This window comes from Panthera pardus, unplaced genomic scaffold (genome assembly GCF_024362965.1).
Source record: "Panthera pardus isolate Hobbes unplaced genomic scaffold, ASM2436296v1 HiC_scaffold_13, whole genome shotgun sequence".
NCBI lineage: Eukaryota > Metazoa > Chordata > Mammalia > Carnivora > Felidae > Panthera > Panthera pardus.
The window spans coordinates 38303773-38375861 of NW_026526688.1; positions in this window are offsets into that span (position 1 = coordinate 38303773).

The following is a 72089-nucleotide window of genomic DNA, read 5'->3' on the forward strand; positions in this document are numbered from 1 at the left end:
TCCAAAGGAGAATAGGCCTCCTACTCCTGATCTTGGTGTTTGGCTGTTGGAAGCAAGAGGTGGGGGGGAAAGGAGCAGGCTCACCTCGTTGTTCTGCCTCATTAAGGTGTTGTCCTTCCGCATAACAGACTGTTCACACTGGAGGGGTAAGCTCCAGAAGCTGGTCAGCACAGAAAAGCCCTATACATGAAGAGGGCACCAATGCCCCTTTCCACCCTTTAGAGCCACACCTGGGAAAGCACTGTCACTTCCTACTCCATTCAATGATGGGAAAAGAAAGCAAAGCAGACCAAGTCTTAGGTCTCTCTAGGTCCTTCTAAAGGAAGAGGGCAGGCCTGTAGCTGACAGGGCTCCCAGATGGAGACACTAGAGGGCTTGTTTGCCTAAGCCCTCTGGTGTTTCTTCTTCTTATGAGGGCTAGATTGCCAGGACCTGGTGTTGGAAAATCCCCTTCTCCATAGATTTCCCTGTCTAAAGTCTGCAGACTTCAGGACCTCCTTATCCACCTTGACACATCTTAGCTCTCTTGTAGAAACAAGGTTCCTCTCATGATCATTTCTGAGTCAGGGTCTCAAGATTCCATGCCTCTGCCCTCTATCTCGGATTATGGTCCAGTACTTGTGACTAGGGGAGAGGTTCTGCCACAGGGCTCTAGCTTCATTAATTCACTGAGTTTCAAAGGTATATGATCAATCAGAAGCCCAGGGCATTTGAGGTGGACTTACAGAGAATGGTATGTAGACTGGGCCAGAGATTTGGGCAGAGAGCTGGCTTCCTTCTGGGCCAAAGGCAAATGAAGCAAAGCTCCTCTGAAATGTCGAGATTGGGCCTGCCACCGAGTGCCTTCCGCTTGCTGTATTTCTGACAATTTATTTTTCTCCTATTCTGGCCATGGGGCCATCACTTACTCAGCTGGCACCCCTGGGTTGGCTGCAAACTATCACTCTGTTCCTGTGCTCAGAGAGAGCTATCAGCCTCTGCTCTACCAAAGAAAAGAAGGTCTTTAGTCCCTAGGTGCTTGGTGTTTGGCTTGCTGTGCTCTGGTGGGGGAAGGGGAGCCAGCTTGCCTCAATGACTTGATGATTGACTTGCCTTCCTTCTGAGAAGCAGATGGTTTGAATGTGGGCAGTATGAACAAGGAGGGAGTCTGCATTGGAAGAGCCCTTGCCACGAATTAGGGAACCAAGCCCCTGTTGCAGATTCCTGAGCAAGAGCCCTCAGGACCCAATAGCTACGGCTCATGCACTGCTACTTCCCTCAATTGATGGGAAATGTGGCAGGGATAGAACAATCCAGAAATAACTGGATCCCAGGGTAAAATGCAGGCTTCTTGCTGCCAGGGTTCTCAGGTATAGTTCAGTGGGCTCCTGATGCTAAAACCATAGGTCTTTCTTATTCCAGATACACGCCAGTTGGTAGGAGACTGTGCAGGGTACTTCATCCTCGACATTCTACCAATTTCATGTGAGGTGAACATTGGGTCCTTCTCAATTTGGTTTCAGAATCATGTGGCCTTCCCCAAACTTAAGTTGTGTGAAGGTGACCGGTGATAACGCTTGAGGGTAGGCTAAGCCAGAGGTTTTAGGAATGGACCTGGCCTCCTGTCTGGATCCAGAGCTGATGAAGAAAGATATCTTTTTCGTTGGTGGATGCCAGCCCTTTGGAGATGCAGAACTTGGCACTGTTGTACTCATGCACATCCCAAGGCTGCTTTCCTTACTATGCCTCCATTCTTGTTCCAGGAGCCATGGCTCTATGAATGTTGCCACTTTCCCAGTGAGTTCCTGAGGAAATTGAAGGTATGTGGGTCTATTATCCCAGAGGAAACCTGGCTCTTCTCTCCCTGAGCACATGGTGTTGCTTAGCTGACTAGTGTATGCATGAGCATGGGTAGCCAGTTGGCCTCCCTCCCCTCACTAATAGAGATCCCTTCATTTTGAAGAATGGCAGCTTTTCATATGGGCTCAGCACAGAAAGTACCTTTGGATGGAATCCTGCAACAAGACCTGCTTCCAAACACTTCCATCACTGGATAGCACAGCCCTCCTACAGCTCTGTCACTGCTACCACTATGCGCTGATGGCAAGGGCAGGACACATACATAGAGCCAGGTCTTTCCCTCTGATCCTGAAGGAAGAATCTGGGCAGGCTTCTTGCTGATGAGACCTACAGGTGGAACTTGTGGATGCCACCATTAGCCAAAATCCACAGGTGTTTCTCCTTCCTGAGTCAGTGAGCTAAGGAAGACTTTGCCAGCCACCCACTTCATTATCCCTGATACAGACCTCTGGCCCTCCCTCTATTCTTTGTCACCTCTTTGCTCTATTTTAACTCTTACAGTTGTATCCTGGGCCCTGACCTGGGAATCGGGTCTAGTCATTGTGACTGTGGCAGATGTTTGGCCTAAGGGCCCCTGGCTCTTCAGCAGCATCCTTTTCCCTGGGTGATGGTTCATCTCTGCATGAGTCTCACAGAACTCCGATTTCTGGCCAAGCAGGCCTGTGGTTTTGGATTTATTTGGCTAGGAAGATTCTCAGAGCCTCTCGGAGTTGAAGCATCTTGAAAAGACAAGAATACCTATAAAATGGGATTTGGTTACACTATTTGAATGAAGCTCAGGGCAAGAAGTACTTATTTCAAACACATGCAGCCCCAGTGATATATGAGTAGACAAGGCAAGCCTGCTCTAGTACCACCCTCTGCATTTCTTCCAGGCATATTGCACACTTGCCAGCGTCTTGACTCAGATCACCCTCCATATAGGTTATCCCTGGCTTTCTTCACCACATCATAAGATGTTTATCCATTTCATATGAGGGCACCCATGTGAGACCACTTTAATCTTCCAAACATGGGCTGGGAAAAGTGAACTGGTAAGGAGGAAAACACCAGGAGCGGCTCTAGTGGATTCCACCCTATGTGGCAGTCCCTGCCTTCTGCCACAGTCCTTGGGGCTGTGGTGGGCCTAGTCCTGCCAGCCAGAACTGTCACTCTTGCTACCATTGAGTGTGCTGAAGGAGAACAGCACTGCACAGACCGATGCCATGGTTGCCACACCATGACCACCGGAGGTTTTTCGGGTGCTATGGCATTGCCTTGATGCACAGCGCTGTTCATGCCTTTACACCTGACCCAGAAATCTCACTGGGTGGTGACCTGAACCCAGTGATGATACCTGTGGCCCCTTGGCCCATCTGTGCCCCAGATGGAAGGTCAATCCAAGACAAATACAGTGTTTCATTAGTAGTGGTTGCGCTGCCTTGCTTGGGGTGCACCTCCAACATGCACAGGCCAGTGTGAAAATCTATCCCTGGTCACGGGTTGAGTGACAGCTCTACAGCTGCTACATCTAAACAGAGAAATGGTTAGACAAAGAACCATGGGAAAGGAGGGTCCATAAGGAGGGCTAAAGTTCCAGATATAATGGGAATGGGAACAATTTGGAAAGGGGCTGTGTCACTTCATGTCTCCTCAACCAAGAAAGGGGTCTCGCTCCCTTCCTAGTCCTCTGGCCCACCCTACGTGCAAATGTTCTAACCTGGGCCTTTCCAATGCCCTAGGCCTCTGAATGCCTGCATGGTTATGGCATCAACTTGCCAGGGTCCTGTGGCCAAGCCTATCACACAGTCACAAGGATGAGACGAGGGTGTCCAGCTGAACACCAATGATATTCCACTGCGAGACTACATGGAATGGGCCTTAGAGATGACCGATTGTCAAATTAGAGAAAAAAGGGTGAAAATGGATCCAAGGAGGGCCAGAGTTCCTCACTAGGAATGAGAATGGGATCATGTGGAGAATGAAGTGACCAATGCCATCTCCTGGCAAGCTGGTTCTCTCGGCAATAAGCAGGACATGCGGACTTTGGTGAAGGGAGCCCTTTACGGGCTACACCCAGAAGCCCTGTCAGTGAAGGGTCTGCATTCTTCCTTCAGAAAAGGAGGGAAAGCCCCAACTTTGGGTCTGATTCTTGCCCTGTCCATTAGAGGACAGGCAGCAGTGATACAGGGGTGGCTGCTTGGAGCTTCTGGCTGATGGTCAAGTGGTGAGAACCTGGCCTGGGTCCAGTATTCAATTCAAAGTCCCTTTGGGGGGGGGGGGGTTGAGGAAGATGGAGGCGTAGGAAGACGCTGGGCTCACCGCGCGTCCTGCTGATCACCTACACCTGCCTAACTAAACCAGAAAACCACCAGAAAACTAGCAGAACGGAGTCTGGAGCCAAGCGCAGACGCGAGGCCCACGGAAGAGGGTAGGAAGGGCGGAGAGGCGGTGCATGCTGCACGGAGTGGCGGGAAGGAGCCAGGGCAGAGGGGCAGCCTGCCGGCCAAGCCGAGCCCCCGAGTCTGGCTTGCAAAAGTGGAGGGGCCAAAGGGAGTGTGTTCCGACAGCAAGCGCGACTTAGCATCTGGGAGACCATAAGTTAACAACTCTGCTCGGAAAGTGGGAAGGCTGGAGGTCAAAGGGAGGGAGAGTTGCTGAGCCCCCGGACGACAGAGCTCAGTTTGTTGGGGAACAAAGGTGCTAGCCAGCGCCATCTCCCTCGCCCCTCCTCCAGCCAAAATCCCAAAGAGAACCAGTTCCTGCCAGGGAACTTGCTTTCTCCGAGCAAACACCCAACGCTGTGCTTCTGCAGAGCCAAACCTCCGGCAGCGGGTCTGACACCCTCCCGCTGCCACAGGGCCCCCCCTGAAGTGGATCACCTAAGAAAAAGCGAGCTAAGCCTTCCCCTCCTGCCACCGTGCACCTTGCCTACCCACCCCAGCTGATACGCCAGATCCCCAGCACCACAAGCCTGGCAGTGTGCAAGTAGCCCTGACGGGCCACGCCACCCCACAGTGAATCCCGCCCCTAGGAGAGGGGAAGAGAAGGTACACACCAGTCTGACTGTGGCCCCAGCAGTGGGCTGGGGGCAGACATCAGGTCTGACTGCGGCGTCGCCCACCAACTCCAGTTATACACTACAGCACAGGGGAAGTGCCCTGCAGGTCCGCACCACTCCAGGGACTCTCCAAAATGACCAAACGGAAAAATTCCTCTCAAAAGAATCTCCAGGAAATAACAGCTAATGAACTGATCAAAAAGGATTTAAATAATATAAAAGAAAGTGAATTTAGAATAATAGTCATAAAATTAATCGCTGGGCTTGAAAACAGTATAGAGGACAGCAGAGAATCTCTTGCTACAGAGATCAAGGGACTAAGGAACAGTCAGAAGAGCTGAAAAATGCTTTAAACGAGATGCAAAATAAAATGGAAATGACCACGGCTTGGATTGAAGAGGCAGAGGAGAGAATAGGTGAACTAGAAGATAAAATTATGGAAAAAGAGGAGGCTGAGAAAAATAGAGATAAAAAAAATCCAGGAGTACGAGGGGAAAATTAGAGAACTAAGTGATACACTAAAAAGAAATAATATACACATAATTGGTATCCCAGAGGAGGAAGAGAGAGGGAAATGTGCTGAAGGTGTACTTGAAGAAAGTATAGCTGAGAACTTCCCTGAACTGGGGAAGGAAAAAGGCAATGAAATCCAAGAGGCACATAGGACTCCCTTCAGACGTAACTTGAATCGATCTGCATGACATATCATAGTGAAACTGGCAAAATACAAGGATAAAGAGAAAATTCTGAAAGCAGCAAGGGATAAACATGCCCTCACATATAAAGGGAGACCTATAAGACTCGTGACTGATCTCTCTTTTGAAACTTGGCAGGCCAGAAAGGATTTGCACGAGATCTTCAGTGTGTTGAACAGAAAAAATACGCAGACAAGAATCCTTTATCCAGCAAGTCTGTCATTTAGAATAGAAAGAGAGATAAAGGTCTTCCCAAACAAACAAAAACTGACAAATTCGTCACCAGCAAATCAGCCCTACAAGAGATCAGAAGGGGGTTCCTGTGAGACAAAGTACCAGAGACATCGCTACAAGCATAAAACATACAGACATCACAATGATCCTAAACTCGTATCTTTCTAATAGAACACTGAATGTAAATGGATTAAATGCACCAACCAAAAGACACAGGGTATCAGAATGGATAAAAAAACAAGACCCATCTATTTGCTGTCTACAAGAGACTCATTTTAGATCTGAGGACACCTTTAGACTGAGAGTGAGGGGATGGAGAACTACTTATCATGCTACTGGAAGCCAAAAGAAAGCTGGAGTAGCCAAACTTATATCAGACAAACTAGACTTTAAATTAAAGGCTGTAACAAGAGATGAAGAAGGGCATTATACAATAATTACAGGGTCTATCCATCAGGAAGAGCTAACAATTATAAATGCCTATGCGCCGAATCCCAGAACCCCCAAATATATAAAACAATTACTCATAAACATAAGCAACCTTATTGATAAGAATGTGGTAATTGCAGGGGACATTAACACTCCACTTACAGAAATGGATAGATCATCTAGACACACGGTCAATAAAGAAACAAGGGCCCTGAATGATACATTGGATCAGATGGACTTGATATATTTAGATCTTCTCGAGTGCACATGGAATATACTCCAAGATAGATCATATACTGGGTCACAAAACAGCCCTTCATAAGTATACAAGAATTGAAATTATACCATGCATACTTTCAGACCACAATGCTATGAAGCTTGAAATCAACCACAGGAAAAAGTCTGGAAAACCTCCAAAAGCATGGAGGTTAAAGAACACCCTACTAAAGAATAAGTGGGTCAACCAAGCAATTAGAGAAGAAATTAAAAAATATATGGAAACAAAAGAAAATGAATATAAACAATCCAAACGCTTTGGGATGCAGCGAAGGCAGTCCTGAGAGGAAAATACATCGCAATCCAGGCCTATCTCAAGAAACAAGAAAATTCCCAAATACAAAATCTAAGAGCACACCTAAAGGAAAGAGAAGAACAGCAAAGACAGCCTAACCCAGCAGAAGAAGAAAATTATAAAGATCAGAGCAGAAATAATATAGAATCTAAAAAAATGGTAGAGCAGATCAACGAAACCAAGAGTTGGTTTTTTGAAAAAATAAACAAAATTGACAAACTTCTAGCCAGGCTTCTCAAAAAGAAAAGGGAGATGACCCAAATAGATAAAATCATGAATGAAAATGGAATGATTACAACCAATCCCTCAGAGATACAAACAATTATCAGGAATACTATGAAAAATTATATGCCAACAAATTGGACAACCTGGAAGAAATGGACAAATTCCTAAACACCCACACTCTTCCAAAACTCAATCATGAGGAAAGAGAAAGCTTGAACAGACCCATAACCAGCGAAGAAATTGAATCGGTTATCAAAAATCTCCCAAGAAATAAGAGTCATGGACCAGATGGCTTCCCAGGGGAGTTCCACCAGAGGTTTAAAGCAGAGATAATACCTATCCTTCTCAAGCTATTCCAAGAAATAGGGAAGGAAAACTTCCAGACTCATTCTGTGAAGCCAGTATTACTTTGATTCCTAAACCAGACTGAGACACAGTAAAAAAGAGAACTACAGACCAATATCCCTGATGAATATGGATGCAAAAATTCTCAATAAGATACTAGCAAATCGAATTCAACAGCATATAAAAAGAATTATTCACCATGATCAAGTGGGATTCATTCCTGGGATGCAGGGCTGGTTCAACATTCGCAAATCAATCAACGTGATACATCACATTAATAAAAGAAAAGAACCATAGGTTCCTGTCAATCGATGCAGAAGAGGCCTTTGACAAAATCCAGCACCCTTTCTTAATAAAAACCCTTGAGAAAGTCGGGATAGAAGGAACTTACCTAAAGATCATAAAAGCCATTTATGAAAAGCCCACAGCTAACATCATCCTCAATGGGGAAAAACAGAGCTTTTTACCTGAGATCAGGAACACGACAGGGATGCCCACTCTCACCGCTGTTGTTTAACATAGTGCTGGAAGTTCTAGCATCAGCAATCAGACAACAAAAGGAAATCAAAGGCATCAAAATTGGCAAAGATGAAGTCAAGCTTTCGCTTTTTGCAGATGACATACTATACATGGAAAATCCGATAGACTCCACCAAAAGTCTGCTAGAACTGATACATGAATTCAGCCAAGTTGCAGGATACAAAATCAATGTATAGAAATCAGTTGAATTCTTACACACTAACAGTGAAGCAACAGAAAGACAAATAAAGAAACTGATCCCATTCACAATTGCACCAAGAAGCTAAAATACCTAGGAATAAATCTAACCAAAGATGTAAAAAATCTATATGCTGAAAACTATAGAAAGCTTATGAAGGAAATTGAAGAAGATATAAAGAAATGGAAAGACATCCCCTGCTCATGGATTGGAAGAATAAATATTGTCAAAATGTCACTACCCAAAGCTACCTACACATTCAATGCAATCCCAATCAAAATTGCACCAGCATTCTTCTCGAAACTAGAACATGCCATTCTAAAATTCCTATGGAACCACAAAAGGCCCCGAATAGCCAAAGTAATTTTGAAGAAGAAGATCAAAGCAGGAGGCATCACAATCCCAGACTTTAGCCTCTACTACAAAGCTGTCATCATCAAGACAGCATGGTATTGGCACAAAAACAGACACATAGACCAATGGAATAGAATAGAAACCCCAGAACTAGACCCACAAACGTATGGCCAACTCATCTTTGACAAAGCAGGAAAGAACATCCAATGGAAAAAAGACAGTCTCTTTAACAAATGGTGCTGGGAGAACTGGACAGCAACATGCAGAAGGTTGAAACTAGACCACTTTCTCACACCATTCACAAAATTAAACTCAAAATGGATAAAGGACCTGAATGTGAGACAGGAAACCATCAAAACCTTAGAGGAGAAAGCAGGAAAAGACCTCTCTGATTTCAGCCGTAGCAATCTCTTACTTGACACATCCCCAAAGGCAAGGGAATTAAAAGCAAAAATGAACTACTGGGACCTTATGAAGATAAAAACTTCTGCACAGCAAAGGAAACAACCAACAATACTAAAAGGCAACCAACGGAATGGGAAAAGATATTTGCAAATGACATATCGGACAAAGGGCTAGTATCCAAAATCTATAAAGAGCTCATCAAACTCCACACCCGAGAAACAAATAACCCAGTGAAGAAATGGGCAGAAAACATGAATAGACACTTCTCTAAAGAAGACATCCGGATGGCCAACAGGCTCATGGAAAGATGTTCAACGTTGCTCCTTATCAGGGAAATACAAATCAAAACCACACTCAGATATCACCTCACGCCAGAGTGGCCAAAATGAACAAATCAGGAGACTATAGATGCTGGAAAGGATGTGGAGAAACGGGAACCCTCTTGCACTGTTGGTGGGAATGCAAACTGGTGCAGCCACTCTGGGAAGCAGTGTGGAGGTTCCTCAGAAAATTAAAAATAGACCTACCCTATGACCCAGCAATAGCACTGCTAGGAATTTACCCAAGGGATACGGGAGTACTGATGCATAGGGGCACTTGTACCCCGATGTTTATAACAGCACTCTCAACAATAGCCAAATTATGGAAAGAGCCTAAATGTCCATCAACTGATGAATGGATAAAGAATTTGTGGTTTATATACACAATAGAGTACTACATGGCAATGAGAAAGAACAAATTATGGCCCTTTGTAGAAACCTGGATCGAACTGGAGAGTGTGATGCTAAGTGAAATAAGCCATACAGAGAAAGACAGATACCGTATGTTTTCACTCTTATGTGGATCCTGAGAAACAACAGAAACCCATTGGGGAGGGGAAGGAAAAAAAAAGAGGTTAGAGTGGGAGACAGCCAAAGCATAATAGACTCTTAAAAACTGAGAACAAACTGATGGTTAATGGGGGGTGGGAGGGAGGGGAGTGTGGGTGATGGGTATTGGGGAGGGCACCTTTTGGGATGAGCACTGGGTGTTGTATGGAAACCAATTTGACAATAAATTTCATATATTGAAAATATTTAAAGAAAATTCCCTTTGGGTATGATCCCAGGGCCTGGAACAGAGTGGACATGCATGAACCATCTACTCTGCGGGATGAAGGCACCTCTGTCAGCCAGGGGAGGGAGGCCAGAGGCCTACAACCCCTGCAATGACTCTAAGTGAGCGCCAAGCCCCCTTGGACAGGGGGGCCTGCTTTCCTCTGGGGTACCAGACACTGAGAGCTGTCATTTGGCTGAGGAAATGAGTGTGAACTCCACACCGTTGTTGGGACCTGCACTGTGTACCTAACACAGACCCCTGGATCCTGGAAAGTTCCAGTGTAAACAGGGTACATTCTTCTGAGGTTCTTGTTCTGAATGTCTCCCAGGTAGAGCCTAGTTTGAAAAAAAGCACAATACGATGCAAACAGGCTCCTTGAGGACCAAAAGTCTTCATTAGAGAAGACAATGGATTAGAGTTAGAATTCAGTGCTTACTTCTATCTCCTGTTGGGCTGGCTGTCTGGGCAGTAAGAAAGCCCTGCGGGCCAGTGTAAAAGGAAAATTCCATTGGCTACACCCAGGAGGGAAATTCTGCAGGAGGTTTCTATTCATTAACAAACAGGAAAAGCTGGATTTGGTGGTTTTTCCGGTCCTTCCCATCAGGCAATAGAAGCACCATTGATTTGCAGGTAAGGAGTGCTTGCACCTAGCTGGTGATCAAGTGATTGTAGCCTGGACCTGATGCAGAAGTTCTTGAAAGGGCCCTTTCGGTTCTGACAAGGTCCTGAAGCATAGTATGCATACGGGAACCATGTTTGACTCAGAAGGAAGGCATGTCTATCCTTCACTGCACTTACCAGAGCTGGCCAAGCACCAAGCACTCAGGAAAAAGAAGGCCATCCTTCCTTTGACTTGAAGATACTGTTTGCTCTCCCATAGCAAAGGACCAGAGTGGGAGTTTAGCACCAATCTTTGGGCTCTGCTTGTGTGAAGTGAGTGGAAGCCCAGTTGTCCCTCAATGTGACCAAGGACTTAGAAAATAGCAACTTGGTGGGAATGGCTCCACAGGAGGTCAGGATCCACATTACAGATGGGACTGCAGTAATGCTGGGCATGTGTATCTATTTTCATTTCTCCCTGCTGCATCTGTAAGGCCAGCCCCTCCACAAACCTCTGGGACCTCCTACCCGCATCCACCCATACCAAACCTGTGGGCACATTTATATGCCTTAGGCCTCTCACTATGAACAGAGTTCTTGTGGGAAGTTACAAGAGGTCCTGTTGTCAATCTATGCCAGAGTCCCCAGTTTAAAGGAGCAACTCAGATGATGTTGCTCTGAGACACTGATTCTGAAGGGACTCCAGCAAGATCCTAGTTTGAAAAAAAAGAGGAAAAGGAGGGAAATGAACCAGGGAAAAGGAGGGCCAAAGTGCTTCATTCCAAAGGAGAGCAGAATGAAGCTGACAAGGATGTGAATAGCACAAGCTTTGGAGAAGCTATTGTCTCTAGTAAGAAACACCTGTGGGCAGGGGCAAAGGGAAACATCTATTGCCTACACCTGGGTGCCCATCTGGCAATAGGCTTGCACTTTTCCTTCAGAAAGAGAAGGATGGTTCCCGATCTTGGCTCCTTTGTATGCCCTAGCCCTCAGGGAACTGATTCCTGGTAACAGTGCTCCTGAGGGTGCTGTATGTTTTTTAACCGAATCATAGTGCAGTATTCCTTTCAAGGCTTTTTTGGGCTGAAGTGTCCTGCAGTCTACTATGCTTGTCCCGTCCATCTGCCTTAGACAATCAACACAATTCAATCAGGCAGGGGAGGGTGGCCATCTGGCTACCAATCACAGAGATTGCCTGGGCCAGTCAAGCAACAGGTGCTCATTCTGGGCAGGAGGGGCATTCTTCTTCGGGATAAAGGAAATGATTGCTCTCAGATAACACAGGACCAGAGTGGTATATCATCGCAAATTCTGGATGTTGGTTATGTGGCTGACAGACCAATTCTACCTGGTGGTGACCTAGTTATGAAAACAAATTAGATGGGAAGGGCTATAAGGAAGGCCAAGCTTCTATATGACAGGGAAGATTAGGATAGAGCTGGGAATTAACTAACATAGTTTCTCCTTCAACCAGAAGTAAGGCCAGCTCCCTCCCAAACCCTGGCATTGCCTACTCAGGGACACTCGGCTGGGGACCTTCAAGAGCCCTATGCCCCCCATTGCCTACACACTTCTGAAAGGCACATAATGAGGGGATCCTCTGTCCCAATTATGCCAGAGACATCAGGATTTGGCCAGATTCCCCAACCTAAAGAAAAGGGTATGTCTCTGAGACACTGGCCCTAATTGGCACTCAGGAAGAAACATCTTTGCAAACAGAAAAAAGTATTCATTGGAATGGAAAAAAGGAAGGCCAAAGTTCTTCAGTATCGATGAGAATGGGACATAAGTTAGAATGAAGTGTCTTGGAAGGACAACTTCCTGGCAAGGTACTGTCTAAGGAGTAAGAAACTACTGTGGCTAGAGACAAAGGAAACCTCTAAAGGGAAACCTCCTGAAAGCCCAGTCTGCAGGAGGTCTGCATATTTCCTTCTGAAAGGGAGGGAAATCTGACCTTGCCTCTTTTTCCTGTACTTCCCTACAGGGGATAGAGGCAGCAGAGATTCAGGGGGTGTTTGGAACCATTCCTGTGGCACATTAAGTTTTGAAGAGCCTCTGTCTGCACTGACTAGGTCCTGGAACATACCTTGCGTGTGTGGATCCTGTGCTCTTCAGAATATGAGGCCAGGCACTAAGTGCTTTCTGACAGCAAAACAATCTTCCCTGTGGGTTGTCAGAAACTACTCTTGGTTATCAGGGAAGCAGCATAAGAACTCACCAGCAATCCCTGGCAGCTCACTGTGTGATTGACAGCCCTACTGGCCCACCCAGCCTGTGAACCAAGTCCTACTTAGCAAATAGCAATGGGATGGGAATGGCTCTACGGACAGCGAAAGTTTCATTTTAGATGGGAATGGAAGAAAGCTGAGAGAGAAATATCTCCCTCCATTTGCCTTTGTCCCAGTACTGAGATCAGCTGCCTCCCAACCCTTTTGGCCCTAGCTACACTCAAATGTTCTGTGCTAGGTACTTTCCACTGACCTGCATCTAATGTCAATGTAGATCTGGAAGGCATATTGCAGGGCTCCTATGGCTCAACCTACTTTGCGGTCGCAAGAACTCATCCAGAATCACCAATTAAAATCAGAAGGAATAGCTCTGAACCAGGGGCCAGATTTGCCCATGGCTGATTCTACTTTTAGAAGAGTAAAAATGGGCACCTGGATGACTCAGTCGCTTAAGCCTCTGACTCTTGGTTTCAGCTCAGGTCATGATTTTACAGTTCATGAGTTCGAGTCCTGTGTTACAGTTTCTGCTGACAGCTTGAGGCCTGAAGTCTGCTACAGATTCTTTCTCTCTCTTTCTCATCCCATCCCCTGTTTTCTCTCTCTCTCTCTCTCTTTTTCTTTCTTTCCGTGGGTCTCTCGTTCTCTCTCAAAATTAAATAAATACTTAAAAAAGTAAAAGAAAGAAAGAATGGGGCTCCTGGGTCGCTCGGTTGCTTAAGCATCAGTTTATCAAGAAGGGTGTGATTTCATGGTTTCAAGATGGACCTCCCACATCAAGTTCTCTCCTGTCAGCATGGAGGATCCTGCTTGCAGTCATCTGTCCCTCCTTCTCAACCCCTCACCACATGCACACACGCTCACTCTCGTGCCCACCTTTTCTCTCAAAAATAAAAATAAACACAAAGAGAGGAAAGGAGTGGAAATAGATACACAGAAGGACAGGGTTCCTATGAAAGATGAGAATGTGATCAGTCTGAGGATGAAATGACTAGTACAATCTCCTGGCCAGCTGACTGTCTCCACAAAAAGAAACACATGTGGACTAGAGCAGAGGGAAACCTCCACAGTTTACAGTGGGAGCCCTCATGGAAAGATGCCTGTATTGTTACTTGACAGAGACAAGGAAAGCTTTGCGAGTTCACTTGTTTCCTTTCCCATCCTATCAATGGATAAAAGCAGCAGGGATTCAAGCGTAGTGGGTTTGTGCTCAAGTGTTTTCACCTGGTCTGTGGTGCAGTATTTTTGATTGGTCTCTTTCAGTGCTAAGCAGGTCCTTAAGAATACTGCCCATAGGTGAACCCACTGCTCTTCAGAGTGACAGCTTCTTTAACAGTCAGGGAGGGAGAGAAGATGACTAACCATCATTCCCTCATCACCCAGCCACAAACACCAATACTCCCGGGAAAGCAATCTTTCCTTTGGGATATCAGCAACTGATTGCTCTTGGTTAGCACAGAGCAGACTCAGAGCTCCTTGGGACTGGCTGGGCACTCACTATGTGGGACACAGCTTCATTCACCTTACCTGGGACCCATACATCCAGGGAATTGGAATGGGTACACTCAGGGCCAAAGTTTTTCATTTCAGCCGAGAATGGAAATAAATCTGAGAATGATTTGTCTAGCTTCATGTTTCTTTTGGCCCAGAAGTGAGGATAGCTCCCTCCTGATACCTCTGACCCTGAATACACACAAGCATTCCTGCTGGGCGCCTTGAAATGTCCCAGGCTTATCTTTGTCAGCAGAGTACTGGGAGGTCATTTTTGAGGGTCCCTGTGGCCCAGCATATCCCAGAGTGACACGAATTTGGTCAGACTTCCTAGTTAAAAGAAGAGGAAATGGATGATACAATGGGCCTCAATTGACAACAAGGAGATCTGAGCTTGAAAAAGCAACAGGGTGGAGGAGAAGACACAGAAGACCAAACTTGTCTATTAACAGAAAAGAATGGGTTACGGCAAGAAAATGCAGTGACTGGAACAATCTCTTGGCAACATGGTTGTCTCGGGAGTAAGAACCCTGTGTGTGCTATGACAAAGGGATAACTCCTGCATTGTTCCTTCACAAGGAGAGGGAAAGTTTCTGGCATTCGATATTATTCTTTGGTTTTTCCTTTTGTTTTGTTTTTTCCTGTCCTCTGAGACAGTCATGCTACACAGTTAGCAGGTTCTGGTTTGTGGCTGACCCTCAAGTATTTAGAAAGTGGCTCTGTTGCACTGGTCCTTGAATGGGTTGTTTCTGCACATTTTGCAGGTCCTGAAGAATACTGCAAATGGATGAACTGTCTGCTGTTCAGATGAAGGCATCTGTAGCAGCCAGTGGTTGGAGTTCTGCTGTCTAACTATTGCCATGCCAACTCCAGGGTTTCAAGCACCAAGTCATCAGTCTCAGGGTTCAGTGGATCCTCTTGTGTATCAGAAACTGAATGCTTTGTTAGCTGGGGAGCTGTGTGAGAAATTTCCACCAATCACCCATTTCTCACAGGCTGTCTGTGCCTAGTGGGAACCAACATATAATTAGAGAAATCAAAAAGAACGAGGCACCTGGGATGCTCAGTCTGTCATGTGGCTGTCTCTTGATTTCAGCTCAGGTCACAAAGTCATAGTTGTGAGGTCTAACCCCGTATCAGGCTTTGTACTCACAGAGTGTTGCCTGTTTCGGATTTTCTATCTCCCTCTTTTTGTTCCTACCCCCACTCATGGCTGTGTGTGTGTGTGTGTGTCTTGCTCACTCAAAAATGGTAGATGTTGAAAAGCAGTTTTCAAAAAAAGAAAGAAACCCAGTGACAGAATGGGAATGGACACATGAAGGGCCAGAGTACTTCTTTTCCTATGAGAAAGGGATGAAGCAGAGAATAGAGTGACTAATATAATCTACCAGAAGCTGGCTGTCTTTTTTTTTTTTTTAATTTTACAGTTTATTTATTTATTTTATTTTTTTTAACGTTTATTTACTTTTGAGACAAAGAGAGACAGAGCATGAATGGGGGAGGGTCAGAGAGAGAGAGGAAGACACAGAATCTGAAACAAGCTCCAGGCTCTGAGCTGTCAGCACAGAGTCCAACACAGGGCTCGAACTCACTAGCTGTGAGATCATGACCTCAGCTGAAGTCGGAGGCTTAACCGACTGAGCCACCCAGGCGCCCCAAAGCTGGCTGTCTTCATAATTGTAAGCACCTCCGCAATGGGGAATGGGAAAAACACCACTGGGTTTACATGGAAGCCCAGTCCAGAGGAAATCTTCATCCACAATTCAAATCAGAATGGGATACAACTGAAGATGTATTGTATGGCTCAGTGTTTTCTTCTTGCAGAAGGACTGTTATTCTCCTTACTCCTTTGGGCCTGCCTACAGGCAAACTTTCCATGCTGAGCCCCTCAGTAGCGCTAAGTTTCCTCGTGTACACATAATTCTGTAACACATGTGGGGCGAGGCCCCATTGCCCCTCCCTATTCTTGGCACCTTTGTGCCTCCCTATTCTCAGGGTATTTTTGCACCCCTCTAGTCTTGGGGTGCAAATCTGGCTTACCCAAACTCGGGAGTGAGCAATTTATGGCTTTGTATTTCTTTTTGCCATATGAACCCATTTGTGTAAGCCCAGGGGATTCCTAAGCTTATCCCCCACAGCTCCCCCTTTTTGTTTTTCTTGGTTCTTTTAGCTTCGTGTTCTGGGACCATCATGATGAGCTTCTCGTCATGCTTTTGCTTTTGGATGGCTTGGAAGGTGATTCTGCAAAGACATAAGCAGAGACACAGCAGATTCAACTTCTCAAAGTTATCCAGAATGTGAGATGGGTGCCAGCTGTAAGTGAGAAAGGATTTAGGTCATGCCACATTTCCTAAGAACCAGCCCATTCATTTTTAAGCTGGTACTCTGCATATTGTACCTGTTGGCTCAAGTCATATCTAAAACTATATTGTTAGAGAGGTGGGAACAAAAGACACTGTAAAAGTGTTTCTGGACAGCATCCCAAGCTAAGGAATGCCAGTCATGCAGATAGGCTGGTAGTCAGGGACACAGGGAAGTTTAGAGTGGAGGAAAAAGGCCTCCTGTCTTTCTCCAATAAATTCTACTGCAGCCTCAAGAGCTTCGAGGCGGGCCAAGACTTGTTTATCAGTGGAAGTCTGGCTCATGAATTCTTTGGTGGTGTTGATCATAAATTTATTAAGAACATGGGTTATCTGGATAGTATGATGCAGGCTGATTCCAGCTACAGTGGCAGAGGTGACAACGCCTACTGCTGCTAGGATGCCCATGGTTAACAGGCCAACAATACTTTTCTGCCTTGCAGCAGAGTACCAGTATTGAACAAGCTTGAAAAGCACGCCTAGTCTTAATGGGTGCATATAGGCCTCAGAGATACTAACAGGAACCCAGGTTGAGACACGCTCTCTAAGTACTAAAGAGAGAGGAGATGTTTAATTGGGTGATGTTATCATTACTTACGCAGGACATAAGCCAACCTTGGGAGGTAGAGACATCAAAATTATTTTCTAGTTGTTGGATCTGTAAGGTGGAGGTCGCAAAGAGAACATAGGGAGAATGGATGCAAATAGTGGTCCATGCGAATTGGTTATTGAACAGGGAGACTCAAGTTAGATTAGCATGTTTTTGCACATAAATGTCACCATGGCTAATAGTACGAGTGAGGAAGGGAAGACGTAGCTTCCAAAGATTAACACACCAAGGTCCTTTTAATTTCCCTTTATGTGCACAAATTACAGGGCCAGACAAGTCTCCGTTTTCTCAAAAAATATCCTCCCTATTAAGCTGGCCAAAGGTTATGGTCTTATTGGAATATTTTGTTTCAAGATGTCCTCTAGGACCCCTGTCAGTAATAGTCCAATTACCCCAGTGAAGATTATGCTCAGTTTCTCCATAAGGTTGTCCAGGGGATATTTCAGGGGATGGGGGGGCGGGTCTGAATATTTGAGACTAGAGCAGGCTATAACATTAGGAGTATGAGATGTGCTTGTTTTTTGAGGTATATCAAAGCTTGTGGCTGAGAAAAAGGTAAAATTGTCCTTGTAGAGGTTTGGGGCTGTACTTGGCAAAAGCCAGTTGATTTTTAGTTTAATTCGAGCAGAAAAGTTGTTGAGGTCGGTAACACACATAAGGAGCTGCTGAAGTAAGCCACCATTGAAGTCTTGGCATATAAAGCCAATGCTCTTGTTCAGTTTGGAAGGGCAGGTTAAGATTGGCTCCTTCCATGAACTCTGCCAGAGTCCAGCTCCAGCAGGTCCAGGTGTTCCCAAAGGATGAACAGCATCAGCAAAAAAGTGGAAAAAAAATGAAACAAAAATTAAAATGGACACAGACAACAGCAGTGTGTTGAACTGGCCACTTTGTTGTGACAAACGTGGCATTATATTCGTTAACAATTTTCCTTATAGCGTACGTCATCTATGTTTTCTAGTATTACCGAATTCTAAAAATGTTCCTATGTGCAATCACACTTTAAGGAATAACATGGTTATTTTCTCATTATGTTTCCTCCTGCCCTTTGCTTATTGATTAATTTCTTACATTATTTTCATTATGTATCTATGTTTTTCTATAATCTATAAAGCATTTGCTTTGCTGTTGTCACGAAAAGTCATCTATCTCTCAACACCTCAAGTGGAACAGTTACAAGGACATGACCTCTTAGTTGTTTCCCTGAACCATTTGTGGCTTGAGGAACAAAAGTGTTCGCCTCAGTCCAGGGGCCAGGAGGGGGCCAAGAGTGCCTTAGGAACCCATGCCTTATACATTCTCAGAGAGACAATGCACCCCAGGTACTTTATTAAGGCCAAATTACATAAAAGCACGAGTACAAGAAGCTTCACTGTTGGTGGGCTGCCCTGCAGCCCCGATCCATCCACTGCCTGGGCCCTGCCATCAGGCTGGTTGGATAGCTCGGCTTCTGGCAGTATATAGAGGGGAACTTTGGCTTCTGGTGTGCTTCTGGCCATCATATTAGTAGAGAGGGGCAACACTGGCTGTGACCTATGAAGAATGTGCTTCCATGTGATGATCAGATTGTGGGACAAGGACTCGGTGCTCTATTCAAAAGCATTTTTGCGTGCTGGCCACGTCCGGGACCATGGTGTTAATGTACAAACTGTTCTTTCGATTGAGGGTAGCTCCCTCCATTAGGGGCAGCGGTCCATGTGGCTACCCATTTGCATGATACTGTAGCCTGTCTACAACCAGAGGCTCAGGGATGGGGGTGGGGGACAGGTGTCCTTTGGGACATCACCTCAGAGAGCCCTGTATTGGGTTAGGAAAAGTTTGGAATCTCACCCCTAAACTGGGACCTTGGTTGGTGTAGGTGACAGACACAGAGTAGGGTAACCATGTGTGAACTGAGACCAAGTTAGAAAAGCAGCAATGGAAGAGGAATGACTACAAGGTAAGCCAAAGCTATGGATTCAAAAGCACATGGAGGAAACCGCAGATGGAGACCATGAACTTTCCTTCTCCTTGCCCCACACAGGAGTTGGGATCCACCCTCAACCACGGGCTTTGATTTCCCATGAGCATTCTCCCTGGGCACCTTCACAGGCCCTGGGTATGTGGAGGGCCACATCATTCTGAACCCAAACTGAAAAGGGCCCAGTGCAGTACCTCTATCACCATCACAGGCATACCACCAAACCCCCAAGTTGAAACAAGAGGATATTTTTCTGAGACACTGTCCCAGAATAGTGTCCATGCAACACCTCTTTCATCAAAAAAGTTTAGTAGAGGAAATGGAGACACACACTGCCAGAATTCTTCACCACAAATGAGATTTGGAGAAAGTTGAGAATGAAGTACCCAGTGTAGTCTCTTATCAACCAGGTCATATGGAGAATCAGAAAGGCCTGTGGGCTTAGACCAAGGGGGCCCTCTGAAGGACTACACCTGCGAGTCCTATCAGCAAGAAGCCTGCCTTCTTTATTTAGGAGGCAGTGATTTTTGGCTTGGTCTATCCATGCCATTTCCTCATCAGTAGTGGGAGGCAGAAGTGTTTGAGCTGTAGCCAGGGGGTTCTGAGGGCTCTTATTCAGGAATCTGCTACAAGAACTTGGTTCCCTCATTCCTGCCAAGGGCTCATGAAATGCTGACCCCCTCCTCCTTCATATTGCCCATGTACAACCTGTCTGCTTTTCAAAATGAAGGCACCTCAGTCACCCAGGTCAGTGAGGCAAGCTGGCTCTCCTTTCCCCTCCATAGCACAGCAAGCCAAGCACCAAGTACACATGGATGAAACGTCTTCTTTTCTTTGGTAGAGCAGAGCCTGTTAGCTCTCACTGAGCACAGGAGCAGAGTGGGAGAATGTGGCCTAGGCAGAGATACTAGCTGAGTTAGTTATGACTCCATGGCTCCTAAGGAACGAACACACACACACACACATTTTCAGACACACATCAAGGGAAAGGAAATGGGCACCAGTTGGGCCAAAACTCGACATTTCCAGTGGGAATGGGGATTTCCTTAGACAGATGTCTTGCTTCATTTGCCCTTGGCCCACAGGGAGGCCAGCTCCCTGCCCAAATCTCTGGTCCAGCCTACACACCAAACATTGTCTGCTGGACCACTTCAAATGCCCTCAGCCTCAGAATGGTCGCATACTTCTGAAGCCAAATGCACTTATGAATCTCATCCCCAGTCACAAGGACTTGACCACACTCCCAGGTGGAAGGCAGAAGATAGGGCTCTTGAGACACTGATTCTGAATGGATTGTGGGCAGAACCATGTTTCTATAGGAGATTAAAGATATGTCAAAGCGAACAAGGAGGGCCAGAGCTCTTCACAGCTTGGAAGAGGAATTCTATCAGGAGGGGAGTGTCCCAGGGCCTGTTCTTAGCAACCTGATTGTAAAAAGATCACCAGAGGGCTTAGGCAGGTATGCCCTCTAGAGACTCCACCTGGGAGCCCTGTCATCACCAGTCCTGCTTTTTTCTTTCAGAAGGACCTAAAGATCCCTGGGACTTGGTCGGATTTTGCTGCTTTTTGCATGATTGAATGGAGTGAGCAGTGACAGTGCTGTAGCTGAGAGGTTCCCCTAGCTGTGGCTCCAGAGTGTGGAGAGGGACATTGGTGCCCTCTTCCTGTAAAGGCTCTTTCTCTGATGACCAGCTTCTGGAGCCTACAGCTCTTGTGTGAACTGTCTGGTTTTCAGAAGGAAGGCACCTCAATCAGACAGAGCAAGGAAGCTGTGTGGCTCCTCTTTCCCAACCCCTTGCTACAAACAGCCAACCACATGGGGCGCCTGGGTGGCGCAGTCGGTTAAGCGTCCGACTTCAGCCAGGTCACGATCTCGTGGTCCGTGAGTTCGAGCCCCGCGATGATCTCGCGGTCCGTGAGTTCGAGCCCCGCGTCAGGCTCTGGGCTGATGGCTCGGAGCCTGGAGCCTGTTTCCGATCCTGTGTCTCCCTCTCTCTCTGACCCTCCCCCGTTCATGCTCTGTCTCTCTCTGTCCCAAAAATAAATAAAAAAACGTTGAAAAAAAAAAAACAAAAACAAAAACAGCCAACCACCAAGCTCATGGATACGAGGAGCATTCTCCCTTGGTATATCCGATGCTGATGGCTATAACTGAGCAAGGGACGGAGTAAGAGCCCGATGCCCATCCTCGGGTGCCTGCTGAGTGTGTGTCAGCTCATGGCTGCTAAGGGTGAATCAAGAGGCAGTCGGACACATAGGGAGGCAGAGGAAATGGCTGCAGCAAGGACCAAAGGGGATTCAAAATTTCCATCCAATGGGAATGTGATCAATGTGGAATGGAGATATTTATCTTCATTTCCCCGAAACCCAGTAAGGAAGCCATCTTCTGGAGTATACCTCTGCCTGAGCCTCCCCATGCACAGCTCTTGACTGGACCCCTTTTGGTGCCATAGGGCTCTGGATGTCCATGTAGTCCTAAAGCCACAAGACCAGGGTCTCTGGCTCTACCTGTCACACAGTCACCATGGCTGGTCCCCATTGGACATCTACAGCTGGCTATAATACTCAAAAAGATGGAGTGTTTATGGACCACAAGATGAACCTTGATGGGTGATAAAGCAATTTTCTGAACCTAGATACACTGAGTGCCAGTGTTCATGTTTCCAAGAACTTGACTAGCTCATGTATTCACAATCTGGCTCACACAGGAATCAAAAGAACTTTTGGGGTCTTTGGCTACAGGAGTGTTCCAAAAGATACCCTTTGGAGCCTGTGAGATAGAGCCCCACATTGTCCCCTAAGAATTAGAGCACAACTTTGAATTCTTGTGGGTTTCAGCCCATCGTATTTGTAGAGAGGGTCACCAGTGGCTCTATGATATGAAGAATGTGCTTCCATTGATGATCATGAGGTGGGAACAAACTTTTGTGTGCTATTTATTCAAAAGCCTTTTGGTGCACTGATCGTATCATGGAGAATGGTGTATTTTCACAGACTGTTCTTCCGAAGGATGGTAGCTCCATCGATTAGGGGCGGGGGTCCAAGTGGCTCCCATTCCTCTGATACTGTTGCCTGCCCAGCACCAGGAGAACAGGGACATTGGGGGTAGCTCTCCTATGGAATATCAGCCTCTGAGAGCCCTGCATTGAGTCAGGAATGACTTTGAAACTCACCTACAAACCAGGGATCTCGGTTGGTGTAGGGGGCAGACACATTGTGTCACACACTACTTTTAGGCACCTAACCCTAGGGTATTTCTTGGTGCTTCTACACAAGGGTTTAATAATACATAGGACTCAATATCTCCAAGAAGCTTTCTAAATCCCTCTTGCAGCAAAGGGTACTTTTCAGCAGTAAAGTACAAGTGTCGATAGAGAGAGGTGAGCAAAGTATTACTCTATATGTCTACGAGAGAAAAGAATGTCACTTAAAGCACAGTAACGCTTTGGGCACTTCAGCACCGGGCCTTTCCCTACAGCTAATATGCAATTTTTTAAATGTTTTTATTTACATTCCAGTTAGGTAACATACAGTGGTGTAGATTTCAGTTGTAATTTGTGTAGTTGATGTAGAATTCAGTGGTGTAGAATTCAGTTGTTTCACCCATCCATACAACTTTCCATGCACATCACAAAGTGTACACTTTCATTCCCATCTCCAATATATAACCCAGTCTCCCCACCCATCTCTTCTCTGGTATCTATCAGTTTGTTCTCTATAGTTAAGAGCATGTGTCTTGTTTTGCCAGTCTCTTTTCCACCATGATTATTTCTTAGTTTTGTTTTTCACATTCCACATAGGAGTGAAATCATACGGTATAAGCCTTTCTCTGATTGACTGATTTCACTTAGCATACTACTCTTGAGCTGCGTCCAAATCACTCAAAGGAAAATTTCATTCTCTCTCATGGCTGTGTAATATTCCATTGTATGTATATACCACATCTCCATCCATTCCTCAGCCAGTGGACATTTGAGCCCTTTCCCTAATTGGCTATTTTTCATTGTGTTGTGAAAAACACTGGGGTGGCTGTGCCTTTGAATTCTTATTTTTGTATCCCTTGGATAAATACCTAATAAGGCAATTGCTGGATCATAGGGCAAATCTAAGTTTTAAAGGGTAAGCATTTTTTTCAATTAATTAATTTATTAGAGAGGGAGAGATTGAGAGAATGAGAAATGGAGAGGAGCAGAAACAGATGGAGAGAGAATCCCAAGCGCACTCCATGCTGTCAGTGCAGAGCCCAACAAGGGCTTAGTAATCCCATGACTGTGAGATCCTGATTGGAGTGGATATGAAGAGTCAGGCGCCTCACTGACCATGCCACTCAGGTGCCCCAGGGCACTCGTATTCTCAACATTCGATGAAACTTTGGACTGTTTTCCGGAGTGGCTGCACCATTTTGCATTCTCATCCAGTGTCAGAGGGTTTCCCTTTATCCCCAAACTTGCCAACACCACTTTTTCCTTGTGTTGTCAAATGTAGCCCTTCTGACAGACGTGGGTGATATCTCATTGTAGTATTGATTTGTATTTGACTGATGAGTGATGTTGAGCCTCTTTTCATGTGTCTTTGGGGGAAGGGTCACCTTGTGTGTTCCTCTGTGTGCTTCTCTTCCTCTCCCTCTTTCCTCAATGAGGGCTCCCTCTCCTCTGCAGCACCCTTGATATATTTCTCCCCCAACCCCCTCTCTGCACTTCCTAGTTTCTTTTATGTGGCTTCTTCTCTCCCTGTAACCATGGCCTTGGTTCTCTCAGTCTTCGTGTTGCTTTCTGGGCTAATTAGAATGATTTACTAGTGATCTAGCTACGTTCATGGGATGAGAATACAACGGCTGCCATTCTAGCTCTCCCAACACACACTAATAAAGAATGTTTCAACAAACTGTCTATGAGATGTATGTGAAAGGCTACATGAAAGACACTTGAGCAGTGTCATTTCAGGCAGTAAACCACAAGGTGTGGGTGGCGTCTGGTGGGTGTATTGAGAGGTATATGTGTGGTGTGTGTGGTGTTTGTGGTGTATGTTGGGAGTAGTGATTGAGTGCATGATCCTGTTCTGTATGGATAGCATGTATGTTGTATATGTGGTTTGTTTCTGTGTACTGCATTTGTGTGGTGAATATGATGTGCGTGTATGGTGTGTCAGTGGATTGTAGGTGATGTATGTGTCTTTCTGTGTAGTCTTTAAGTGTATATATGTTGTGATTTTACTATATATGTCATGTATGTATGATCCACATAGAATATATGTTCGTGTATGGTCTTTGTACGGCATGTGTGTTTTGTATGTGGTGCATGTGTGGTTTTGTGGTGTGGCGGCATATGGGTGGAGTTTGTGCAATATAAGTGTGGTGTGTGTGGTGTGCATGGTGTCTATATATCATAGATGTATGGATTCTCATGGTCTGCTTATTGTAGATGTGGTGTCTGTGTAGTATATGTGTGTTGTGTGTGGTATATGTTTGGCATATGTGGTGTATATATGGACTGTGTGTGGCATATGTGTGTAGGGTGTGTATATATGTGTGAGTGTGTGATATGTGTATTATATGTAGTAAATAGTGTGTGGAAGATATCTGTGTGATGTGTAAGTGGTGTGTATGTTGTGACTGGGGGAGGTGTTTGTGTGGTATTCATGGGTTATGTGAGGTATGTGTTTGTACTATCTGTTGTGTGTTCGGTGTAAGAGTGGTGTAACTGTGTGGTATATGTGTGCAGTGTGTGTGGTGTCTTTGTAGTTGATGTGTAGAGGAGTTGGCATCTGCCTTCTGTATATGTGGTGTAGGTTTGGGGCGTGTGGTGTCTATGTGTAGAGTGTATGTGTGGTTTGTTTGGAAATTGTGTGCTATATATGTGTTGAGTGTGGTAATCCTGTGTGAGGGTTATAACTGTAGGTGTGTGGGGCATGTGTGATCTGTGTTGGATATGTTTGTGGCACATGCCTGGTGAGTGTGTGATATATATATGGTGTATTTAATGTATTTGTAGATGATATATGTGTGATGTAGGTGTGTATTTAGTATGAATGTGGCTAATGCAGAGGGCAAGGTGTGTGGAATGCGCAGGGTATGCGTGTATGTGTGTTATAAGTGTCGAGAGAAGTGTACATGTGGTCATGTGTAGTGTGTTTGTCATAAGTGTTTTGTATTTGTGTTGTTTGTATTGTGATATGTGTGATATATGTTTGGTTTGTGTAACTCGTGTGTTGCATGGTTTTATGTTAGTTGAAAGATGGTTTCCCCAAAGTGCAGTTTGACAGAGTTGAGTGTATGTCACTTTCCACATAGGCCCTGCATAGGTTTTCAAACTCTTCTAACTTAGTGATACAAGAGGTTAGTTGAAAGATGGTTTCCCCAAAGTGAAATGTGACAGAGTTGAGGATATGGAACTTTATGTAAAGTCCCTGCATAGGTTTTCAAGAACTTGTACCAGAGTAAAACTAGATGTTAGTTAAAAGATGTCTCCCCAGAGTGTTCTTTCACATGGTTGACTATATGGCACTTACCTTGTAGGTTCCACATAGTTTTCAGTTTTCATTTAGTGAAAGAAGATATAAGTAGAAAGACTGTTTCACCACAGTGTTTTTTTCACATAATTGTGTATAGGGCACTTTCTGCCACCATAGGTTTCAAACACTTCTAACTTATGAAATAAGATGTTAGCTGAAAAATGTTTTCCACACAGTGCTGTTTCGCAGAATTGAGTATATCGCACTTTCTGTGTTGACCCAACATATGTTTTCAAACGGTTCTACCTTTGTGAATCAAGATGTTAGTTGAAAGATGGTTTCTCCACAGTATTCCTTCACAGGGTGGAGCAAATGTCACTTTCCACATCGTTCTCCGCATAAAATTTCAAATAATTCCATGGGGCGCCTGGGTGGCTCGGTCGGTTAAGCGTCCGACTTCGGCTCAGGTCATGATCTCGTGGTCTGTGAGTTCTGGCCCCGCGTCGGGCTCTGTGCTGACCGCTCAGAGCCTGGAGCCTGTTTCGGATTCTGTGCCTCCCTCTCTCTCTGCCCCTCCCCTGCTCATGCTCTGTCTCTCTCTGTCTCAAAAATAAATAAATGTTAAAAAAAAAAAAAAAAAAATTTCAAATAATTCCAACTAAGTGACACGAAGATGTTACTTGAAAGATGGTTTACCCAATGTGCAGTTTCACAAAGGTGAATATGTGGCACTTTCAGTATAGGCCTCCCATCATTGTTCAACCTCTTCTAACTTAGAGTAAGGAGATGTTAGTTGAATGGTGTTTTCCCCACCGTGTTGTTTCACATAGTCGAGTATATAGCACTTATATGTCTGCATATGCTTTCAAGCTCTTCTAACTTAGTCAAAAGATGTTAGTTGAAAGATGGTTCCTCCGCAGGATTGTTTCAGAGTATCAAGTACATGTCACTTTCCACTTCGTGCCCCACAAAGGTTTTCAAACACTTATAACTCAGTGATACAAGATGTTATTTGAAAAATTGTTTCCCCAAAGGGCAGTTTGACAGAGTTGAGTGTATGGCACTATCCGCATAAGATCCTACAGGTTTTCAAACCCTTCTTGGTGAAACAAGATGTAGTTGAAAGATGGTCTCCAGGGAGGAGGGGCCGACATGGCAGAGAAATAGGTGATCCATACATCCTGCGTCTCTCAAACAAAGAAGTGTAGAAGCCAAAAGACATTGAACACCAGAGCCTAGGAGGAAAAGAGACAGAATCTACTAGGAAGAAAATGGGAAAGCTGGAAAAAAGATAGGTGCTTAACTGCGAACTGGGGGGAGATGAAAAGAAAAAAGGCCACGTGGTCACAGAGGGGAGAGACCCCCTTCTGGGGAGAGATGAAGGGAAGAGAAAGAGCGGCTAGGGAAGTACAGGACCATAGCTGGACAAGAGAAAGACTTCGAACTGAGACTTAGAAGGATCTGATCTCTAACTGCGGGGCTTTCTTCAGACTGGGGCCGGGTCCCTGTTCGTGCACCTGGGGAGGAGGGGAGCCAGGCCTGGGTGTGGTGGTAGGCCAGAGTCTCTGTCCGCAGCTGGAGAAAGCAGTTCCGTCCCTGGAGGGCTGCATGATAGCACAGAACCTGTCTGCACCTGCCACCCTTGGGTGCAGAGGCTGGGCCTAGGCCTCAGTCTGCAGGAGGATAATGTGGTCGATTCCCTGGCATGCTGTGGGAAAAGATAAAGCCTGCCTACATCCACCACCCTGGGGGCTCACGGCCGCGAGGGCGGTGGCTCAGTGTGCAGAAGACAGTCCTCCCCGAAGTTCAGTGACACAGAAAAAGCAGCCGGGACCACATATCACTGCACTGAGAGGCGCTTCCACAGCGGCAGAGCACATAGAGTGGGACTTTGAATCCTAGCCAAGCCCTGGGTCGGGGGAGTTGGCTGATAGAGAAGGACTGCCCATCTACGCCTGCTGCACAGTGAGGGCCACTCTAAAGGAGTCCGCCGGCTCCTCCTCCATGGAGAAGACACTAGGGAATCACCATTTTCCCCTCCCCCGCCCCCACCACCACCCAGCCAAGGCCTCTGGGATCACTCCTGGGCCCACAGAGGAGGTGGGTTCAGATTACACCAAACCATGCCCCTTTGCACTGGGTAAGAGAAGGCACACACCAGTCTGACTGTGGCCCCAGCGGTGGGCTGGGGGCAGACATCAGGTCAGACTGCAGCCCCGCCCACCAACTCCAGTTATACACCACAGCACAGGGGAAGTGCCCTGCAGGTCCTCACCACTCCAGGGACTATCCAAAATGACCAAACGGAAGAATTCCCCTCAGAAGAATCTCCAGGAAATAACAACAGCTAATGAACTGATCGAAAAGGATTTAAATAATATAACAGAAAGTGAATTTAGAATAATAGTCATAAAATTAATCGCTGGGCTTGAAAACAGTATAGAGGACAGCAGAGAATCTCTTGCTACAGAGGTCAAGGGACTAAGGAACAGTCACGAGGAGCTGAAAAGCGCTTTAAACGAAATGCAAAACAAAATGGAAATGACGACGGCTCGGATTGAAGAGGCAGAGGAGAGAATAGGTGAGCTAGAAGATAAAGTTATGGAAAAAGAGGAAGTTGAAAGAAAGATAAAAAAATCCAGGAGTATGAGGGAAAAATTAGAGAACTAAGTGATACACTAAAAAGAAATAATATACGCATAATTGGCATCCCAGAGGAGGGAGAGAGAGGGAAAGGTGCTGAAGGGGTACTTGAAGAAATTATAGCTGAGAACTTCCCTGAACTGGGGAAGGAAAAAGGCATTGAAATCCAAGAGGCACAGAAAACTCCCTTCAGACATAACTTGAATCAATCTCCACAACATATCATAGTGAAACTGATAAAATACAAGGATAAAGAGAAAATTCTGAAAGCAGCTAGGGATAAACAGATTCTAACTTACAAAGGCAGACACATAAAAGTAGTAGCAGACCTATATACTGAAACTTGGCAGGCCAGAAAGGAATGGCAGGAAATCTTCATTGTGATGAACAGAAAAAAAATATGCAGCCAAGAATCCTTTATCCAGCAAGTCTAACATTCAGAATGGAAGGAGAGATTAAGATTTACCCAAACACAAAAACTGAAGTAATTCATCACCACTAAACCAGCTCTACAAGAGATCCTAAGGGGGATTCTGTGAGTTAAATGTTGCAAAGACTACAAATTAACAGAGATATCACTACAAGCATGAAATCTACAGACATCACAATAACTCTAAACCCATATCTTTCAATAATAACACCGAATGTAAATGGACTATATGCTCCAACCAAAAGACATAGGGTATCAGAATGGATAAAAAAACAAGACCTATCTATTTTCTGTCTACAAGAGACTCATTTTAGACCTGAGGACATCTTCAGATTGAAAGAGGGGATGGAGAACTATCTATCATGCTACTGGAAGTCAAAAGAAAACTGGAGTAGCCCTACTTATATCAGACAAACTAGACTTTAAATTAAAGTCTGTAACACGAGATGAAGAAGGGCATTATATAATAATTACAGTGTCTATCCCTCAGGAAGAGCTAATAATTATAAATGTCTAGGCGCCAAATATGGGTGTCCCCAATTATATAAAACAATCACAAACGTAAGCAACCTTATTGATAAGAATGTGGTAATTTCAGGGGACCTTAATACTCCACTTACAACAGTGGACACATCATCTAACAGAATCAGTAAAGAAACAAGGGCCCTGAATGATACATTGGATCAGATGGACTTGACAGATATATTTAGAACTCTGCATCCCAAGCAGAATATACTTTCATCTCGAGTGCACACGGAACATTCTCCAAGATAGATCATATACTGGGTCACAAAACAGCCCTTAATAAATATAAAAGAATTGAGATCATACCATGCACACTTTCAGACGACAATGCTATGAAACTTGAAATCAACCATAGGAAAAGTCTGGAAAACCTCCAAAGGCATGGAGTTTAAAGAACACCCTACTAAAGAATGAATGGGTCAACCAGGAAATTAGAGAAGAAATTTAAAAAATATATGGAAACAAATTAAAATGAAAATACAACAATCCAAATGCTTTGGGATGCAGCAAAGGCCGTCCTGAGAGGAAAATACATTGCAATCTAGGCCTATCTCAAGAAACAAGAAAAATCCCAAATACAAAATCTAACAGCACACCTAAAGGAAATATAAGCAGAACAGCATACACTCCAAACCCAGCAGAAGAAGAGAAATAATAAAGACCAGAGCAGAAATAAACCATACAGAATCTAAAAAAACTGGAGCAGATCAATGAAACCAAGAGTTGTTTTTTTGAAAAAATAAACAAAATTGATAAACCTTAGCCAGTCTTCTCAAAAAGAAAAAGATGACCAAAATAGATAAAATCATGAATGAAAATGGAATTATTACAACCAGTGCTTCAGAAATACAAGTGATAATCAGGGAATACTATGAAAAATTATACACCAACAAACTGGACAACCTGGAAGAAATCGACAAATTCCTAAGCACCCATACACTTCCAAAACTCAAACAGGAAGAAATAGCAAACTTGAACAGACCCATAACCAGTGAAGAAATGGAATCAGTTATCAAAAATCTCCAACAAATAAGAGTCCAGGACCATACTGCTTCCCTAGGGAATTCTACCAGACATTTAATACTCTTCTCAAGCTGTTTCAAAACATAGAAAGGGAAAGAAAACTTCCATACTCATTCTATGAAGCCAGGATGACTTTGATTCTCAAACCGGACAGAGACCCAGTAAAAAAGAAAACTACAGGCCAATATCCCTGATGAATGTGGATGCAAAATTCTTAGTAAGATACTAGCAAATCATATTCAACAGCATATACAAAGAATTATTCACCATGATCAAGTGGGATTCATTCCTGGGCTGCAGGGCTGGTTCAACACTTGGAAATCAATGTGATACATCATATTAATAAAAGAAAAGAACCATATGATCCTGTCTATGCAGAAAAAGCAAGTGACAAAATTCAACATCCTTTCTTAATAAAAACCTTGCAATGTTCTAGTTTAAACAAAGTGCATTCTTCTGAGGCTCTTGCTCTGAATGGCTCCAGGGTAGAACCTAGTTTGAAAAATAGAGCTATAAAATGCAAAGAGGCACCTGGAAGACAAAAGCTGTTCATTACAGAAGACAATGGGCTAAAGTTAGAATTCAGTGCCTACTTCTGTCTCCTGGCAGGCTGGCTGTCTGGGCAGAAAAGAAAGCCTGAGAGCTGGTGGAAAAGGAAACCTTTATTGGCTGTACATGAGAGTGAAAATTTGCAGGAGTTCCGTATTTTCATTAACAAACAGGAAAAGCTGTATTTGGCAATTTTTCCTGTCTCTCCCATCAGGAAATAAATGCACCATTGATATAGAGGCAAGGGTGTCCTGCTCCCAGCTGGTTATCAAGTGTTTGGAACCTGGACCTGATACAGTAGTTCTTCAAAAGGCCTTTTCTGTGTTCACCAGGTCTGAAGAATAGTGTGCATATGGGAATCATGTTTGATACAGAATGAAGGCATGTGTTCCCTTTACTGCATTTAAGCAGAGCTGGCCAAGCGCAAAGCACTCAGTGAAAGAAGGCCATCCTTCCCTTGATTTGAAGTTAGTGTTTGCTCTCACATAACAATGGACCACAGTGGCAGTTTAGCACCGATATTTGGGTTTTGCTTGTGTGAAGTGAGTGATGGCCCAGTTTTCCCTGAATATGACCCAAGACTTAGAAAATTGCAAATTGGTGGGAATGGCTACAAGGGATGCCAAGTCTCTACATTACTGATGGTAATGAGTTATGCTAGCCACGTTTATCTACCTTCATTTCTCCTTGCTCCATGTGTAAGGCCAGACCCTTTCCAAACTTTCATGAGTACCTACCCACATCTATCCATATCCATCTTGGCACCTTCATATGCCCTACACCTCTCATTGTGAACAGAGTTCTCATAGGAAGTTACAAGAGGTCCTGCTGCCAATCTATGGCTGAGTCACCAGCACTCAGCCAGAGGTCCCAGTATAAATTGGAAGATATTGCTCTGAGACACTGAATCTGAATGGACTCCAGAGAGATGTTAGTTTGAAGAAAGGAGCAAAAGGATGGAAATAAATAGGCAAAGGGCCAAAGTGTTTCATTACAAAGGAGAACAAGATGAAGCTGAGAAGGTCATGCCTAGCACCAACTCCTGAGAGGCTAGCGGTTGTCTATAGTAAGAAACACTGGCGGGCAGGGGCAAAGAGAAGCATTCATTACTTACACCTGGGTGCCCATGTGGCAAAAGGCTTGCACTTTTCTTTAAGAGAAGGAAGGCTCCGGACCTTGGCTCGTTTGTATCCCCTACCCATCAGGACATAGAAAGGGAAGTAATTCAGTGATAGCAGGTCAGGGGTCCTGTTTGTACTTTAGGTATTGTCACCAAGTCATGGTGCAGTATTCCTTGTAAGGGCTTTTTTGGGCTGAATTTTCCTGAAGTTTGTTCATGCCTGATCCACCTGCCTTATAGGATGAAGACATTTCAGTCAGCCAGGGAGGGAGGCAAGCTGGCCACCCACCATGGGGATTACCATTGCCAGACAAGCAACAGGTGCTCATGGACAGGAGGGTCATTCTTCTTTGAGATGAAGGAACTGATTGCTCTCACATAGCACAGGGCCAGAGTGGTAGTTTACCACAAATCCTAGATGCAGCTGTGTGGCTGACAGACCGGTTCCACCTGGTTGAGACCCATGACCTAGTTATGAAAACAGAAAATGGGTGGGAAGGGTTATAAGGAAGGGCAAGCTTCTAAATTACAGAGGAGATTAGGATAAAGTTGGGAATGAGATGTCTAATATAGTTTCTCCTTCATCCAGAAGTAAGGCCAGATCCCTCCTAAGCCCTGGCATTGCCTGCACATGGACACTCTGCTGGGCATTTTCAAAGACCCTATGCCTCCCATTGTCAGCATACTTCTCAAAGGTAAATAATGATGGGTCCTGTGTCCCAATAATGCCAGAGACATCAGGACTTGGCCAGATTTCCCAACTTAAAGGAATGTATATTTCTCTGAGATACTCACTCTGAATGACACCTAGGAAGAAACTAGTTTGCAAATGTTAGCATTAGGGACCAGGAGATGGTAGTGACCTCTTTGCCAGTAGTGCAGAGCACTCCCCGAAGGGTTGAGTTGAGGGCGAGTGTTAGGTGAGGGTGAGGCTTATGGATTGTGTTCCGAGGCCTCTAAGGTGATGGTGAGGGTTAAAGTTGGGTATTTGCCCACAATCCTTCACTCCAGCTCCATTCCAGTTGTTGCAAACAGCACAACTTCCTTTTCTATTCCTAAGTAAACTTGTATCAGTCTTGTGTCCCAAATTCCTTGTTTGGTCTGACCTGAGATCCGGGTCTGAGTAGGGATAGTCATGACTAGGGTTAGGATTAGGGCCTGGCAGTTTGTAGGGGTAAATTTTTCAGCAATGCATAACCCTCCCTCTAGGGCTGGATTGAGGGCAAAATCAGGATTTGTGACAGGCTTTGGTCTCAATTCAAGGGCTAGGCTGATTTTGTGGTCTAGAGTTAGGATTTTGATTAGAATCCTGCTTTCAAGGCTGCATGCCAGTCCTTGCATCCTGGTCCTTACAAGTGATAATGCATCCATCTTTGTTCCTAGCCAAGTCATCTTGCATCATTCATGTGTCAAAATCCAGTTGTATCCTTGGAACTAGCACTCAGGCTCAAGTAGGGCCAGCCGAATGGCTAGGATTAGGGTTAGGCAGTGAAAAATTACAAAGGTCTATCTGCTGGCAGTGCAAAGACCTACACAGAGGGCTCAATTTAGCCTGAGTGTCCATCAGGGTTTGGTTTGGGGTAAAGGGCTAGGCTGATTATGTGGCCTACGATAGGGTCTTCACACAGAATCATACACTCTGGCTCCATCGTGGTCTTTGAAAATGGCACCATTTCCTCTTATGGACTTGGGTGAGCAACTTGAGTCAGTCATGTGTTCCAAATCCATTGTTTCCTCAGATCTAGCATTCAGGCCCATTTAGGACCGTGGCTAGTGTTATGGTTAGGACAAGGAAAATGGTAAAGGCTTATCTTCTGAAAGTGCGAAGATGTATAGAGAGGGCTCAGTTGATGTTAAGTGTCAGTGTGAGGGTCAGCCTTAGGTTCTGCTTCAGGTCTGATCTTTGCAAACAGCACCATTTCTTCTTATGCATCTGATTGAGCCACTTGAGTCAGTTATTTGTCCTAAATCCACTGTTTCTGTCTTCTTGTGATTCAGGCTTGGGTCGAGATGGACCTATGGCTAGAGTTAGTGTTGGGACCCAGAAGATAGTAGGGGCCTATCCACCAGCAGTGCCAAGCCCATTACAGAGAGCTCGGGTGATGGTAACACTAAGGTAAGGGTGAGGCTTAGTTTTTGGCCTCATGAGTTAGGTGGATTGTGTGACTTAAGGTCAGGTTTTCACACAAAATCATACTTTCTAGTTCCATCCTCATGCCCAATGGCAGTTTGCCACTGTGTCCCTGCATGCATCAACTTCAGTCAGTCTTGTGTCCCAAATCCATTGTTTCTTGAGACTTGAAATGTGGGCTTGGGAGGACCACATCCATAGGAAATGTTAGCGTTAAGGCCCAGGAGACAATAGGTCCCTATCCTCCAGCAAGGCACAATGCCCTCATCTTTGAGGATGAGGGTTAGGGTGAGGATCAGCCTAGGTACAGCCCAGGGTGCAGGGGCTGGGCTGATGGTATGCGGTCTGGTTAGATTATCTGTCTGAATCCTACTCTTTTGCTCCATCCCAGTCATGGCCAAGAGCATGGATTCCTTCTGTGTTCCTGGTTGAATAATATTGCAGTGGTCATGTATTCCAAATTGGTTTTTTCCCCATACATAGGATTTTGGCCAAGTTACAACCAGTGACAATGCTAGAGTTAGGGTTAGGGCCCAGGAAATGGTAGGGGCCTATCTGCTGGCAGGGAGAAGCCCTACCTGGAGGACTGAGTAGAGGGTGATGGCCAGAGTGAAGGTCAGTCTTCAGGTTTATATTCAGAGGCTAAGCTGTTGGTGTGGATTATGGTTAAGGTTTCACTCTGAATCCTACTGTCACTTGATCCGGTCATTGGAAATGGCAATGATTCCTTCTACTACATACATGGCCAAGTAAACTCACATTAGTTCTGTGTCCCCAAATTGTGGTTTCCAAAGATCTGTACTCTGGAACCAGGTAGGGCCAGAGCCATTGCTAGGGTTAGGGTTAGAATCTATTAGATGATAAGAGATTATTCACCAGCAGTGCAGAGCCTTCCCTGGAGGGCCGAGGTGAAGGGTGAGTTTTAGGGGGAGGGTCATGTTCAGGGGCTATTATGATGGTATGAGTTAGGGTAAGATTCTCTCTCAGAATCAAACTTTCTTGTTCCATCCTGGTTGTTGCAAAAGGTGTGATTTTTTTTTTCTCTGCTTGGGACTGAATAACCTTGCATCAGTCATATGTCTCATTTCTGTTGTTACCACCAACCTGAGATTCAGGCTTATAAAGAGCCAGGGCCATGGCTAGAGTTAGCTTTAGGCACCAGGAGATGGTAGTTGCCTGTCCAGCACTGGTGTGTAGCACTCCCCAAAGTTCTGATGGGAGGGCAAGTGTTAGGGTGAGGTTCAGGCTTATGGATAATGTTCAGGACTAGGGTGATGGTGAGGGTTAGTCTTAGGTGTTGGCTCACAATCCTACATTCGAGCTTCATCCTGGTCATTGCAAACAGCAGAACTTCCTTCTCCATTCCTGTTTGAGTTATCTGGAGTTAGTCCTGTTTCCCAAATTCCTTTTTTGGTCAGACCTGGGATCCAGGCCTTTGTAGGAACAGAGTCATATTTAAGGTTAGGCATAGGGCCTGGAAGGTGGTAGTGGTCCATCCACCAGCAGTGAACAACTCCCCACAGAGTACTGAGCTGAGGACAGCTCACAGTGCTGAGCTGTCAGGATTTGTGACTGGCTTTGGTTCAAGATGCAAGGCCTAGGCAGTTTGTGTGGTCAAGGGTTAGGATTTTGCTCAGAATCCTACTCTTTGGCTGCCTCTTGGTCATTGAAAATGGCATCATTAGCTTTTTTGTCCCTGGTTGAGTCATTTGGCATCAGTCATGGGTCACAAATAGTTTCTTCAGAGCTATCATTCAAGCCCTATTAGGGTCAGAGCTATGGTTTGGCTTAGGGTTAGTGCATGAAAAATGGTAAAGGCCTACTTGGAGGGCTCAGTTGAGAGAATTTGTTAGTGTGAGGGTCAGCCTTAGGGTCAGGTTCTGTAGTCAAGAATACTCTCTACAGCATTGGTATCATTCAGATAATGAGGAGAGTTTCTCAGACTACCAAAAACTAAACAGATCATGATGACTAAACCAGAATATCAAGAAATATTAAAAGGAACTCTTTCAGTGGAATTGACAGATGAAAAGTGTCAGTATAAAAGTAGAAAATACAATGCAATGAAATGAATTTTTCTGTACAGAAACCATTCAAAGAATTTACAGAAAAGGATAGAAAACATATACCATATACCTCTAACGTGTGGAGGAAAGGAGAAAACAAGGGGTCCAGTCAAATTATGATCAACTTTGTATACAGCTATATATAGTAGAGGTTATATACAAACCTAAAGGTTGCCAAATATCAAAAACCACTATAATGCACAAAGAATTAACATAACGGAATCCAAACATATCACTAAAGAAAATCAGGAAAACATGAAAGAGATAATGTCATGAAAATGATCAGAGAAAATCTTCAAAAAAAATCACAAGTAATAAAATGGTATCCATCAATAATGACTTTGAGTGTAAAGGGGCTAAATTAATTCATTAAAACCATAGGGAGGCAGAATGGATTAAAAGACAAGACCCACCCACATGCTGCCTACAAGAGACCGATTTTAGACCTAAAGTCACCTACAGATTGAAAATGAGAGGATGGGGTAGCATTTTTCATGCAAATGGTTATCAAAAGAAGGCTGGAATAGCAATCTTATATCAGTCAAAATAGACTTTAAAACGAAGACTGTAACAATAGAAAAAAAGTTCACTATATCACAATAAAGGGAAAAATCCAACAAGAAGATACAACACTTGTAAATATATATTGACCCAACTTAGGACAACCCAAATTCGTTAAACACTTACTAATGAATGAAGGAACTAATTGATAACAATACTAGTAGGGGACTTTAACACCCACTTACAACAATGGACAGACCATCTAAACAGAAAATAAACAAGGAAACGGCTTTGAATGACCTATGGACTTAACGGAATATTAACGAATGACCAGATGGACTTAACGGATATATTGAGATCATTCCATCCTAAAACAGCAGAATACATATTCTTTACAAGTGCACATGAAACAGTCTCAGAACATATCCCATGTTAGGTCATAAAATGGACCTTCACAAATACAAAAAGACTGAAGTCATTCCATGCACCTTTTCTGACAACAGCACTATGAAACTGAAAGTCAACCACAAGAAAACATCTGCAAAAACCATAGATACATGGAGGTTAAATACCATGCTACTAAATAATTAATGTGTCAGTCAGGAAAAGAAGAAGAGGAAGAAGGAGGAGGAGGAGGACGAGAAGGGGAAGAAAAGAAGAGAAAGAAGAAAAGAAGAAAAAGGAGGAGAAGAAGGGGAGTGGGAGGGAGAGGAGGAGGAGGAAGAGGAGAAGGAGGAGGAGAAGAAAGCACCACTGACACAGGATTCTGCCTGTTCTCTGATGTCTAGCACTAACACTGGAGCCACAGGAATGAAACCCCCAAAAAACTCAGCACCTTTATGTGGCTGACGTGAAGGAAGTGACCCTTTAAGGTTCCAGGATAAAGCTCAGGATCTACAGGCACCTGGGCTGTGCAAGAGATCTCAGTCTTCTGCCATTCCTTTTTCTGTCCATCCCCAGTGTATACTATTTACTTATGAGGCATCCTCATGTCACCAGGACAATGAGCCCCATATTTCCAAATGAAAACCCTGGTGGCCCAAAAAGGACTGCTATTGTGCTTGAACTGTAGACTCAGTGTAAAGTGTTCTGACATGTCCTTCCCTATCCCAAGTCTTCACCAACCCAAGGCTCCAAGCTTCTCTTGGCTCTCAAAGGCTTCCAGCAAGTATAAAGCATTTATCTAGTAAATTAGAACACAGACATCCATTGATGGAGAACCAAGACCAATTGACCCATTCCGATTACATGGAACCCTGGAGAATCGCACTGATAACACAACACACTACAGGAGAACACGGAAGCCTTTTCTTCTGTACTTATTGTATACCCTATGGGGAGTTAGCTCATCATAATTCCAGATGACCACAGAGTTACACTGCACTATCCTAGTCCTTTCCTCTGGGAGTGGGCTAAGGATGACCCTGTGTCCAGCAGAAACCTACCAATTTCAGGAATTCCTTGACCATGTTTGGGCCTTTGAGCACACAGCTAAGAAAATGGATGCTGCAGCCTCATGGCAGAACTCTATCTTCTTTCTTCTTTCTCTCTTGTCACTTACTCAGGTCTGATTTTTCTTGAACGCACCATCAATATGTGTGTGCCAGTGCACATGTGGGGACTGGATGGTAAAATGACCACACATGGAGAGCAAGTGGGCACAATTCCTCCCAGAACATTAGACTCTCTCATTTCTAAAGCAAACCTGATGGGAGGGATTTGAGCCATGGCCTAAAAAGGCAGAGCCCAGCCTTATCCTCTGGACTCTTCCCACCTCCTGTGACCTGGGCCAGTCCTAGTCTCTTGATCAGATCAGTCACTCTACGGTACAATGAGAGCTTGCATAGAGAACTACAAAAACCAGTTCTCTAGAAGATGGGATGTCAGCTTCCCCTAACACTGCATAGGGTGTCAGGTGGGGAGTGTTCAGCCACACCTGTACACTAAGTGTCCCCGTGTGCCTAAAAACCTGCATAAAACAGGCAAACGTTTGGGGCCAAAATTTGGAGGAAAAATCAGGTCTATGTCCAGCACTAACACAACAGTGCATGAATGTGCTCCCTGTTTTAAGAGGCATGGTAATGCAGCAAAGTCTCCACTCAAGAAGTGGGTCTTGAGCAACCACCCACCACACTACCACATACATTTCCCAGAAGAGAAGGCCTAGATATCAACCAAGCAGAAGCACTATATCTCAGAATCATAGAGCCTACTTCTACACCTGCCTCTGCTGCTAGGCATACAGAGATCTGTCCTTCAGAAGGACACAGATCCTTTCCAAAGTGACACAGTGCTCCAGTGTCAAAGTTCTTGCTTTGCTTAAGGGTGAGGTTTGGGCACCTGCAGTAGATGTCAAAGTAACAGTGACACAAATAGACTACAGATATATTTGTTCTTCATATAAATGATCCCCAGATGTGGCTGATTATGGCTTGCCCACCATTGGAGATCACATATCATTGATCTCCCTGCTCTAACATGTCAGGATATAATTTCCTTTTTTTTTTAATTTAAAAAGGCAAAATCTATACTTAATGCATTATGGTGGAGCTAGAACATCAATCATTTACATAACAATTAATTGGTCCTGAAGAAAAATCATTCATTATGAAATAAATTCATATAAACTAGAACTGGTATGTTGAGCTACACTTTTTTAAATTGATCAAGGATTTGAAGTGTTTTGTTATTTTTTCCCTGAAAACACTTTATCCCAATGCATCCTATGTTCATGTATGTCTGATTTTCATGTTTATTAAGCACAATACCAAAACAAAATTGTGTGCAGGAGTTAAATTCTCCAAGATAAAATTCTGAGTCAGGATAGAAGGGTCAAAATGGGAGTGTACAAATAGCAAGATAAAATAATCTGCTCATTTTTTTCCAGATGTATGCCAAATTTTTATTTAATTCTCATTCATTAACATAGTTAGCATGCAATATTGGTTTCAGGATTAGAATTAAGTGATTCATCTCGAACAGGCAACACCCAGTACTCATGATAACAAGTGCCCACCTCAATACCCATCACCCATCTATCCCATACCCCACCCACCCAGAAAAAGAAATCACTGAATCAATCTCACTGACCATTTCACCAAAGATACTTTGTAAGATACTTAGAAATCAAACTGACCAAAGAGGTATAAGATATGCACTCTGAAAACTTATGAAGGAAATAGAAGATACAAAGAAATGAGAAAAAATTCCATGCTCATGGTTTGGAAGTGGAAACGTTAAAATATCTCTTACACCCAAAGCAATCTACAGAGTTAATGCAATCCTTATCAAAGTACCACCAGCATCTTTCACACAGGTACAACAAGCAATCCCAAAATTTGCATGGAATCACAGAAGAGCCTGAATAGCCAAATTAATCTGGAAAAAGAAAAGCAAAGCTGGAGGCTTCATTGCGGAACATATTCCAAAGAGCACACACACAAAAAAACAAAAACAAAAGCCTAATGATTTACAGTGATCAACTTACGTATTCCAAGTACGCTTGTTTTTATTTTGTCTTTATACTTACAGTTCATCAGTAATATGATAAAATCAACTGTTGGCTACTCAAATATTTAGAATACATTAAGAAAAATGGGAGAAGAATGTGATATCATGAAACTTCAGTGGTTCTTTACATTTTCTAATCAGAAGTGTTTCAAAATATTCAAACTCACTATTCCCATGTGATAGTAGAATTTGACAGAATTCAACAACCACAAATGACAGACTGCCTTTCACGTGAATTTAGGTATTTCTATACTTGTGTCAGATATCAGTTACCTGTTTGGAGATCACACAGAATGACTCAAAGCTCAACCTCCAGAAGGCTTCCCACTTTAGTCCAATGTTATATTATTGTATAAATAGCTGAAGACATAAAACAAAGAGTGATGTGTCACTGTGTGTTTAATGCAATTCAAAGAAAGATACCATGCTGCAAAACAATCAGGTTAGATGTGAAATAGAGTACAGAATATAAACCCAAATGCACTTCGATGCAGGTGGTGCTGGAAAGAGCCCACCTCACTTCAGGGGCAAAAAAAGACTGAGATTAGGGATTAGAGTCAGCAGAGACTGGTGTTCCCTCAGACAGTGACAAGAAACTAGTCAAATTCCCACTCTAGTGGTGTCCTGACACATAGATATTAGTTGTTGATGTTGGGGAAGAAATGTTCTGTTGCTGAGAACTCAGTGCTTAGCAGGATTGTGTTGGCCCAGATGGTCACTCCCTGCTCTCACCACCTCCTGGAATGCCTGAACATACTTCATTCTGAGACTCTAATGGTTTGCCCATGCAAAGTCTATACTTGGAGAGGTAAGGATAGAAAAAGTAAACAGTAACTAAAACACCAGAACTTATTTCCACAGACGTGAATATGAGTCAGGAGCCAGACAAGAGCCTCCATACCACCACTGTTATATCACTGAAGGAAGGGAATGGAAAAGAGTGGCAGCCCTTTTGCACACAGGGCCCCTAAGTTTAGCTCAAGGATGTTCTCCTTAGATGTGGCCCACTTATGTTGGTGATATGACACCAACCTTGCCTCGGGAAAAGTGCTAGTGCCCTCATGTGAAGTTTCTACCATTTTCCTCTGAGATGAAGATATTTGGCCCTCGGTGCCTCCCTTCAGATTCCCTTGCTCTTACATTAATGAAGATTGCATTAGGGGACATTGACATAATCGGGGAACAGTTTCTGATTTTAATCATAGAGTTGTGACTAGTTCCCAGTAACCTGGAATAGGCTGGGCAATGGGAGTCCATGGAACACTTATGCAAGACAAGCCTTAACCAAAAGAGGCACAGGGGCTTTGAATGTGGTCAGCAGAAGAGGTTTGCATGTGCACAGGGGCGGATGATGTTGGGAAGGGTCCTATATGCTTTCTGGAGCAAGGGCCTAGGGTCAAATTCAGCAGCTACAGGGCTGTCCTCAGACAGTGCCCAGTAATTCCTGGGGAGCCTGTACTCACACCATGTGTCATCACATAGTTAATTTATGCTATCAAAAAGTAAAGATTGACCTTCTGCCACGAAAACTGTTTTTGGCAGGGTTCTGTTGGCATAGGACCATTTTCTTGCTCTCTGTCCACTCCTTTCAGGGAAGCCTGAACTACTGACCTCCTGAGACCCTTGGGGTTCATGCATGTCAAGTCCATTCACCGAGCAGCTTAGGGCACAAAAATACTCAACGACCGAAATACCAAACCCGAATCTGCAGACTTGCCAGGAGCAAGAGCCTAGCTTGTGACTCACAATGGTATCTGTCCACAGAAAGGCAGTGCTTGAAAGCTGGAGATAGCTTGACACATTCCAGACCTTCTTGAAGTTGGTTGGGGTGCATGATTTTTGCTTCCATAATTCTCTGGTATAGCTAGCAGATGTTCCACTTCTCTTCAGGCAGGCCACAGGTCTTTCTTACTCCTTCAATACCAAGCTTGCCCAGGGAATTGTGCCTGTAACATTATCTAGAGGTTCATTCTGCTCTCACATGAGATGATGAACTCTAGGTCTCAGTTTATCCTTTTCAATTCTCTTACACTTATCCTAGACGTGTGTTCACTGGGAGACTTTTAGTGCCAGAGTCTGGCAGCAGTTTTCTCCAATTTTAATTGTGGAGTCATGCCAAGTTCCCATAAGTTTGGAATAGCTTTAGGAACAGGTGCCCCTTGGGTATCTTCCAGATCTACCTTGGGAACAGGAGGTATTGGGCACTTGATTGTGTTAATCACAGGAGGATTGCTTGTGGGTAAGGGCAGGTGATATTTTGTTGGGAAACAGTTGGCCTCACTTCTGTGAGAAAAGCTGATGGAGATGTGGCCTTCAGGGCCACATTCAGAGGAAAAAATCACACAGATTGAGCTGATTAACTCGCAGCGAGCATATATGAATATTGTCTTTCTACTCCCAGAACAACTAATTTCTGATATCAAGAGGAAAATATTTCCCTCCTAAAAACTTGAGGAGTTTTGTTTGTTCAGTGTCGATTTTCTCAGTGTTTATTGCTGTGCTCTGTGTCCCTGCCATAGACTACCTGAACATCCTGCTTTCTGAGCCTCTAAGTGTTCCCATGTGCCCATTCCATTTTAAAGCAGGTAAACATGAAAGAAACTACTCAAAACCCTAAAACTCAGAACCCAGTCCCACAGCCTTGGCATCAGCCCATATTGAGACTCTGCCCCCAAAATCATACTGCTTTTACCCTCTGGCAGGAAAAGCTGCAAAGCTGGCAGGTGTCCTAGCTTTCCTACACTGTTTGAATTCAAATGTAGGGCTTTTATGCTACTTTAGGACTCCCAGGGGGAAGTAAAATATGTTCCACTTCTCTATGGTGCCCAGTTTTTCCCTAGCCCCAGGATTTCAACATTCTCTGGGAGGTGTGCCAGTCACTTCATTCAGAGTTTTATTCCATTGTCATCTGAGACAATGAATTTGGACCAAATTCATCCCTTCCAATTCCCTTGTTCTTTTTCTAAGCAGGTTTTCCTGTGACGGACTGAGAGTCCTAGCCTGGAAGTCTCTAGGGTTTTCATTGTGTAGTCCTGATGTTATTGAATCAGGCTGGAATGCAGGCGGAAAAACCAAGTGGCACTCAGAAATCTTGGTGGATCAGAATTTATTTAACACTGGCGGGCTCAGAGGAGACCATTTCTCCAAAGTTCTGAGCGCCGAATGCAAGCGGGAAGTGTAATTTATAGTTGTCAGCCTCCATATTTGTGGGGGAGGGTGGTTTCACTCATGGGGAAAACAGGGCAAGAAGAACCTGCAAGAGGGGTTTCTAAGCCAGAGACCAGAGCTTGTTGTAGTCCCATCAGCCATCTTGTGTAAACTTTATACATTTTCCCAAAATTCCCCCCTTTGATGCCTTTAAAAAAATCTTTTATTAGGCATCACTTTTTAGTTCTAATGATTGGTACCCTCAGAGGGTTAAAATATGTGCTGCAGTTTGGCGAGAAACAGTGTTTCCAATAAAACTTACCAGGGTATTTAGTATACAGGGGCCAATGGTCACAAGTAAAATTATGGAAAAGAGGGGCCCTGCCAGAGTAGGGAGCCAGGATGCCCAGTCTGTGAGATCCCATTCTCTCGATTCAGTATTTTCCTGTTGTCTACATTGAATTCTTTCCTTGAGTCCCTTAACCTTAGTTGTAACTATTTCTGACAGGTTTACAAAATAGCAAAATTCCTCCTCCAGAAAGATACAAGTCCCTCCTTTTTCTGAAGTGAGGAGGTTGAGGGCCCACCTATTTTGGAGGAACACTGCCACCAGGGAGTTTATTTGGCTTTGTAAGGTTACCACAGAATCAGCCACCTATTCCATGTTTTCATTTGTCACTTGAGATAGTCTATGGTATAGTCCTACAGATGAACCTATGTCCCCTATTTTGGTTCCAGTTCCTGTCACAATTCCTGCTCCTATAAGAACAGGTAGCAGGATTGCCCGTTTAGCCTGGGACTTGGGGCTAAACGCTGTTAGGAATTGATCTTCAGTGTACACGGATATCTCTGGGGTTAGGAGGATGGAAAAACATATCTGAGTCCACTTGGCCTCTAAGCATCGGTAGGCCAAATTAAAACACAGAACACCCCAGGGGTTGAACATAGGGTTGTATTCCTCTGTAAAGTTATATTTCTTTCACACAGAGAGGTACCGTTCATACATCAGGAACTGTACAGATTAGATTGTTGTCATTTGTGAGACGGATCCCAGTGGCCAGGAGTCCAATTAAGACAGAGGTGTTGGTTTTTAGATTTTCAGGAGCTTCCCATGTCAAAGGGATAGGAGTGGCTAGGTAAGCTCTTCGGCTGAGGGCCATAACATCCAGCAGGTTTGGGTGTGATTATTTTATGGAGGACTTGTAGAGTTGGCCCAATGCTGGAGTGGGGGAATTGGTATTTGATTGAGGGATGAAAGGTTCAATCCCTGGTAGGCTGCCAGGGGAGTTGTTGCCTTTGTGGCTTGTATTACCCTATCCTGGGTATCCTATAACTTTTTGAAAGGCCCTGTCTTGCACACCTCCCCTGTCTGAGATCTCCCATTGAGGAAGGAAAGTGTAGTGAGCTCGCTTCCCTCTCTGGAGGCCCTCGTTGTGACATGTCTTCCTGAAATTTTGGGTTATCTCTATGGTCCAATACTTAGTCCTTGGGGCAGTGGGTGACTGACAGAGTGGGTGTTTCTCCCTTGTAACAATCTTTGTGGAGGGAGGTGAAGGGACTGAATGCCCTTGACCCCTTTATTGTCATATAACAACCCTGGGGGCAAAGTGGTTAAGTGGCAGTTGTGAGGGTGAGAGAGGTTATCATAATATACAGGCAATACTTAATAATGTTCCCAACCATAAGAGGTATGTGAGATCTAGCATGCATCTTTTGTCCCATGTCCACCTTGTTGGTGCAGTCTCTATCAGCCCAACAGTAAGAAGTAAGATCAGGGCTATGATACCAGTGAGGGGAAAGGGCTGGCAGAGTTGCATCCAAATCCCTGGGCTTGGTCCCCATGTTGATTCCTCAAGCTTCTTCCGTGTGCAGGCCAGCCAGCTTCCGGGTGTGGCTAGAGCAGGGCTGGAGATCTCAGGGGCCAGTGTCTTTTTGAGGGTCAGTTTAAGTAGGTTGACTGGATCTGGATAGCTTCTTCAGGTTGAGGGTTCCTCGGAGGTGGCCTTCTTAGCTCTGGAGTGATTGGCCCATGGGGTGATACCTGAAACTGAAACCAACTATTTGGTTGTATGTCTATAAATTCCATCTCTAAGTCTTTGAAAGGGGCGGGTTTCTGGTAACTGTCAGATCAGGCTTAGGGAAGATATGGTTTGCATATTTACAGATCCATTCCAGTTGTTTAAATAATCATACACCCAAGGGGTCTTATTATCCCCATAGAATAACAAACACAGAAGACTGTCTATACATGAAATACTATGACAATTTTTATGAAGTTTACCTCAAGTTGTCTAGTTTAGGCAAACAAAAAACATTTAAAGGCAATCATAACTAGAATTTAACATCCATAACGGTGCATTGTTGAAACATAGTTGTTCTCTCTAAAATCCCCCTCTCCAGAGATAGCCAAATTGAGACCAATGCATTTGCAGAACAAATCCAGTCTTAACAAATCTGGCCAAATTATTTACATAAGCTCAGCAAGAGTAGCGATTGATCATGAGGATCTTTTAAAGCTTGCTTTGTTGGAACCTTTTATAAGGAATCTCTGGGTTGAACTTTTAGTAGCCTCTCCAGGCCAGAAGCCAAGCCAAATACTTGCCATCAGACAGGCTTTCAATACCTGTAGAATTGAGCGAATTCCTCTTCATGAGGTCCTCAAGATATCCTGAGGTTCCTGAACCTGCCAGGAAGTGACCTTGTTTACTTACCTGGTGAGGATGCTGGGAGAACTGTAAGCCAGGCACCAGACCAACAATTCCAAGGGGCTTTATGGGTCCATGTTTTATAATGCCAATCCTAGTTCCTTAAAGCTGTCTGGTCATATCTGAGTCTATGAATGTCATCCTCAAATATGACATTCCAGTCAAAGCCTTGGTAAAACAACCAGTATTTTCAATAGTGACCTGTTATAAGATGAACAGATTCTTATTGAACTTATGCAAACAATTGTAATTGCCATGAAAGAAAGAATACTCATTGAGAGTTTTGAGTTTCAGGGGAATTATGTACAGAGAAAAGATAAATGCTTTAGTTTACAAGCGAATATTTTATGACATTTTTGTATATTATAGATATCTTAAGAGAAAGTTTCCTTAATCTGGAAGAAGAAACATTAGAGAAGCAGCAATATTTTCAAAAAGAATCACAAAATGTTCCTAATTCTTGTTTAATTTGAATGCATCGGTTTAGTTCCGGAAATTCTTACCCATTTTAGTATTAATCTTAAAGATGTCAGATACCTGTATTTGTCCCCAAAGTCCTTTTTATAAATCTCCTTGAAGAAGAAACACTTTTTTTGAGAGAATAAGAACAATTATAAATGGCAAATTCTCAGAAATAGACATTGTTAAAGATCTGATGAGAGTTCATTATGATGCAATTGGCAAAGAAATTCGGTTATTTCTGTGACACATAACATCTCAAGTAATCAGACTATTAAGTGATGACCTTATATCAAAACATTAAAATTTTAGGAATTGCATATATTTGGGCAGGTTTATCATTATATGACAGTGCTTTTCCAAGTAACTTAGCACCCCAAATAAAAGAGCCTAATTGGTCAAGAAGACTTCATTTACCATTTAAATCCTGAGAAGTTTGTTAAAACCTCAGAAGTCATAAGTGAATCTTAAATAGGATTACAGATCTTAAAATTACAAATTTTACAAATTTTACAAATTTTAAAATTACAAATCTTAAAATTTTATTTATTCAACCAAAGTTGCAATAAAAGATCCCAAAGGTGAATGGTATAGCATTATACAGTTGTTATCAAAACCTAGCTCCTTTAACATTGAGAAGTTTTAATTAAGTAATCAAAGACCTGATAAAGATGAAAGCTAAAACTTTGATTTTCCTGGAGGATAAACCTTTGTTTGCATTGTATTATCAAGAGTAGATCAACAGTTCAAGAAAACTTTATCATTTGAGCAGAGAGAAAAGCAGAATTTCAAACTTATACCAGTGTACTTTAAAAGTTCCATTCATCTCAACCTTCTGCAACTTTCTTTTGCTTCTAAATTTTGTCCCAAGCCATTTCTTTCCAAATAACCAGTCTCATTTAGCACAAAATTACTTTATTCTACCCTCAACAAAACTGTATTTCCATTCCTTATATCTTTCTTATATACTTCCTATTTTCCTACATACAGGGTAGCTTTTTTTTATATTCATCAGTCTTAAGTACACTGAGCAGAAATTTAACTCTTAGGAAACCTTAGTCTCCAATTGAGGACTTAGTAACCAATTGAGAGGTATTTACACCAGAACCATTTAGATGGTAAATTCATGAACAAATTAAGTACAAAGCATGTTTTTCAATAGGTCCTTATAGCCTTGATTTTACAGCAATAAGAAGTTAAAAACACAAATGTTCAATAATCAAAGCTTTATCATCCCATCCTATTTGGAAAGTTTCAGGTTACCAAGGACCTTGAAAGTTATCTAAAACATTACCCATTAAAACTTTGAGACAGGACAGGAGCCAAGATGGCAGAACAGCATGGAAGCTTTTTGTGTGTCTCGCATCCGTGAAATACAGCCAGACCAACACTGAACTATCCTACACACCTAGAAAACCAATTGGAAGATTAACACAAGAATCTGCACAACCTGAACCACAGAACTCAGCAGGTACATGACATCTGAAGAGCTGAACTTGGGGACCAAGAAGCCCCGAAAGGTAGGGAACTGTTTTGCGGGCGGAGAGAAGATGGAGAATGGAGAGTGGAGGAGCATACAGGAAAAGCACCCCTCCCCAAAAGCAGCTGGAGAGAAAGTGAAAAATTAGAAACAGCCACAGGGACTAAACTAAAAAGGGAGAAAGGAGAAAGGAGAGGGTTTAAATTCCATGAAGACTGTAAACAAGGGGAGCGCAAAGTCTGCAACTCCGTGCAGTTCGATACCTGCTGGTGCTCTGGTGGGAAAGGTGAATCCCCAGGAACAGAGTGGGGTCTGGGAGGTTCTCGAGCCACATGGAGAAAAGCGGTTCCACTGTTGGAAGGACATTTGGTAGAGACTGTTGAAGCTACCTGGTCTCAGCAGACCCCAGAAGACAGCCACATTCACTGGTGCTGGGGCAAGGTTGTTGAGGGTGAAGCCTGGTGTCAGATGTGTGTTGTGATTTTCCATGGTTCCTGAAATGCTGAGGCTACACTCTCTCGTGATTTTTTTGTGGAGGCGGGCTGGCACCTGGCTGCAGTCTTGGGCACCGGCAACAGCAGCATCCAGTGGGCGTTCCTGGGTGCATCTGACATTTTGCCATTGCTCATTTGGCCATTGCTCTGTAAGACCCTCCTGCAGAGGGGCGGAGTGGGTCAAAGCCGCAGTCCTTTGGAAGTAAGGGGCCGGGGAAAACAGCCACATCTGAGACAAAACTTGGGAGAGAGGTACTGCCTGGGGCCTGGTCACAGTGGAAAAGTGGGGAGTGGATGAGACCTGAAGACAGAGGACCGTGCATGACTCCTGATCCAGGAGAACAGACTGGGTGGCTGGGTGGTGCCATTTTTTCACTGCTCCCACACATGGGCATGCGTACCCATGAGCACCATAACAATCCACCCCAGTTGGCTAGCAGCACCATCTGGGGGGAGCGGAGCTGTTACACCAAGCCCTGCCCAACTGGGACAACTTGACTTTTCAAGAACACAAACCTCACTGCCGGCTTAATCTATGGACTATAAAGAGCTACATGGACTGACCTCTAGGGGAAAACAAAGCAATTTCAGTCCTACTTCAATCTGTTAGCAGGTTCATCTATTCAATTATTTTTCTCTCTTTCTCCTTTTTGTCTTTTACGATTCTTTTCTTTTTCTTGAATACAGAAAGAGAAAAAACTCATTTTTATTTTCAATTTTTATTAAAAATATCTGTCTTTAATTTTTATTACTATATTTTTTACTTTTGTGTATTTTTTTTCCAAATTCTACTTTACTTCCATCATTTTATTTTAGTCTATTTCAGTGTACACACCTTTTCAAATTTTCAATTTTTTTTTCTTCTTTTCTCTTTTTCATTTCTTTTCTTTTTCTTGATGCAGAAAGAGAAAAATTTCATTTTTACTTTCAATTTATTTTTAAAATATTTTTATTTAATTCTTATTACTATATTTTTTGTTTTTATGTCAATTTTTTCAAATTCTATGTTACTCCCATCATTTCATTTCAGTCTACTACAGTGTATTCACTTTTTCAAATTTTCAAATGATTTCTTTTTTGGTCTTTTCCTTTTTTTATTTTTTATTTTTTCTTTTTCATTTCTTTTCTTTTTTCTTAAATACAGAAAATGAAAAAAATCATATTTCTTTTTAATTTTTATTAAAAATATTTTTCTATAATTTTTCCTACTATATTCTCTATGTTTGTGTATTTTAGTCTACTTTAGTGTATTCATTTTTTCAAATTCTCAATTTCCTTTTTTTCTCTCCCCCCACCTTTTTTTTTGTTTGTTTCTCTAATCTGTCAAACCACTTTCTACACCCAGACCAAAATACACCTAGGATCTAGCATCATCTGTTCGATTTTTGTGTGGGTGTGGTTTTAATTTTAGTATTTTTAAATTTCAATTTTCTACCTCATTAATTCCTTTTCTCCCTTCAAAATGACAAAACGAAGGAATTCACCCCAAAAGAAAGAATACGAAGAAATGACAGCCAGGGATTTAACCAACACAGACATAAGCAAGATGTCTGAATCAGAATTTAGAATCACGATAATAGGAAGACTAGCTGGAGTCAAAAATAGATTAGAATCCCTTTCTGCAGAGATAAAAGAAGTAACAAATAGCGAGAATGAAATTAAAAATGCTATAACTGAGCTGCAATCACGGATGGATGCAGTGGCGGCAAGGATGGACAAGACAGAACAGAGAATCAGCGATAGAGAGGACAAACTTATAGAGAATAATGAAGCAGAGAAAAAGAGGGAGATTAAGGCAAAAGAGCACGATTTAAGAATCAGTGACTCATTAAAAAGGAACATCAGAATCATAGGGGTCCCAGAGGAGGAAGAGAGAAAACTAGGGGTAGAAGGGTTTTGTGAGCAAATCATAGTGTAAAACTTTCCTAACCTGGGGAAAGACACAGACATCAAAATCCAGGAAGCACAGAGGACTCCCATAAGATTCAACAAAAACCGACTATCAACAAGGCATATATAGTCAAATTCACAAAATACTCAGGGAAGGAGAGAATCATGAAAGCAGGAAGGGAAAAAAAAAGTCCCTAAACTACAAGGGAAGACAGATCAGGTTTGCAGAAGACCTATCCACAGAAACTTGGCAGGCCAGAAAGGAGTGGCGGGATATATTCAGTGTGCTGAATCAGAAAAATATGCAGCCAAGAATTCTTTATCCAACAATGCTGTCATTCAAAATAGAAGGAGAGATAAAAAGTTTCCCAGAAAAACAAAAGTTAAAGGAGTTTGTGACCACTAAACCAGCCCTACAAGAAATATTAAGGGGGACTCTCTGAGGGGACAAAAGATGAATATATATATACCAACAGCAAAAAAAAAAAAAAAAGATTAGAAAGGACCAGAGAACACCACCAGAAACTCCAACTCTACAAACATGATAATGGCAATAAATTCATTTCTTTCAGTACTCACTCTAAACATCAGTGGACTCAATGCTCCAATCAAAATACATAGGATAACAGAATGGATAAGAAAACAAGACCCATCTATATGTTGTTTACAAGAGACCTAATTTATACCTAAAGACACCTACAGATTGAAAATAAAGGGATGGAGAACCATCTATCATGCTAATGGTCAACAAAAGAAAGCCAGAGTAGCCATCCTTATATCAGACAATCTAGACTTCAAAATAAAGACTGTATCAAGAGATGCAGAAAGGCATCATATCATAATCAAGGGGTCTATAGACCAAGAAGACCTAACAATTGTAAACATTTATGCGCCAAATGTGGCAGCACCCAAATATGTAAATCAATTAATCAGAAACATCAAGAAACTCATCGATCACTAATACCATAATAGTAGGAGACTTCAACAACCTACTCACAGCAATGGACAGATCATCTAATCAAACAATCAATAAGGAAACAATGGCTTTGAATGACACATTAGACCAGAAGGACTTAGATATATTCAGAACATTTCATCCTAAAGGAGCAAGGTATACATTCTTCTCCAGTGCACATGGAACGTTCTCCAGAATAGACCATATACTGGAACATAAATCAGCCCTAAGTAAGTACAAAAAGATCGAGATCATACCGTGCATATTTTCAGACCACAATGCTATGAAACTGGAAATCAACCACGAGAAAAAACTTGGAAAGGTAACAAATACTTGGAGACTGAAGAACATCCTACTAAAGAATGAGTGGGCTAACCAAGCAGTTAAAGAAGAAATTAAAAGCATATGGAAGTCAATGAAAAATGATAGCACCACAACTCAAAGCCTCTGGGACACAGTAAAGGCAGTCATAAGAGGAAAGTATATAGCAATACTGGCCTTCCTAAAGAAGGAAGAAAGATCTCAGATACACAACCTAACCTTACACCTAAAGGAGCTGGGAAAAGAACAGCAAATAAAACCCTAAACCAGCAGAAGACAGGAAATAATAAAGATTAGAGCAGAAATTAATCCTATCGAAACCAAAAAAACAGTAGAACAGATCAATGAACCCAGAAGCTTGTTCTTTGAAAGAATTAACAAAATTGATAAACCACTAGCCACTTTGATCAAGAAGAAAAAGGAAAGGACCAAAATAAGTAAAATCAAGAATGAAAGAGAAGAAATCACAACCAACACAGCAGAAATAAAAACAATAATAAGAGAATATTATGAGCAATTATGTGCCAATAAAATGGGAAATCTGGAAGAAATGGACAAATTCCTAGAAACCTATACACTACCAAAACTGAAACAGGAAGAAATAGAAAATTTGAACAGACCTATAACCGGTAAGGAAATCGAATGAGTAATCAAAAATCTGCCAAAAAACAAGAGTCCAGGGCCAGATGGCTTTCCAGGGGAATTCTACCAAACATTTAAGGAAGAGTTAACACCTATTCTCTTGAAACTCTTCCAAAAAATAGAAATGGAAGGAAAACTTCCAAACTCTTTCTATGAAGCCAGCATTACCCTGATTCCAAAACCAGAGAGAGACCCCACTTAAAAGGAGAACTATAGACCAAATTCCCTGATGAACATGAATGCAAAAATCTTCAAGATGTTAGCCAACCGGATCCAACAATACATTAAAAAAATTACTCACCACAACCAAGTGGGATGTATACTTGAGATGCAGGGCTGGTTCAATATCCGCAAAACAATTAACGTGATTCATCACATCAATAAAAGAAAGGACAAGAATCATATGATCCTCTCAATAGATGCAGAGAAAGCATTTCACAAAATACAGCTTCCTTTCTTGATAAAAACTCTCAAGAAAGTAAGGATAGAAGGATCATACCTCGAGATGATAAAAGCCATATACATGTGACCCAATGCTAATATCATCCTCAATGGGGAAAAACTGAGAGCTTTCCCCCTAAGGTCAGGAACAAGACAGGGATGTCCACTCTTGCCACTGTTATTTAGCAAAGTATTGGAAGTCTCAGCCTCTGCAGACAACATAAAGAAATAAAAGGCATCCAAATCGGCCAGGAGGAGGTCAAACTGTCACTCTTGGCAGACGACATGATACTCTATATGGAAAACCCAAAAGATTCCACCAAAAACTGCTATAACTGGTTCATGAATTCAGCAAAGTTACAGGATATAAAATCAATGCACAGAAATCGGTTGCATTCCTATACACCAACAATGAAGCTACAGAAAGAAAAATCAGGGAATCGATGCCATTTACATTTGCACCAAAACCCGTAAAATACCTAGGAATAAATCTAACCAAAGAGGTGAAAAATCTATACACTGAAAACTATAGAAAGATGATGAAAGAAATTGAAGAAGACACAAAGAAATGGAAAAAGATTCCATGCTCCTGGATAGGAAGAACAAATATTGTTAAAATGTTGATACTACCCAAAGCAATCTACATATTCAACGCGATCCAAATCAAAGTAACACCAGCATTCTTCACAGAGCTAGAAAAAATAATCCTAAAATTTGTATGGAACCAGAAAAGACCCCGAATAGCCAAAGCGATCTTGAAAAAGAAAACCAAAGCAGGAGGCATTACAATCCCAGACTTCAAGCTATACTAGAAAGCTGTAATCATCAAGCCAGTATGGTACTGGCAGCAGAACAGACACTCAAATCATGGAATAGAATAGAGAACCCAGAAATGGACCCACAAACGTATGGACAAATAATCTTTGACAAAGCAGGAGAGAATATCCAATGGAATAAAGACAGTCTCTTCAGCAAGTGGTGCTGGAAAACTGGACAGCGATATGCAGAATGAACCTGGACCACTTTCTTACACCATACACACACAAAAAACTCAAAGTGGATGAAAGACCTGAATTAAGACAGGAAGCCATAAAAATCCTCGAGAAGAAAGCAGACAAAAACCTCTGATCTTGCCTGCAGCAATTTCTTACTCAACACGTCTCTGGAGGCAAAGGAAACAAAAGCAAAAATGAACTAGTGGGACCTCATCAAAATACAAAGCTTCTGCACAGTGAAGGAAACAATCAGCAAAACTAAAAGGCAACCGACAGAATGGGAGAAGATATTTGCAAATGAGATCAGATAAAGATTTAGTATCCAAAATCTACAAAGAACTTATCAAACTCAACACCCAAAACAAATAATCCAGGTAAGAAATGGGCAAAAGACATGAATAGACACCTCTCCAGAGAAGACACCCAGATGGCCAACCAATACATGAAAAAATACTCAACATCGTTCATCATCAGTGAAATACAAATCAAAACCACAATGTGATACTACCTGACACCTGTCAGAATGGCTAACATTGACAACTCAGGCAACAACAGATGTTGGCGAGGATGCAGAGAAAGAGGATCTCTTTTGCATTGTTGGCGGGAATGCAAGCTGGTGCAGTCACTCTGGAAAACAGTATGGAGGTTTCTCAAATACTAAAAATAGAACTATCCTACGACCCAGGAATTGCCCTACTAGGCATTTATCCAAGGGATACAGGTGTGCTGTTTCAAAGGGACACATGCACCCCCATGTTTATAGCAGCAATATCAACAATATCCAAAGTATGGAAAGAGCCCCAATGTCCATAGATGGATGAATGGATAAAGAAAATTTGGTATACACACACACACACACACACACACACACACACATACACACACACTGGAGTATTACTCAGCAATCAAAAAGAATGAAATCTTGCCATTTGCAACTGCGTGGATGGAACTGGAGGGTATTATGCTAAGTGAAATTAGTAAGAGAAAGACAAAAATCATATGACTCCACTCATATGAGGACTTTAAGAGACAAAACAGATGAACATAAGGGAAGGGAAACAAAAATAATATAAAAGGGAGGGGGACAAAACAAAAGAGAATAATAAATATGAAGAACAAACTGAGGGTTGTTGGAGGGATTGTGGGAGGGGGATGGGCTAAATGGGTAAGGGGCATTAAGGAATCTACTGAAATCATTGCTTCACTATATACAAACTAATTTGGCTGTAAATTTTAAAAAATAAAAAATAAAGTTAAATTAAAAAAAACTTTGAGACAGACAAAATTAATTGTCATTAACAAATTGCAACAGAGATAACATGAGCTTATTTGACCTTTGCTCATAACTTTAAAGACAGGTCCAATAAATTAAATTAGTTTATACACCGAATATGTTTCACCTGCATCCACCTAAAAGTCAATTTTTCCCCATTGTCAATTTTCATTTGGGGCACCAGTGGTGGTATCTGAAATGGGTAGTCCAAGGGGGGTGCACTTAGCTCCTTGACTTGGAGAATGGAAGGATGAACCTGTGGTGCCTGAGACACTAAGGATGATATAGGACCACACCCAAGTTGGTACAGAAAAATGAGGGGAATGGGAAGGCAGAAGCAGCAACTGCTTGGGAATATTCCTTAAAGTCCCTGTCCTGAGGTAGACTAACCGCAGTTGGCTCCAATTATAGCTGTTAACCTGGGAAATGAGGGAGAATCTCTCACACCTATTAAGCAGAGGAACAGGGAGAGAAAGTCAGCGTCCCCTTTTAGTCTGGTTCCATCCAGGCTAGACCAATAAGGTCCTCTTCTCGAGGTTCCTTCTGATATCTGCTGGGTTTTTGGGACTTTCTTGGTTGGGACTCATTCTTTTTAATGTTCTTTCCCCTTGCAGTAGGTTCATATTTATGGCCTTCTCAGCCCCTGCTCTAATCCCCTGGAGAGACTCTTGATACCAACAGATGTGGACCAGCATCTGGAGAGTGCCTGGATCTGGCCGAGGGTGCAATCTGGCTGCAGGTCCTTGTGGGGGAGCGTTCTCTGGCCCAGAAGTGGAGGAGAGATGGGCAGCAGTGGCAGTGGCAGTGACAGTGCAATGGTGGCAGCAGCGGAAAGACACATGGGGGGAAGAGTTTCAACCTCAGGGGAGGGGAGGGAGCCTACTGAATCATGGGGAGGCTCAACACTAGGGGAGTGGTGGGTGGCTTCTTTGGCTCCCTGGGTGAGTCTCAGGATAAAGTGGCTAATCCTTTGCCTGTCTCTCTTTGCTTTTCCCGACCCCACAATGCTACCGTGAAGCAGAGTCACAAAGACAGACAGAGGGACAGGGGCACCCCCTCCAATGAGGAGACCTGCCAGATGCCCGGCTGGCCATGTCCCAAAGGAACTCAGGTGATGCTCACCCCACAGATCCCAGCCCTGGGGCCCACAATCAGAAAGCACTCTGATATCACCACAGACCAAGCACCATCCATCGTGGAATCACAGACGGGTCCACTCCAACTCCAAGGGTCCCTGGGGACCCAAGGGCGCCTGCCCATGGAGCCACAGAATCAAACTCAGCAGGCAAGCTAGACTGAGTCCCATGTTCACACTCACATACACACCAGAGGTTATTACATTCCCTCCCATAGAATTCCCTCCTGTGAGACTTATGAAGTCTTGGGGAATGATCAGGTCCCCCTTCCACTCTTGTGAGTCGGACTGACTAGAATACCAGTTCTGATGTTGGGTCCAGGTTCTCACCTGCCAAGTCTCCTTGAGTTGGGCGGGAATGGCAGAAGGGGGCTGGACTGAGGCGACAGAGAGGGAGACTGCCGAAATGCAGGCAGAGCACGCACTCTCTCTCGAGACCCTCATTCCCTCACTGCCTCATCGTTCTCCCAAACCAGCAGTAACAATGGGCCAGTGCGGTTGAGTTTCCCATTCAGGGAACCAATTTTTTTTTTTTTTACAGAACAAGGCTGGTATGCTGGAGGAAAAACGAAGCGGCACTCGGAGATCTTGGTGGATCAGAGATTTATTTAACACTGGCAGGCTCAGAGGAGATTGTTTCTCCAAAGGTCTGAGCCTGGAATGCAAGGGGGAGGGTAATTTATAGTCGTCAGCTTCTAGATCTGTGGTGTTTTTCATGCTCACAGCAAACAAAGGAAGAAGAACCCAGAGGAGGGGTCTCTAATCTAGAGACCAGAGCTTGTTTTAGCCCCAACCGCCATTTTTGGTGCAGTACTTTATTCACTTCTCCAACACACCCATAATGTATCCATTCTGATCCCCGAGCTGTGTTTTTAGGAGGCTTAGAGTCACATTAAAATGTGGTAGGGCTTTCAGTCACACAGAAAATGCCCAGGGATTGTTAGCCGGCTCCTACTCCATTCCTATGCTAGCCTAGAGCAATCAGTTTCTGATATCTCCAAATAAGGATTAACTACCTTGACTGACCTTGTGGGGCTTGGCATTGATGGTTACCCAGGTTGCCTCTCTCCCCTGGCTACTTGGGATGCCTTCACATGAAAAGCAAATGGTTCCCATATAAGCATTCAGCCTCCAGAAGTGCCCAGGGCATTGCCTTTTCAAGGAACACTTCCAAAGTGCCTGATTCCAAAGACATAAGTGTGAAAATCCATTATAATAAAACCACTAGTGACTATCCACTGTAGGTTAGGGTAAGAAATCCACTCAGTGACAAAAGATTCTCATCCCTTTATGAAGTCCCAAAGGAAGAATTCTTGCAAAACTGGTTACCAGGGTAGCCAATAGAGGATTCCTTTACCCCAGCCAAGAGGTGTTTCTCATGCCCAAGTCAGCCAGCTTGTCAAAAGAGTGTGCTGGTCATTTCATTCTCAGATTTATTCCATTCTCAATTTAAATGGAGAACTTAGGCACTTTTGCCCTTTTTCAAACTAGGTCTTCCCTGTGAGACATTCACAGCCAGTGTCCAAGAGGTATCTCCTCTGCTTTTAACTGGACAGTCGCATTGGCCTCAATTTCCTCAGGGATAGGTTGAGCAACAGGGCCCCTTGGGACCTGAATTTCCTAACTCTATTGACAAAGGGAGGCCTAAAGCACTGCAAGGTGCCAAGAACAGAATTTCTTCCCCTAGGCTAAGTCCAGAGGAGCTGGGATGGAGCTGGCCTCCCTTATGGAACCAGAGGGAGCTTAGCTACTCATTTCTCTCTCAGCATTATGCCATCCTCTTCTGCAGCGAAAAACTTGGGCATTGCCTCCATTGCCATCCCCTGGCACTTTTTCTACTAGGCAATTACTGTGGGGATTCAGGGCCAGAGTGTAAGAGCCATGTCCTCTCTTGTCATGTGGGGAGTCAGGTCACGTCCTCCCAACCTGCAGAAAAGTTAGGCAACATGGGCCCACCCACAGGGCTCGCCTTTCAGCCTTCCCGTTGGCCACAAAAGACATAAAGCTTTGGAAGGAGCCTGGCACAGAATGTTTGCATGTAGGCAGGGACAGAGGAGTGGGATGGAGCCAGTCTCAGCTCTGCAGAAAGGGGAAATGAAGCTAGGCACCAAATTATTGGATAATATAAGTTATATCCTATATATCTCTTAAAATAAAAACTCTGGCTTTCCATATGTTCCCATCTCCTTTCGGATTATCTAAGGAGGTCACACACAGGAGCAATGGGGTTGTCACTCACATTAGAAGCACTCGGGGATTAATGGAGAGTTCCCTGTCACTGCCTGAGCTAACCAAGATCAATCAGTTTCTGACATCCCAAAGAAAAACATGCTCTCCTTTGACTGAACATGTGGTGCTTGATAGGCTGAAGGTGGCATGGGGATGTTTACCCTGATTATGTCCGACACTGGGCTTATTGAGCTGCCTTCATGCTGAAAAAACAGAAGGCCCCCAGATGGGCATGTTGCTCCCAGATACTGGTCAGTGCAGAAAGAGCCCAGGCAAAGTCTCCTGCCTGGTTCTAAACACTTGAAGGTCCACAGGGAGACCGACATTGAGTCACTGAAGGAATATTGCATCTATACTTGATGGAAAGGGCAGGAGAAAAGGCAATAGACAGAAGAATTCCTGGCTTACCCACCTTATGGATTAACATTTATTGCAGTGGGGTGTCAGGTGTAGTCAATGAACACTTCCCTGGGTCCAAACCATTGGTGTGTTTTACACTTGAGATTATGCTGGTCACTTTATTCTTTGCTTTATCCTATTCTCCTCTGTAAGAAAGAACTTTGGGCCTCTGTGTATCCATTCCATTTTTGGTCTCTTTGTCAAACTAGGTTTCCTCTGGTAGGCATCTGGGGCCAGACCAATGCAGGCTAATTTGAGGGCCAAGTTCTCTGGACTCTGGGATACTTTGGGCTATGGGACCTCACACAACGTGTGTTATAGAACCATGCATACATCAGGAGACCTAGTTCATTTGAGGGGCCCAGCGTGGAACATTTGCCTATAGGCAGGCCCAGAGGTATTAGGAGAAGGAGTTAGGAGGAGTCCTTCTGCAACAAGAAAACACTGAGCCATATAGTATATTTTCAGTTTCATCCCATTCTGATTTGAAACGCAGATGAAGGTTTCCTCTGGACTGGGCTTCCAGGTAAACCCAGTGGTGTTTTCCCCGTTCCTTAGTGCACACTTGCTTCCAATTCTGAAGATAGCCAGCTTCAGATAGGTTATACTAGTCACTTTATTCTCTGCTTGATCCCTTTCTCATAGGAAAGGAAGAACTTTGGCTCTCATGTGTCCATTCTCATTCCACCACCAGTTTTCTTTCTCTCTCTCTTTTTTTAAACCTGTTTTTAGACATTTCTCATTTTTGAGAGAGAGAGAGAGAGAGAGCATGAGTGTGGTAGGGGCAGAAAGGGGGAGACAGGAGAGGCAGGAGGCAGTCTCCTAGTTGTGAGCACAAAGCCTGAGGCGGAGCTTGACCTCACAACCATGAGATCATGACCTGAGCTGAAATCAAGAGTCAGCCACTTAATCGAATCAGCCACCAATGTGCCTCATCCCTTGTGCTTGTCTTATTATATCTTGGTTCCCACCAGGCATAGTGGGCCTGACAATAACTCAGTGAAAAACCAGGGATTGTTGGAAAGTTCCCATGCTCTTCCCATGCTGACTGTATGCATTCACTTTCTGATACACAAAAGGATTTAATGACCCCCTGTCACTGATGACGTGGTGTTTGAAAGCCTGGAGTTGGCATGGCAATAGTTAGATAGCATAACTCTAAACACTGGCTGCTACTTATACCTTAATTCTGAAGAACAGACAGTTAACCCATTTTCAGTATTCCTTAGGACCTTCAGAATGTGAAGAAACAGCCTATTCAAGGATCAGGGCAACAGAACCACTTTCCAAATACTTGAGGGTCAGCCACAATCCAGAAACTGCCAACAGTGTCGTATGACTGCCTCAAAGAACATGACCAAAAAAAAAAATCCAATGCCATAAACTTTCCCTCTCCTTCTGAAGGGACAGTGCAGGAAGTTTCTCTTTGTCCTAGTCCACACAGGATTCTAACTCCACAGACAACCATCTTCACAGGAGATTGTGTTAGTCACTTAATTTTTTTTTGCTATATCCCCTTGTCTTCTGTTTATAAAGAACTTTGGCCTTCTGTGTATTCTCCTCCACGCTGTTGCTCTTTTTCATGCTCAATTCTCCCTGTTGTCCATTTAGGCACACTGTCTTAGACTATTTCCTATACATTTAACTAGGGAGTCTGGCCATGTTCTTGTCACTCTGAGATACACTGGGCCACAGGGTCCCTCAAAAATGGCCTCTCAGTACTCTGTTTACAAAGACAAGCCCAGGGCATTTCAAGATTCCCAGCAGGAATGCTTCTGTGAGGTGAGGGTCCGAGGAATCAGGAAGGAGCTATTCTAACTTCTGGGACAAGAGGAACATGGAGCTAGACAATTCATTCTCAGCTCTATCCCGTTCTCATTTGAAATGAAAAGCTTGGGCCCTATGTGTAGCCATTCCAATTCCATGGCTGTATTGATAACTATGTCTTGGGTCCCAGGCAAGGCTAATGAAACTGTCCCCCACATAGGGAGTCCCCAGCCAGTCCTAATGAGCTCTGACTCTGGTCTGTGCTAACCAAGAGGAATCAGTTTCTTATATTCCAAATGAAAGACTGCCTTCCTGGGAGTACTTGGTGTTTGGCTGGGTGATCAAAGAAATGATTCTTAGGCAACTTGTCTCACTCTCTGGCTGCTAAAGATGCTTAACTCTCAAGTATTCTCGAGAACCTGCTTAGCACTGAAAGAGACATTCAAGACCTACTGCACCAGAGCCCAGTTCTAAACACTTCAGCACAAACCCACTACCCTTTAATCATGGCTACCTCTATCCACTGATAGTATGGGAAGGGAAAACAGTGAACTCTCAAAGCTTTCCTTCTCTTTCTCAAGTAACAACACAAGCATCTTGCCATGAGGGCTCCCACTGCATACAGTGGTGGTTTTCCTTTGCCCCAGCCAACGTCTGAGAACACCAGGGGCCTGGGATCCCGAAGCAGTGCAGGATGACTCGGCATGGAACCTGGAAGCTCACCATGTGATTTCCCAGGCCCGGCTGCAGGTGTCCGAGAGGATTCCGGAGGCCTCCTGGACCATGGGCCCAACCACGTTTGTGGCTTTGGCAGCCAAAGACAGAACCTGACCGGCACCGTCCTTTGTGCCCTCAACCCAGCCCTTCGGGGAGACCACTGACCTGCTATGAGTTTGGCGCCTGGAGCCTCCTGGGACCTAAACCTAACCCTAACCGTACCCTGAACCGGGACCCTCCACTGCAACCTAAGCATGCCTCAAACCCTAACCTTGCAATTGAGCTGCCTTGCTGCATTGGCCCTCACTTCAGCCCTTGAGGTAGATCATGATACCGGAGTCGCTTCGGCCTTGGTGAAGTCCCTTGGACAGAACCCTAAACCTAGCTAAGGCTCCCTTGCCATGGGGACCCAATTCTAACGTCTGAGAACACCAGGCGCCTGGGGTCCAGAAGCGGTGCAGGCTGAGTTGGCATGGAATCTGGAAGCTCACCATGTCGTTTCCCAAGCCCGGCTGCAGCTGCCCGAGGGGATTCCGGAGGCCTCTTCGAACAGGGGCCGATCGACGTGTTTGGCCTTGGCGGCCAAAGACGGATCCTGACCGTCACCGTCCACTGTGCCCTCAACTCAACCCTTCGGGGAGACCACTGCCCTGCTGTGGTTTTGGCGCCTAGTGCCTCCTGGGGCCTAACCCTAACCCTAACCATACCCCAAACTGGGACCCTCCACCAAACCTAACCCTGCACCTGAGCCGCCTTGCTGCATGGGCCCTCACTTCAGCCCTCGAGGGAGATCACGAGACCGGAGTTGCTTCGGCCCTGGCGAAGTCCCTGGACCGAACCCTAACCCTGGATAAGGCTCTCTCCCCAAGAGGACCCAATTCCAACGTCTGAGAACACCACACGCCTGGGGTCCAGAAGCTGTGCAGGCTGATTCGGCATGGAACCTGGAAGCTCACCATTTCATTTCCCAGGCCCGGCTGCAGCTGCCCGAGAGGATTCCGGAGGCCTCCTGGACCAGGGGCCCAATCACATGTGTGGCCTTGGCAGCCAAAGACGGATCCTGACCGGCACCATCCCTTGTGCCCTCAACTCAGCCCTTCGGGGAGACCACTGCTCTCCTGTGGGTTCGGCGCCTGGAGCCTCCTGCGACCTAAACCTAACCCTAACTGTACCCCGAACTGGGACCCTCCACTGTATCCTAAGCCTGCCTCGAACCCTAATCCTGCAATTGAGCCGCCTTTTGGCATGGGGCCTCATTTCAGCCCTCCACGGAGATCACGAGACTGGAGTCGCTTTGGCCCTGGTGAAGTCCCTGGACCGAATCCTAAACCTAGCTAAGGCTCTCTCCCCAAGAGGACCCAATTCCAACGTCTGACAACACCACGTGCCTCGCGTCCAGAAGCGGTGCAGGCTGACTCAGCATGGAACCTGGAAGCTCACCATGTCGTTTCCCAGGCCCGGCTGCAGCTGCCCGAGAGGATTCCAGAGGCCTCCTCGACCGGGGGCCCAATCACGTGTGTGGCCTTAGCAGCCAAAGACGGATCCTGACCGGCACCCTCCCTTGTGTCCTCAACCTAGCCCTTCAGGGAGACCACTGTCTTTCTGTGGGTTCGTCATCTGGAGCCTCCTGGCATCTAAACTTCACCCTAAACCTACCCTGTGTCAGAACCCTCCACCGAAATCTCAGCCGTCCTCGAAACCTAATCTTGCACTTGAGCCGCCCCGTCGCATGGGCCCTCATTTCAGGCCTTGAAAGAGATTACGGGACCAGTGTGGCTTCGGCCCTGGCGACGTCCCTGGACCAAAACCTAATCCTAGCTAAGGCTCTCTCCCCATGGGGACCCAATCCCTACGTCTGACAACACCATATGCCTTGGGTCCTGAAGGGTTGCATGGTCACTTGGTATGGTATCTGGAAGCTCACCATATCGTTTCCCATGCCTGTTGCAGCTGCCAGAGAGGATTCCTCAGTCTTCCCCGAGCAGGCGCTCATAGAGTTGTGTGGCCTTGGAAGAACAGAGTCTGATCCTGCCTGGCACTCTCCGTTGTGCCCTGAACTCAGTCCTTCGGGGAGACCACTGCAGTGTTCTGGCTTCAGCACCCATGGCCTCCTGGGATGTAACCCCAACCCTACCCTTAACCGGACCCTCCACCGAATCCTAAACCGGCCTTGAACCCTATCCCTTCATTTTAACCTCACCTTCGCGTGGTTCCTCACTTCACCTCTCGAGGGAGATCTCGAGACTGGAGTCGCTTCAATCCTGGCTACGTCCCTGGTCCAAACACTAACCGTAGCCTTGGCCCTCTTCCCTTGGGGACCAATCCCAAGGTCTGGCAACACTATGCGCCTGGGGTTCCAGAAGCGGGGCAGTGTCCCTCGGCATGGTACCTGGAACTTCACAATGTCATTCTGCAGGCCCGGCTGCAGTTGTCTGAGAGAATTCCTGAGGCCTACCCGACCATAGATTTGCATGGCCAGGAAGCCAAAGACTGAACCTTACCGGCCCTCTCCCCTGTGCCCTCAACTTAGCCCATTCGGGTGACCACTGCCCTGCTGTGGGTTCAGTACCTGGAGCCTCTTGGGTCCTAACCCAAACCCTACCCCTAACCTGACACCTCAACCGAATCCTAACCCAATCTTGAAACCTAATCAAACACTTGACCCCCATGTTTCCTGGTCCCTTACTTCATTCCTCTAGGGAGATTACGAGACTGGAGTTGCTTTGGTCCTGGCAACGTCCTGGACTGAACCCTAACCCTAGCTCAGACTCTCTCCCAATGGGGATGTAAGCAACAAACCATAAATCGTCTATGAGAATAATTGAAGAAACCCAAAGAAATGGAAAAACATTCCATGCTCACGTATTAGAAGAACAAACATTGTTAAGATGTTAATACTACCAAAGCAATCGACACACTCAATGCAATCCCTATCAAAATAACACGAGCTTTCTCCACAGAGCTAGAACAAACAACCCTAAAATGTGTATGGATCCAGAAAAGATACCAAAAGCCAAAGTCATGTTGAAAAAGCAAACAAAGGTGGAAACATGACTATTTTGGATTTATGGTGCATTAGAAAGCTGCATTCATCAAGACAGTATGTACAGGCACAGAAACGGAGACAGACGTCAATGGAACAGAATATGGAACCCAGAAATATACCCTCAAACATATGGTAACTAATCTTTGTTAACACAGAAAGAATATCCAATGGAATAAGAGTCTCTTCAGCAAATGGTACTAGGAATACTGGGCAGTGAGAATGATGAACCTGGACACTGTTCTTAAACCACACACACACACACACACACCTCAAAATGGATGAATCATCTAAATGTAAGTCAGGAACCATCAAAATCCTAGAGTAGATAACAGGCAATGTACCTCCTTGATCCTGGCCGCAGCAACTTCTCGCTTGTCATGTCTCCAGAAGCAAGGGCAATAAAAACCACAATGAACTATTGGGTCCTGAAGATAAAAAGCTTCTGCACAGCAGGGGACAAAATCAGCCAAACTAAAAGGCAACTGAATGAAATGGGAGAAGATATTTGCAGGTGACATATCAGATAAAGGGTTAGTATCCAAAATCTATAAAAAACTTATCACACTCAACACCCAGAAACCAAATAATCCAGTGAAGAAATGGGCAAAAGACATGAAGAGACACTTTAAGAAAGATGACATCCAGATTGGTCACACATGAAAAGATGCTCAATCTCACTCGTCATCACTGAAATACAAATCAAACCCACAATGAGATATCCCCTCACACCTATCAGAATGGCTAAAATTAACATCTCCGGAAACGACAGATGTTGGCAAGGATGCAGGGAAAGGGAACCCTTTTGCAATGCTGGTGGGAATGCAAAGTGGTGTAGCCATTCTGGACAATAGTATGGAGATTCGTCACAAAAACAAAAAATAGAACTATACTAGGACCCAGCAATTGCACTACTAGGTATTTATCCAAAAGATACACTAACGCTGACTTGAAGGGGCACGTGTACTCCAATATTTATAGCAGCATTATCAACAATAGCTACGTTATGCAAAGAGCCTAAATGACCACTGACAGATGAATGGATAAAGAAGATATGGTATATTCATATAATGGACTATTACTCGGTGATCAAAAAGAATGAACTCTCACTATTTGCAACAACGTGGATGGAACCGGACTTTATTAAGCTAAGCAAAATATGTCAGAGAACGACACACATTCTATGATTTCTCTCATCTGTCGAATTTAATAAAACTGATGAACATAGTGCAAGGAAAGCAAAAATAAGATACAAACAGAGAGGGAATCAAATGATAAGAGACTGTTAAATAGAGGGAAGAATCTCAGGGTTCCTGGAGGGTTACTGAATAGGGGTATGGGCTAAATGGGTGATGGGCATTAGGGGTGGACCTTGGGATGAGTATTGGGTATATTTTGTACTTGATGGATCACTAAATTCTACTGCTGAAACTGTATTCCTCTATAAGGTAACTAACGTGGGCTTAAATTTTAAAAAGAAGAAATATTAAAAATAAGTAAAGAAATGTACCACCAGTCAAAAGAAAAGAATATTTAAATCGGGCTCTGGAGTGGAAAGGAAAGACTAAAAGTGTTACAGACACGAAAGGATCAGAGAAAACATGAAGAAATAATGACAAAACAACTAGTAGAATGGGAATAAATATATACCTATCAATAATCACTCTGAATATAAATGGACTAAGTGCTCCAATCCAAAGACATTGGATAGGGCGTCAGAATGGACAAAACAAACAAACAAACAAACAAACAAAAAACAATGTCTATCTAGATGCTGCCTACAAAGCCTTATTTGGACTTAAGTCTCCTGCAGATTTGTTATTTTTTTTAATTTCTTTTTTAATGTTTATTTACTTTTGAGACAGAGAGAGACAGAGCATGACGGGGGAGGGTCAGAGAGAGGGAGACACAGAATCTGAAACAGGCCCCAGGCTCTGAGCTGTCAGCACAGAGCCCGACGCGGGGCTCGAACTCACGGACCGCGAGATCATGACCTGAGCTGAAGTCGGCCCCTTAACCGACTGAGCCACCCAGGCGCCCCAAGTCTCCTGCAGATTTGAAGTGAGGGAATGAAGAAATATTTATCATGCCAATAATGTCAAAAGAAAGCCAGTAACAATACTTATATCAGGCAAAATGAACTTTAAAACCGAGACTCTATTTTGGTACCCTTTGGGTAAATACCTAATAGTGACATTGCATGCACCCAATATTTATAGCAGAATTATCAACAGTAGCCCAACTATGGAGAAAGCCCAAGTATCCATCAACTGATGAAGGTGTAAAGAAGTTGTGGTGTGTGTGTGTATGTATACGTATGTATATGCATATGTACATACGTGTATGTTCATATATACATACATATGTATATACAATGAAATATAACTCAGCTTCAAGAAGAATGAAATCTTGCCATTTGCAACGATGTGGATGGAGCTCGAATGTATTATGCTACGTGAAATATGTCAATCAGAGAAAGACACATATATGATTTCACTCATGTGGAAGTTAAGAAACAAAACACATGAAAACTAGGGAAGGAGCCAGGAAAAGAGAAGCGTGGTAACAAACCACATGAGTCTCTTAATGTTAGAGAAAAAAAAAGTGAAAGTTGATGGAGGGAGATGGGTCAGCACTGGGCTAGATGGAGGATGAGTATTAAGGAGAGCACTTGTTGTGATGAGCACTGGGTGTTGTATGTAAAGGATGAATCACCGAATTCTACTCCTAAATCCGAGAATGCACTGCATGTCAACTAAGACTTAAATTAAAATACATACATACATACATACATAAAGCTATAACAAGAGATGAAGACAGACACGATCTCATACTAAAGGGGACAGCCAAACAAGAAGATCCAATGATTGTAAATTTTGATGCACCCAACATGCGATCACCAAGTATATAAAACATTTAGCAACAACCATAAAGGAACTCATTTTTAATATTATGATGATAGTAGAGGACTTTAACACATCACTCACATCAATGGACAGAACCTATAAACAGAAAGTCAACAAGGAAACAATGGCTTTGAATCACACACTGGACCAGAAGGGTTTAACAGATATATTCAGAACACTCCATACTAAAATGGCAGAGTACACATTCTTTTCAAGCATACCTGGGGCGTTCTCCAGAATTGATCACATTCTAGGTCACAAATCAGGCCTCAAGAGGTACCCAACGACAGAGATCAGACCAAGCATCTTTTCTAACCAGAAAGCTAGGAAACTTGAAGTCAACCACAAAAAAAGGGCGGGGTGGGGGAAGGCCAAAAATAAAGGGAGGTTAAATAACATGCTACTAAATGAATGGGTCAAACAGGAAATCAATGAGAAAATACACTGAAACAAATGAAAATGAAAATACACTGGTAAAACCCTTTGGAATGCGGCAAAAGCAGTCTATGATGGAAGTATATAGCAATACAAGCCTACCTTAAAGAGCAAGAAAAATCTCAAAGAATCCTAACTTACACCTAAAGGAATGAGAAAAAGAGCAGCAGAAGGAAGGAAATAATAGAGTTTAGGGCAGAAATAAGGAATATAGAAACCAAAAAGACACTAGACCAAATCAATGAAACCAGGGGCTGGTTCACTGAAAGCAGTAATCAACTTGAAAACCTCCTAGGCAGACTCTTCACAAAGAAGACAGAAAGGACTCAAATACATAAAATCACAAATAAGAAAGGAGAAATAACAGTCAACACCACAAAAATACAATTAGAAGATAATATTATGAACAACTATATGCAACAAATTGGACACTCTGAGAAAAAGGGACAAATTGCTAGAAACACACAAACTACCAAAGCTGAAACAGGAAGATACCTAAAATCTGAAAACAGAAAGATACCCCATCAGTAATTAAAAAAATCTCCCCCCAACACAAGAGTTCATGGCCAGATGGCTTCATTGATGAATTGTACCATCCATTCAAGGAAGAGGTAATATGTATTCTCCTCGAATTATTACAAAAAATAAAAAAAGAAGGAAAAGTTACAAATTCATCGTATAAGGCCATCATTACCCTGATACCAAAACGAGATGAAGCCTCCACTAAAACTGCAGCAAACTGAAAACTGCAGCGGCGCCTGTGTGGGTCGGTCGGCTTACTGTCCAACTCTTAATTTTGGATTAGGACATTATCTTGCGGTGCGTGGGTTCGAGTCCCACGTTGGGCCCTGCCATGACAGTGTGGGGCATGGCCAGGATTGTCTCTCTCCCTGTCTCTCTGCCCCTCCCTCACTTTTATGTACTCTATCTAAGGAAAGACATAAGCATTTAAAAAGATGTTTAAACAATTTTAAATAAAAGTGCAGAGCAATAGCCTGATGACTATGTATGCCGAAATTCTCATTAAAATACCTTCAAATTAAAGTAAAAAATACATTAATAGAATCATTTACCATAATCAAGTGGGATATATTCCTGGGCTGCAAGCGTGGTTCCACATTCACATATCAATCAACATGATGCACCACAGTAATAGAAGAAAGGATAAGAACAATATGATGCTTTCAACAGATGCAGGAAAACTATTTGATAAAATGTCACATCCATTCATGATAAAAACCTTCAGCAAAGTACATTGAGACTCAACCTACCTGCACATAATAAAGGTCATCTATGAATGGATGGAAATTGGAAATGAATTGGAAAAACTGGACAGCAATCTGCAAAACAAAACAAAAACAACGGACCACTTTCTTACAACATACACAAAAATAAATCCAAAATGGACAAAGACCTATATGTGAAACCTGAAACCATAAAAATCCCAGAGGATAACACGGGTAGTATCTTACTTGACATTGCCTATACAAACGTCTTTGTAGATATATCTCTAGAGGTAAGGGAAACACAAGCAAAAATAATTAGACTTTATAAAAATCAAAACCTTCCGTCGCCAAGGAAATAATCAACAAAACTAAAACATCAACAGAATGATATTTGCAAACGACATCGGATAAAGGGTTAGTGTCCAAAATATATACAGTTATACAGCACCCAAAAAATGAGAAATCTGATTAAAAATGGGCAGAAGACACGAATGGACATTTCCCGAAGGAAGACATATACATGGCCAAGAGACACATGAAAAAATGCTCAACAATACTGATCTTCAGGGAAATACAATTCAAAAGTACAATGAGATAACACATCACATCTGTCACAATGACTAAAATCAATGAAGGATGAAACAGCAGGTGTTGCCAAGGATGTGGGGAAAGAATAACCCTCTTGCACTGTGGGTAGGAATGCAAACTGGTGCAGCCACTCTGGAAAATCACATGGAGATGTCAAAAAACAAAACAAAACTGGAAATAGAAGTACCTTACAATCCAGCAATTTCACTACAAGGTATTTCCACAAAGAATACAAAATCTTCAAAGGGATACATGCACCGTGATGTTTACAGCAGCATTTTCTACAAAAGCCAAATTACAGAAACTATCCAAGCACCCATCAACTGATGAATAAATTGAGATGTGGTATATGGAATGTAATATTATTTAGCCGTAAAAACATGAAATCTTGCCATTTGCCACGAGGTGGATGGAGAGAGAGAATGTTATGCTGGGTGAAATAAGCCTGTCTGAGAAAGACAAATACCCAATGATGTCACTAACACATGGCAAGAAAACAAAACAAAGGCGGGGGGGGGGGGGGAGGAGACAAACGGACTCTTAACTAGGAAACAAACTGAGGAGTTCCACAGCGAGGTGAGGGAATGGGTGAAACAGCTGATGGGGATTAAGAAGTGCACCTGGGATGAGCACCGGGTGACGTGTGGAAGTGTTGCTCTATATTGCACACCTGAAACTAATATTACACTGTGTCTTCACTCACTGGAATTTCAATTAAAAGATAACATAAGGTTAATGAGACTTACCTACCAGGTTTTCTGTAGTTTTCATTCACTTCACTAGGTTGGAAAAATAACCATGAAATTTTTAAAAAAGCATGTATGATGTGTGGGACAGTTTGTGCCCTTACCTTGGTCTCTGGTTCCAGCAGGACTTGGAACATGGGTCCCAGCTCATTCTTCTAGAAGGTCGTGAGACGAGCATTTCATGTATCCGCGTCCTAATTGAATGCAGCTCCCGTGCTTCTGAATTTCTGTTAGGGTTACTTCCCGGAAACAAGCCTGAATCTGGAACAAACCATCGACTGCATCTATGAGGTGATGTCGTGGGACCCCGCAATCCACAAGTCCTTTAGTAAAATACGTCTTGTTCAAAAACTGTCCGGGAAGGGGTGGAATGAAACACGGGAACAGCCCAGAAAATGCAAAGGCCTGTGCAGCTCAGCAACCAGCTTGACAAGGGAAGCCATCCGGCATCCCCTCCTCAGCACTCAGTACGTCTAGGCAGCCTCTCTCTGGCGACTCAGGAGATGCCAAATTGCTGCTAAGCTCCCAAGGTCTCCCCTGGGGCGGGTGGCAGAACCTGCTGGAAATGCAGCTCTGCTCTCTGTACTGAGGCACCAGCAGAGGCCTGAGTCCTCTGAGAGCAATCTAAGCCCTTCCTGCTCTGAGGTGCCCTGGGTCAGAAAAGCAGATGGTGCGACCTCTGCTTGCTATCACTGCCCAGCGGAGGAACCCGCCCCTCGGGAGTCTGTGGTTCTTGAGCTCTCTCTGCTGGCCGCCATGGGAATTCCTTCAATGTTGAAGGCCCTGGTTGCTCAGCTGAGAGACCGAAGGTGCTCTGGGCAACTAAGCCTGTTCTCCTCGTTGGGAAGGTTTTAGTGACAGGGCCTGGGACACAAAACCTTTTCCTTCTCTTTCTTGTGAGTGAAGAATGAAACCGAATTTATTAACGTAACGACATCATTTGTAATGTTTTAAGCAATATTCACAGAAAAATAGACCACCGATTTACACATGCTGAACAAGAGGTAATTTTATTTACCACCAAAATACTTAGGTTAGATAAAGAATGGACACCTTTGAGAGAGAGAGAGAGAGAGAGAGATACCGGCGTCCAGCTATGGAGTGAATGATTCCTAGGGATACAAGGGACAGCCAATGGAATGGAGTCAATCCTGTAACAATATTGTTGCATGCTTTCACAGGATAGCTACACTTGTGGTTGAGTACAACATAATGTATAGACATATGGAATGACTACAATGTATGCCTAAAACTAACACAACAAATGTGTGAACAATATTTCAATTAAAAATAGACATCCTTTACACTATCTTTAATTTCTTCTTCTTTGCCACTAAACTATCCTTCCTGGGGCGCTTGGGTGGCTTAGTCAGTTAAGCACCCGACTTTGAGTCAAGTCATGATTTTGCAGTCCATGAGTTTGAGCCCCGCATCAGGCTCTGTCCTGAGAGCTCAGAGCCTCGAGCCTGCCTCATATTCGGTGTCTCCCACTCTATCCCCCTCCCCAGCTCAGGTTCTCTCAAAAAAAGAAACATTAAAAATGAAAAATCATTCCTCATTTAGAATCTGCGAATTTCCTTTTATACCAGATTCTCTAACATCACCTTCTTGATGTTGAAAGCTTATCTGAAAAGTCACTAATAATATCTTTGATGACACATATGTGACAAGGTCAGAATGCAACTTACAGGGAGCTACACATCTGTTGTGAATTTACAGTGTGTATCCTTGGCTAATATTTCCAATGAAATGTGCTTTAGGGATACGGATGGATGAAATAATGTCCATCAGTCATATAGGTCAATTTCCTATAGGACTATTATGCCTTCAATTACTAAAAAAGCTGGGTCAAGCAAATGTCTTTGAATTTCATGTAAGAGAAGACTAGGGTGTTTTAAAGGGTCCACCTACCTTCTGGATTCCTCAGATTGGTTGTGGAGAGGAGGATAGCA